This window comes from Dreissena polymorpha, chromosome 5 (genome assembly GCF_020536995.1).
Source record: "Dreissena polymorpha isolate Duluth1 chromosome 5, UMN_Dpol_1.0, whole genome shotgun sequence".
Classification (NCBI taxonomy): Eukaryota; Metazoa; Mollusca; class Bivalvia; order Myida; family Dreissenidae; genus Dreissena; species Dreissena polymorpha.
This window is the reverse complement of record NC_068359.1, coordinates 54730294-54802382: the sequence shown is the minus strand read 5'-3', so window position 1 is coordinate 54802382 and position 72089 is coordinate 54730294. Positions and strand designations below refer to the sequence as shown.

Sequence of the window (72089 nt, the reverse complement as noted above, 5' to 3'; positions counted from 1 at the left end):
GAGCCTCGATCTGAATGTTTGACTTGCGATATGAGCCTCGATATGAGTGTTGGAATTGTGATGTGAGCCTCGATCCGAGTGTTTGACTTGTGATATGAGCCTCGATCTGAGTTTTTGACTTTCAATATGAGCCTCGATCTGAGTGTTTGACTTTCGATATGAGCCTCGCTTTGAATGTTTGACTTGCGATATGAGACTCGCTTTGAATGTTTGACTTGCGATATGAACCTCGCTTTGAATGTTTGACTTGCGATATGAGCCTCGCTTTGAATGTTTGACTTGTGATATGATCCTCGATCTGAATGTTTCACTTGCAATATATGCCTCGCTTTGAATGTTTGACTTGCAATACGAGCCTCGATCTGAGTGTTTGACTTGTGATATGAGCCTCGATCTGAGTGTTTGAATTGTGATATGAGCCTCGATTTGAATGTTTGACTTGTGATACGAGCCTCGCTTTGAATGTTTTACTTGCAATATCAGCCTCGTTTTGAATGGTTGACTTGTGATATGAGCCTCGATCTGAGTGTTTGAATTGTGAAATGAGCCTCGATCTGAGTGTTTGAATTGTGATATTAGCCTCGATCTGAGTGATTGAATTGTGATATGAGCCTCGCTATGAATGTTTGACTTGTGATATGAGCCTCGATCTGAGTGTTTGAATTGTGATATGAGCCTCGATCTGAGTGTTTGACTTGTGATATGAGCCTCGATCTGAGTGTTTGAATTGTGATATGAGCCTCGATCTGAGTGTTTGAATTGTGATATGAGCCTCGATCTGAGTGTTTGAATTGTGATATTAGCCTCGATCTGAGTGATTGAATTGTGATATGAGCCTCGCTTTGAATGTTTGACTTGCGATATCAGCCTCGCTTTGAATGGTTGACTTGTGATATGAGCCTCGATCTGAATGTTTGACTTGTGATATGAGCCTCGATCTGAGTGTTTGAATTGTGATATGAGCCTCGATCTGAGTGTTTGAATTGTGATATGAGCCTCGATCTGAGTGTTTGACTTGTGATATGAGCCTCGCTTTGAATGTTTGACTTGCGATATCAGCCTCGCTTTGAATGGTTGACTTGTGATATGAGCCTCGATCTGAGTGTTTGACTTGTGATATGAGCCTCGATCTGAGTGTTTGACTTGTGATATGAGCCTCGCTTGGAATGTTTGACTTGCGATTTGAGCCTCGCTTTGAATGTTTGACTTACGACATGAGCCTCGATCTGAGTGTTTGAATTGTGATATGAGGCTCGCTTTGAATGTTTGACTTGTTATATGAGCCTCGCTTCGAATGTTTGACTTGCGACATTAACCTCGATCTGAATGTTTGACTTGTGATATCAGCCTCGCTTTGAATGGTTGACTTGTGATATGAGCTTCGTCCTGAATGTTTGACTTGTGATATGAGCCTCGATCTGAATGTTTGACTTGCGATATGAGCCTCGATATGAGTGATGGACTTGTGATGTGAGCCTCGATCCGAGTGTTTGACTTGTGATATGAGCCTCGATCTGAGTTTTTGACTTTCGATATGAGCCTCGATCTGAGTGTTTGAGTTGCGATATGAGCCTCGCTTTGAATGTTTGACTTGCGATATGAGCCTCGATCTGAGTGTTTGACTTGCGATATGATCCTCGATCTGAATGTTTCGCTTGCAATATAAGCCTCGCTTTGAATGTTTGACTTGTGATATGAGCCTCGCTTTGAATGTTTGACTTGTGATATAAGCCTCGATCTGAGTGTTTGAATTGTGATATGAGCCTCGCTTTGAATGTTTGACTTGTGATATGAGCCTCGATCCGAGTGTTTGACTTGTGATATGAGCCTCGATCTGAGTGTTTGACTTGCGATATGAGCCTAGATCTGAGTGTTTGACTTGTGATATGAGCCTCGATCTGAGTGTTTGACTTGTGATATGAGCCTCGATCCAAGTGTTTGACTTGTGATATGAGCCTCGCTTTGAATGTTTGACTTGCGATATGAGCCTCGCTTTGAATGTTTGACATGCAATATGAGCCTCGATCTGAGTGTTTGACTTGTGATATAAGCCTCGAACTGAGAGTTTGAATTGTGATATGAGCCTCGATCCGAGTATTTGACTTGTGATATGAGCCTCGATCCAAGTGTTTGACTTGTGATATGAGCCTCGCTTTGAATGTTTGACTTGCGATATGAGCATCGCTTTGAATGTTTGACATGCAATATGAGCCTCGATCTGAGTGTTTGACTTGTGATATGAGCCTCGAACTGAGTGTTTGAATTGTGATATGAGCCTCGATCCGAGTATTTGACTTGTGATATGAGCCTCGATCCAAGTGTTTGACTTGCGATATGAGCCTCGATCTGAGTGTTTGACTTGCAATATGAGTCTCGCTTTGAATGTTTGACTTGCGATATGAGCCTCGCTTTGAATTTTTGACTTGCGATATGAGCCTCGCTTTGAATGTTTGAATTGTGATATGAGCCTCGCCTTGAATGTTTGACTTGTGATATGAGCCTCGATATGAATGTTTGACTTGTGATATGAGCCTCGATCTGAGTGTTTGACTTGCGATTTGAGACTCGCTCTGGAAAAGCCAAAATAAAATAGTATTAATGAGTAAAGTTTCGTTCCAGATCAGACTCTGTGGAATGCAAAGGCTAATCTGGGTTGACATTGTACGCACATTCATTAAGCCCAGTTTTCACAGAACGCGGTCCTTAGCAAGCATATATCTCGATGCCACGCTGTCACATTATCATGTTTAATTAAATTGTTGGCCTTAAAATAATCATCGTTTACGGAAAAACTATAAGGACTCGGCTGTCAAGTCGGACTACCACTGATGTTATTTGAATGAAATACCTTAATTGTTTGTGCGGCAGTCTCTAATAGACCAAAATCGCAAGGGAATGAAACAGAGAAACGACGATACAAGTTGTTTTTGACACTCATTCAATTTTTTTTTTAAATATTTAATGGGGACCCAAACGCAGACGGACTCTGTGCAACCATGGGAGTTGAAGTGTCAGGACGGTGTACATGTGTTGTTAATTTCAGATCACTAGATAATCACAATTCGAAACGATGCTTCGCCGGTTATTTATACCGTAATTCGTTTTTGGTATACATGTACTTGCCATTCATTTTAAGTACGTTAAGGTACTGAATCAAGTTCAGTGTTTGTTTACATTTATGTCAATAACAAAATGCCTTAATGATTTGTACGTATATCAATAAAGCTTTAAGTCACCATTTAAACAACATGGCTTTTGATACAAATCCTTTACCACATGTAACCTGTTACTGTAAGAACATTTGTGATATTGTTTGAACACACATTAAATTTGGACAGGATAATCAGGGACGACACTTTCCGCTTTTATGATATATTTCGTTTAACGAAAGTCTCTATCTAGCAAAAATCAAAAATCAAGTTTACGCGGTAAAGTGTCGTCCCTAATAAGCCTGTGCGGACTGCACAGGCTAATCTGAGACGGCACGTTACGCACATGCATTAAACCCCATTTTCACAGATCACGTATCATATACATGTTCTCTTTAATTGTTTAACTGTATAAAAATGTGCAACGCAAATATTATCATGCAATTGCAACTAAATGTTCGTTTCAATAAATACAAGATCACTCAGAATATGTGTGTCTCTACTGTGGGGAAAACTGGGCTTAGCATAATGTATGAAAACACGTTAATTAGGGACGACACTTGCCACCTATACGGGATTTTCTTGAAACGAAAAATTCCATAAAAGTAGAACGCGTCTTCCCTGATTTACTCTCATGCGTTAAGCCCAGGTTTCCCGTAACGAGGCATTTGGGTTTTCGAAAGATCTTTAATAATGCCTCCTGTCATCTGTAATCAACACTGTGGCGAATAAATCGACACTTTGTTGTACATATCGGATAATTTTATCATCATATTATTCAATGCCTGATCTGTTAACAATATTGCAGCCTGGCGATATATTCGAGAAATTATTGTCGAAGTTATTTTTATTTTGCAGTGCGTTGTCGAATAGCGACAGAAACAGTGGTCTTATTCAGTCTTTGTGTATCTATGGAAGCGTATATGGTACACCCTGATGCTGTGATGTTGTCAACATTCTATGACGGCATGATATGAAAAAGGTGTCAAGGCATAAAAAAATAACGCATCGTGTCGACTAAAACTATGATGGCAAGTCATTTTCAAAAGAGCATGACGCCAAAAATATGTTGATTTGTCTACTTAGATCATGTCGACCAAATACTTTTTCGGAAAAAGCCGGAAACATTTACGTCGAGACTTTAACTTAATATCGTTATGGCGAGAAAAATTAAGAGGAAAAAACCCATAAAACTATGACGACATACCATGCTATTTCAGTCGATATAAACTAGTCCGGCATGACCATAATATTGGGATGCACCATATTCTATGACGGCATGATATGAAAAAGGTGTCATGGCGTTAATAATAACTCATCGTGTCGACCAAAACTATGACGGCAAGTCATTTTCAAAAGAGCATAACGCCAACAATTATGTTGATTTGTCGATCGACCAAATATTTTTTCGGGAAAAGCCGGAAACATTTACGTCGAGACTTACACTTAGTATTATGGCCAGTAAAATTAAGAGGGAAAAACCTACAAAACTATGACGACATACCATGTAATTTCACAGTCAGATGATATAAACTAGAAAAAAATTGCGACATTTATCGTTAAAGTTGCGACATATATCGTCAGTAGGATTTGCGACATTTATCGTTCCTTGAGACACTTATCGTCAACGTTGCGACAAATCTCGTAGCCTGCGACATATAACGGCGATGCGACATTTAACGGCGCTACAGCGAGTAACATTAAGAGGGAAAAAACCTACATAAGTATGAGGACATACCATGTTATTTCACAGTAAGTCGATATAAATTAATCCGGCGTGACCATATAATTGGGGTGTACCATGTACGCTTCCGTATGTATCTCTACGATTAAAACGCCTTTGTTTTAAATAATAAATAAAAAGTACAGATACAAAGATGTGATATCTGTTCCGTCAGAATATCAAATTGCAAACAAATAATTTTAAGTGTAATTGCGTTTGATTAAAGCCGCATAAATGAATATTATCATTGTGTGCATTGTACTTATAAAAACGTTGGTATGAAAAAATGCTTCATCTGAATTTAAACTTCCAAACACATTATTTACCTGATTATAAATAAGCCTTGCTCTGTGAAAACGGAGCTAAATGCATGTGCATAAAGTGTCGTCCCAGATTAGCCTGTGCAGTTCGCAAGTGCTAATCAACGAATATACTCTCCTTCTAAACTGATTTTTCTCTAAGAAGACATTTACTTAAAACGAAAAACTCCAAAAAAAGTGGAAAGTGTCCTCAAATATTAGGATTGCACAGGCTAATTTAGTACGATATACTTTGCTCACACGCATTAAGTCCCGTTTTCTCAGAGCGCTTCTCGAGTGTATTGCGTAGAGATGTTTACGGTCTATCAAACGGAGCAAAGGCAAAGCGGTACAGACATAATACCCCCCCCCCCCCCCCCCCCCTAAAAAAAAACACACACACAAATGCATCATCTTCACATGATATCAAAACTTGCTTGTGATGTGCTCGATCGATCATTTCGACATTTAAAACGCGCGCTGTTATTGTTATATATGACCTTCTCCGTGAATGAACATTGTAATTAGGAGATCCCCATCTCGTTGGCGTAAAGCATTTCGCCCTCCCCTGAAAACAAATATTCAAGAATCTTAAGCATTGGCGTTTCCCTCAATGTTATATGCGTTTGGTTTTGTTAAATTAAATAGCTGATATGACTCCATCGACCATGCTTATATACTACACTTATTCAATATAGCAAACTATAAACTAGCTTAGCACTACCATTAAAATTAGTCAAACAAATGTATCATAAAGTGCTTTCCAATAGTGGTTAATGTACAACTTAAAATGAAACTCAAGTTAAGACAATGCTTTCAAGTTTTATCTATTTATATATATAATTATATTTTTGTTTTCAAACACTGAAAACAAAATTCACACTTTTATATTCGAAATGGTTTTAAACGTTTAACAGATCAATTCCAAATTATAACCCTTCAATAACTGCAAAGCATTACGTTAAATTTTTGCAAGTCAAAGCTTACACTTTCTCGTGGACGCATTCATGACATCGTCAAAAACCTGTTCAGATTCATCAATAATAATGGCCCATTATAGTAATGTGTGTTACACTCGTTGTTTAATAAAGGCGATACATTTTTATAAAAATATGATAAACTGTAAGCAAAAATATAAATACTTTATCTGTCATTCATGCAAGTTTGATAAATAAAGGACTATTTTGTTAGTTTGCTTATACACGATATATAATTGTAAAATAAATAAAAGGATAAAATCTAACTGGAGGATATTTATCATGTTATAAACACATGTAATTATATTCATTTAATACCTGCTCAATATGATTTTTTCCTCAATCTCATGTGTCTGAATTCATATCGAGTGACACTACATGTATATAATGGAAATGTGCTTTCTGCCCTTTACGGTCACACGTCTATAGCAAAATTAAATGTTTTTCCCAAAACAGGTTTGCAGAACAAACATCTAACAGTTTATCTGGAATATTGTCGTCAGATTTGTACATTTCTGCATCAAGTCTTATAATGTAACATAACAAATGCTTGCAATAACATGCGCGTTTACAGACACATTATTCAGAATAGTGAGTAACATATTGTTAATATCAATACTTTATTACACCGGTCCTTTGATATCTATACTTAACGGCGTTTTTTCTTTTTATCCAGTTACAAAACGTCATGCGGTATATGTCTTTCGTGTGAAATAGAGTAATACTAGTAATACAAGACAACGTTGTTACTGAGATCAGCACGAGTGCAAACTTAATAATTATTGTTTTGATTTATTTTAAGTTAAGTTATTGTTACAATACCTTATGTACGGCATATCAAGATTCCGTGTTTTTTTTCAGAAACACAAATCTAAAATTTAGCCTCGTTTTTGAAAAAAAACAGGGCTAAATGCAAATGCGTACAATATTTTCCGTTATCAGCCTGTGAAGTCGTCACATGCTTATCAGTTATGACACTTTCCTTTTTATGGATTTTTTGTTAACAAAAAATCAGTTTAGTCGGACTTAAGTCTGCCTACATAGTTTAGTCGGACTTTAGTCTGCCTACATAGTTTAGTCGGACTTTAGTCTGCCTACATAGTTTAGTCGGACTATAGTCTGCCTACATAGCATGTGTGGATTGCAAAGGCTAATCTGGACGACACTTAACGCAAATGCAATCAGCCCCGTTTTCCTAGAGCATTGCTCAATTCTTTTTGTTTTGCCAAGCATTCTGACCAAATATATTGTATCATCGTCCAAAAAGGATTTCGCCCGATCGTTACTCCAATTTAAGTTACGAGTTAAATAACAAATTTATGAACCATATAGCAATCGTAAAATCCAGAGAGAGTGGTCTCATTGCCCGCCACACTTGTTACAATGATGAATTGGTTAACGGAGCTAATTTTTCGGTTCATATGTGTCACGTTTGTCTAAGAAATTGTTAACCACTATTTGTAGGACTAAGAAGTAGATCACATGACGGATATGTCTACGGAAAAAAACAACAACAAATGTAACGTTTACAAAAGTATGCATTTCGATTATTTTAATAACAAACAAAAACAATTAGTATGGTATGTTAAACTAAGAGTATGACCAAAGTCATTTCGAAATACGTCGGGTTGACGTAAACATGTTTCTATTCATCATGCTACATCTCTGACACATCAACCTTGTTTCTATAAGTCTTTCACATTAAACTGTTTTAATTCTCTTTAATCTGACACATTAACATGTTCATACCCTATTACTTTGACACATCAACCTGTTTCTACCATAATACTCTGACACATTAATCTGTTTCTACCATAATACTCTGACACATTAATCTGTTTCTACCATAATACTATGACACATTAATCTGTTTCTACCATAATACTCTGACACATTAATCTGTTTCTACAAAAATACTCTGACACATTAACCTGTTATACCCTATTACTCTGATATGTTTACCTGTTAATGCCCTATTACTCTGACACATTAACCTGTTTCTACCATATTACTCTGGTTTCTACCATATTACTCTGGTTTCTACCATATTACTCTGGTTTCTACCATATTACTCTGGTTTCTACCATATTACTCTGACACATTAACCTGTTTCTACCATATTACTCTGGTTTCTTCCATATTATTCTGACACATTAACCTGTTTCTACCATATTACTCTGGTTTCTACCATATTACTCTGACACATTTACCTATTTCTACCATAATACTCTGACACATTAACCTGTTTCTACCATAAAACTCTGACACATTAACCTGTTTCTACCATATTACTCTGGTTTCTACCATATTACTCTGACACATTAACCTGTTTCTACCATAATACTCTGACACATTAACCTGTTTCTACCATATTACTCTGACACATTAACCTGGTTCTACCATATTACTCTGACACATTAATCTATGTTTATTCCCTATTTTTTCGACTATTTAGAATGTGTTTCTTTTATTCTGGCATTTACGTGACCCTTGTGAATTATTCAAGCACCAATTACGTGCTAAGATCATTTTCAGTTGATTGACAGCGATTCCATTTTCATCTTTTATATGCCGTCAATAAATATTCAGGGTCAATGTATCAGAGACACAGAACTATGCGTCTGACAAATAACTTTGTGTAGTTACTTATTGTTGATCGTTACTATACTGTGTTTAAATCATAAGTATTGTCATGCCCTAGATTGTTCATGAAAACATGTGTTTATGTACAATTAAATTGTTCATTTTCAGCGTTTATGTTTTGCATCTAAATGACTATGTCACTGTTATTTAATACTTTTATTGGATGCTGTGTGGAAGTTAGAGCTGATAACAGCCGATGCCTACCTTTTGCGCTTCCTTATTATTTGTAATATCCTTTTTAAATGTCTCATTGTATTAGTGTCTGTTAATATGGCTGCCATTTGCATAAACAGGAAGCTGATTTCCTTATGCTGACATAAGTGCACTCTGGGTAGTTTACTGATTTATTGATTTGATTGATATGTATTTGACTACGGTATCATTTTACGGTAGCATTTTAATATTTCTTATATAAGCATGAATGAATAAAATTTAGAAAGGTTATAAATCTTGAGTTTGTATTTTTTTTGACAATTTTAAAACAACTGAATATCGTCAGAAATATCATTTTAATATGAGTGACATTTACCGTGTCAAGAACGCTCAAATTCTATTGTTCGCTCTTGCGCGCTTTACTGCGCGTTGTTTGTGCGCTTTTTGTGCACAATTCATATGTGCGCTTTTATGTTATTATTGCACAACGTTATGTGTGCTCTTTTGGAGAGTATAAAAGGCTCTGAACTTTGTTTTCCTAGGTGTGAGATCTATTTTATTTTTCTTATATAAGCATTTTAAATACAGTTTTCAATAAGACTTAGCTATTAAAATTAAGACTGAATTTTATAAATAATTAAAATTGCATTTGTCATCTTCTTAGGACATTATAAAATAGAGAGTGCAAATACTTAACATGACACATGTATATTGCTGTATTGTAATGTCTGAGAATTAATCTGTCATATACATTGAACGTTGTTATTAATTTATTCGTTATGAATGAATAAAATTTAGAAAGGTTATAAATCTTGAGTTTGTATTTTTTTTGACAATTTTAAAACAACTGAATAGGCAAAATGTTATTCTTAGTTTACTGTTTATCAGAGTTCATTTTAGTTCTATGTTAAACTTGAACAAAAGCTTCAAGTTTGGAAAAGTTGAAGAAATTGAAGTAAAATCACAGCTACCGCTCGGCTCGTGACAGTATTGTATACATTTGGAAGGTTCTTGTTGAGTCGTGGGTTATTGTTGAGATCGCATGAAATCACGCTTCTATTGAGCCATGCCTGTCATTTCAAACTTCGTATAGGAAATTAAGGCTGACGTCACATCCGAGGACTTTCGTTCTAAAAATAGTCTGTCCGTCAACACATATGATTTATGTACAGATAGAAACTGCGTCTTGTTTCGTTTGCAATACATGTATATGTTTAAACTAATATCAAGGAGCTTATCGTTGGATGTACAAACAAATACAAACAAGGGCAATACTACTTGCAGTTTCATATAACGCTTAAGGTTTGAAATATGATATTTCGAACATGCTTATTATTGAACACGACCTCTTAGATGTCATAATTGCTCATCTTTGCTTTAACCCAGTTATGCCTAGCGTCTAGTAAAAAGGCCTTTGCAAACAGCGTAGACCCAGATGAGACGCCGCATGATGCAGCGTGTCATCTGAGTCTGCGCTGTTTGCTTAAGGAATTTCTGTAAGAAATATTCTAAATATAGAAATAAATACACAAGACATCCCTAATTTTGGAAATAAATTAATCCAATTTAGAAGGATGGGAGAGTCTACTAGGCATAAATGGGTAAAATGTTTAACATGAGCTCTATGAGTCACATGAGGATTCAGGTGATGAGAAAAAGGAAACAATCTGCACAACTCCATTACATTGGTCTTAACCGTTTCTTCATGCTTATAAAAATACTACTCTTATAAATAAAACGGATGAAGACAATATTTTATTTATACTCGTATTAATTATGTTTTGTGAAAAAAAAACATGATAAAAGTGAGTATATCAAACATGAAGCGGAATATCAGTGACATTAAGTTGATACGCGAAATAATTGACAGAAAAATAACAATTATTTGGTTTCCATTTAGCTATTGGCTATGAATTAATGGTAACATGTTTCTAAAATTGAAACCTTATTGCAAAGTAATATTTTGCAGAATTCCTCACAGGCAAACATTTTTCTAGCCGTGGCGTGGAGATCACACCGGAAGCCAAATACGGCTCCAGAGATGCCTGTCAAATATCATATGAACAATATTTAAAGCCTGTCATTAAACCATCACGTCAAAATTCAACGGTTTACATTTCATGAATATGTTGGACATAAACAACGGCATTTAAGATATTCCATTCATACGAGATTAAAATTTGAGACGTAAAGCGCTTAGCATGCATAAGGTCGACTTAAAATATCGCTAATATTCTTGATATCTTTTATTAGCAATCAATACATTGGGTCGTGCTCTGTGAAAAGGGGGTTTATTGCATGTGCGTACAGTGTCGTCTCAGATTAGCCTGTGCAGTCCGCATTATATAGTGCACATAGCTAGTTTAAAGAAACATTCGTATGCAACTATTTATAATACAAAGCCGCATGCCATTAAGTAAACAACAGAACCTATCAATAAACATTTAATACAGTATGTGTATACCTAAATAAAGTTAAAAAGTATTTACACACGCACGCACGCACGCATACACACACACAACAAATAAAACATAAAATCTCAATCATTTGGTGTTAAAGAAAGCAAAAGACAAGTTGAATCTTCTATTGCCAATACGCAGCTATTCAAATCGATACCGTTTACAAATATTGCCACGTGATACATGATATCTTCGCCAATACCCTTGTAACCCATCCATCTTACAGTTGTTTAATCAAGACTTCCCTGTCATTGATTGATTTTACTTGGTCAGTTTAAAACAAGAAAAATACGATTTCAAAAACCAGCTTGTCGATTGGAATAACGCAAACAGACAAAGAAAATTAATTTTAGCAAGAGCGATGTTAACGAAATTTGAAGATTGAAATTTTTAAGATTTTGATAATTGTAAATAGGCTTACACATGCTTATTCACCCGACGGAATGTACTGGTCACAATAAACTATATTTGACATAATATATAAATTATCGGAATCATTAGACACGTATAAATCAAGTTTGTTCTGTAAGGTTAAGACAATGTACAATTTTTGTTTATTATTTGTTTTCGATTGAGATTCGATGTGCTGTGGCAAATCTGACTGTTCCATTAATTTGCAGAGTACAGCTAAATCGTATACAGAGATATATTCAGCCTCAATGTAGAAGGTAAAATACACCGGCGAATCATGCTAATAAAAAATCTTATGTATTGTTAACCCTTGCGTAACTGCGAATTATATCACGCTTCAAAAATATAACTTTACAATAATTCAAACATGCTACGTTTAAATTTGGTTAAATTTGAACTCAATTTTTGAAATGTCGAATGACACATGTTTTGACAATACACTCTAAAATTCTAACGAATTTAATGGTTAAATATGTTATACTATATGCGATCGTAAATAAACTTTGCCAAGAACCGCCCTAATATAATATTCTATGTCTTTATTTCTTATTTGTATTTGGCTGTTTTGGTTTGGTTTCATGCCCAAAATGCATTCCTTAAGTTTCATTTTCAGTTTATTGGCATAATCATCAAATCTATGCCGTGTGCCTCATACTAAACAACTATACACAAGGACAATCACGCGAATGAAATACTATTTACTATACAAAAACTATAACACATAAAAAGAAAATGAAATTAATGCATAATTAACTAATTGGTTAGTGTAATTAAGAAGCAACAAAGTATCTAACTAGTAAGGCCATTTATTTTTAACATAGCATTATAAATAAACAAAGAACTATTTCTTAAATGTCTAGTGTTATAAGTGGACAGTATAGATGTGACCTTGTTGACAGTGTAAAACGATATGATATGTTTATACTTAATTCTTAAATCACCATTACGCGTACATATACATAAGAAGTGATACTCTAATTCAACCATGTTATTGTCGCACGATTTGGGTATCCTGTTTTCTATCGCGATGTTATTTCATCTACCAGTTTCAATTTCTAATGAGTGAACGCTTCGCCTAATGTTGTCAGAGTCTTTCAATTGCAATTATTTTCAACACATTCGATACGTTTTAAAATGCATAATTCTTTCTTAATTTAATAAATTAATATAATTTACTTTGGGAATTGAATATATCGAACCATGACTGGACGTATTGATCTCGAGCTATGCGAAAAGTATTCGCTATAGATGAAATTTGTTTTGCTGACCGTATAGCAAACACACGATGACAGGTGCATGTCTGTACCATATAAAACAATGACACCAAAGCGACCAGTAGACTATTGCAAGCAAATGATGAAAGGTGAATGTTTTTGTCATATAAAACAATGAGCACAAAACAACCATTAAATAGATGTGCGAACAATACGCACATTTGCGGTTGTATGCAATAATGTTAATGAAAAAAAAACAGGTTTATATTGTATAGTATCGGCATGTGATTCGCATGCTTAATTTGAATGAAGAGTGAACTGTGTTTGTTAGAATGCGCTGTTTTTGTGATAATTTGTAACATAACCATTATACATTTTACGAAGAAACATTAGTCAAATTGACTTGAAAAAACGGACAAATACCAGTTTTGTTACCACATCAATGACAACTTATTGGTAAGGTGATAATTAGATGTAAATTGATGTAAACGTATTCCATGTAGGTTGGAAGGTATCTCCCAAGAACGCTATTATCATACTGGTAAATGGATTGATCTTGCGTTTCAAGGCGAGGCGATGCTGCTGCTGGTAAATGGATTGATCTTGCGTTTCAAGGCGAGGCGATGCTGCTGCTGTATTTATAAACTTGCCGTAGAACGTGCCGAGCATCGTACTCCTTTGAGTTATTAAGCCTTTAAAAGTATATCTAACATTCCCGCATAATCCATTTAAAATCTATTTGATCAAAGGGTCATAAAATGCCGATCGAGAATCATGGGAATCGATTCGTAGATTTATATCAAAGTTGTATACATGGTGCAATCATTGCTGTGCTTATGGGTCGGAATGACACAACAGCATATACATAAAGTTATTTAGTTCACCACATGTCATTAACTCTGTTCTTAGGTGTATATTTAAGTTATAATGTCTGATTGTGTCTTTGTTCTGGTTGCATAAAGCTTAAACTCTTAGAGCATATGATTATGTAAATTTAATCCAATACTTGCAGCAATAGTCTCTGGCTAGACTAACAGAAAACGTTAAGGAACAGTTCATCAGGATGCGTTATAGAATTGTGTTATAGTAGAAATGAAGAATACACCTGGAGACTTTTCTGACGCATCACTTAATCATATCAATATAGCTCCCTTATTTTTGAACGGCTTGTGTTGAAATTTGGACCAAGAATAATTTAACACATATCTGATAATTCCTGAAAATTTTATTGTAATTGAAAAACAACAAAATATAACACTTAACAAATTAAAAACGTCACTTCAAAAGTCGAATTCGCAAACTCGTACAACGTTTAATAATAACAACGTGAAAAGTCAAACGCATAAACTTACACGTCTTAATAGCTGACCGGCTTGCAACATGCCGATTGAGCCGTTTCGCTCCTGAATATTCATACGAGCCATATTGTTTTTCTTTAATTAATGTTATTTTTTCTTGTGTAAAAACTTACATGCAATTATGAAATTGAAATTAAATTGGAATGACATGTATATCGCTTTTTACTACACTTGGTGATTTTTCTAACCCAACACTTTTAAAACTTACATATCTCAGTAATGAGTAAATATTTTTATTTAAAATTGCACATGTGATCATTTTACTACAATATGTGCAAGCTAACGATAAAATCATTTATCCGTGACGATCGGACGCTTTAGAAAGTGGGAAAAGTAGCCTGTAAAATGCAAAGTGCGCGATTGCGCTCCTGAATATTCATAGGAGCTATATTGTGTTGTAAATTAATGTTATGTTTTTTTTTGTTTAAGAATCCACCTAAAATAATTACGTGCTTAAGCGTTCAATCGTCACGGATGAATGATTTTATCGTGAGCTTGCATAGAATGTAGTCAAATGAACGTATGTTAAATTTTAAATCAATATCTTTACTCATAACTGAGATATTCAAGTTTGAAAAGTGATGCGTTAGAAAAGTCCCCAAGTGTATAGCAATGTTTTTAGCACTCACAGCAATATAAGCTATTGTTGAATCATTTATATTCGTCGATATTATATTTTGTGGTTTTCGCGGACATGTGCACTCATAATTTGTATGGAGAGAAAAAAACACGAAAGTTAATGTGGCGCAAATAATAATTATGAACAGTATTTTGATCGTTTTTTATAAAAATACCTAAGGGCATTACAGGAGGTATTTAAACGTAAAAATGAGTAATAAGTTCATGCATAGTTATTTGAAGAAAATATACTGTATACGTTTGTTTCATTAAAATCTTTCGTCGACCAATATTTAACATGTAACTTGGCAAGACAGCTCCGCTGCTTTTGTTGTCAATTTAATTTTAATGAATCCAGTTGTATCTTATTTTAAACATGCACACTTTATTATAAATAAAGTAAAGGATCAAAATCACCGGACTGTGTAACAACGAGGACACCACTAAAACATGTATACACAATCAGCTTATGGGCTGAAGAGCATTAAGACTAAACACTGACCGTTACAGATTTTAAAGGGACAAACAGTTACGTTGAACTTTTTCAACGTACTTGAAATGCCAATTGAAGCTCAACTCTTTTCAAGTTAGTCTTTGCTGTATATTATTTATGGCATTTACATGACACTCCATAAATTAACGTCCTGCTAATGTAAAGCATGCTCCATGATCTTTATGATGTTACAAATGGCATACGATTGTGGAAGTTGTAACATTAAAAAGGATGTGCTAATAAGAAATGCATTTTATTAATCCCCTTTCATTGTACTTTTTGCAAACATTTGCACCCATTTTGAGTCTGTTATTGTGCAATGGACTTTAAAATAAACAAAGTTAATATGTCGAATTAAATTTGTCAGCGACTTTTTAAATCAAGCTTCTATTTTTGCACGTTGAACTTTGCTGTATTTGTTTGTTTTGATTTTCGACGGTTTTGTGTGTGACTGTTTTTGCAATACATGCTATCTATGACAAAATAATGTTTATCGTATAACCTTCAATAAGTTGCTTTAATAAATATTGGATTCCGTATTGCCTAATCATCGACTTAATTGTTGCTACCCCCAACTGATGTCTCCTCTTGTATATACATATTTCATAATTAAAACGATTTATACTGTTAAAAAAATAGATAAGTAAATCTCCTGAACACCTTTCCCAAATAGTGAGCTCATTGTTGTTGTTTTTATTTCGAACCATTGTTTTGTGAATTGATTTTTGTGAACTATACGCTCACCTGTTGTCACAATATATGTCGCATGTATTATGTGACCTGTGATCCAAATTAAGATATGTTCTGTTCTGTTAGGATTTCCCCGTTGTAATGAATATAATATATATTCATAATATTTATTTATTTGTTAATTTTCTAATGAGATCATTAAATACAAAAAGTATTGTTTCTTTCTCAACTGAATTCATTTGGTCGTTTAACCATGATACCGTGAAACAACTATATTTATTGCGAAGATAAGATTAACCCGTACCTGACCACATTAAGTCCAGGCTGTTGATGCCTTTTTGTCACAAAAATACATACTTGTTCACTCGGACATTTTAAGGCATAATTTAATTATTCCGTATTTAATCCCATGGGTTACTAACTTACTATACAGGTTACATTATAGAAAATAATCGCGTCATCTGTACTCTGTACAACAGTCACCATATTTTACTCGAAGGCATGAATAACACTTTTAACGATTGTTCTGTTTTTATTTATTAAAGATATTGATTAAGTAAGCATAGGTGTTCAATATTAAATCCCTGAAATATGACAACGCTAAAGCCTTAAGAAAAACATGCCACTGAAAAATTGTTACATTCCACTAGAAAACGGACGAAAAAAATGTGCAAAACAGTATATTTGATTACTTCCTTACTTGGCCATGACATATCATTTGTATTGCTGAAATTGATAAAAGATTGAAATGTTTCTTATTAAAAAGTATGGTTATAGGGGTCTCTATGTTCCAAACGGTGTACCTTTATCTTCGCGAAAACTTGTCGCTTGTACATGTAATTATATTGGGAAAATGTTAAGTATATTTAGACCTACAGTGTGGGTACAATGTGGCTACAGCACCAGCAAATAAGATCATTCCGCCTGTTTGTGTAAGACTGTTTATTTAAAGATTTGAAGTCAATTAATTTGATTTAGTTTAAACCTATTTATTTTAGCTCGATTGCATCGCAAGCCTAAGGCTAATATAAACGCTCTCGAGTCCGTTTTCTGGGCCTTGAACCAGTACTTGGTGTCTTTGGGGGAGATCTAAAGAACGCTCCCACGGTGGGGATCGAACCCGTGACCTCCCGGTCGCTAGGCGGACACCATATCCATTACACCACGGCGACTTTGATTTGCTAACACGAACCACATAAATGCTAAATAGATCAAAACTGTCAACTGGTTCTATGTAACACTTGATAGTTCATGTTATGTCATTAATAATGCATTTTATCTATTTTCGTCGATTGCAACATATCTGGATATCAAATAGGTGCGTCTTGTAGCATAATTTGACCATTTATGGAGCCTACATTGGTATTATTTATATAAAAGAGGATTAACCAAGTCTTTGACATCTATGATTCGAGCGAACTAGATTTTTATGGACGTGATATCCAATTACAACATGTATTAAGTATTACATACACACGTGGTAAAATAAACGTATTTTTGCGTTTGACAGAAGTCATGTCGTGTTGTGTTCTTTTGTATAAAGCATAAGGTTTTGCAAGATCATTGCGCTTAAATCGGTTGTTATACGTTCAGCTTGGAGACTTGGACTTGACGCTATTATATTTGCCGAACTACATGCGTGGGCATATCATAAAAAAATAAATCATTTATTTCTTAAAACATGCACCTGTGCGAATGAGATATCAACACAAATAGCAATTTATATATATTGGAAATTTAGTTCTAGTCGAGGGTGAATTATAGTTCGATAGAAGTCGAGGATTAAGTATGATACATCGGTACAAGTCATTCCGTATATGACTGTGTTGATAGATACAATGTTTTTAATGATCCACCATTAAAATACTTTCTCATGTAAGTAATAGCCGTAAAACATACGAACCAGTTTTTTTAAACATGTACATTTTTGTTTCGTAGAAGACCCTTTTGACTTGAAATAGATGGTCACCTGAAAAAGTCTGTACAAAAGCATTCGAGTCCACTCTATGGACGCACCACTTGCTAAGCGAAATCAATTTTATTGTATTTAATTATTATTGTTTACGGGAAACAAACATATGTTTATCATTTGTTATCAGGCCAACATCCGCGCAGTATCGACATATTTTCCATCACTTTATCCACCCACAGACTGCTCTGCTCACTGGGTTTGCTCGTTTCAACAAAACTGTGAGGTGTCATAATTTATCAAAAGAGCTTCGCTCTGTGATTAGGGCGCTTGGTGCAAGTGCAACTACATTATGCGATTATTATGTGAATTTGAACTGAATGATCAGGGTCAAAACTGTTCCGCTACAATACATGTTCATGTTCAAGATGCTTCCTTTAAAAGGACCGTCAAACAGATTGACGAAAAAAGAAAAGTTTTAAAATACCGTATTTTGTTACAATTCCTAGTTTATATTAATTAAAATATCACGAAATACAGTCAAGTCACCATTACCGGATCAGAAGCGTAATAAAGTTGTTCTGGCGAAAAGCAATACATGTTTTGAGACTTCTTTTACACCCGTTTGATTAAATATTACATTTCTTTACTGATTCAGCACATAGTGTTATTTTAAAACGCAGGCAAAATGTATTTGTGATACCTTTTTTATGCCGCAGAATTCATGCATTAACGGATCAGTTGTAGCCATAACGTGATCGAAACCACTCAGGGGGGGGGGGGGGGGGCATCTAACACGCTATTTGAACTGTCGAAACATGAGCTGTGTTGTTTACAATGACTTAGTTATATTTCCAGTTATAAATTATATTTATTTTTTGTTATTAATTGTTTCCTATGCGTGATATTGTATCTACACTTTACGTATGGTGTTCTTGTGTCAATTATCTGTTGAAAATCCTAAAAAGATCGAAAAGATATGGGCATCTTATAAACCATGTAAATTGTTTGAATCATATCTGATCATCGATATTGAACATGGAACATAAATAAAACATAAAAATTGAGATCAATTATTGTAAGAATCAACAAGATTTGCATATATTTTAATAATATATATATTATCAATACGCATATTATCTCGCTTAATCCGGAATTTCATTTAAGGTGTTACACAATCTTAAACACGAATCAAAACTGAAATGGACTTTTGCGGTCAAAACAACTACTAAATGGCCTTTAAATTAATGCGTAAACTTCTTACTTTCCAACATCGTTATAGCATGTGGCCGCGAAAAATGTTCAACCTCGATTTGGAAACGAGACGGAAGTAAACGCAGTCGTATATACATGTCAGCAAAACATACCCCTATGTTTGAAAAAGAGTAGCTTCGATTACGACTCAATCAATGCGTTTTAAAGAACAGACTTTGAAGATGCTGTGTGCACAATATCATCTAAAAATGTCAACTATTTATAGCGATACGCAGTCTGGAACATCAAAACGATCCGCTATGGGTAATGATCCGGTAATGGTAACTTGACTGTATTCCACAAAGCTAAATATTCGGAAAGAGGCGTTCCTTATAAGCCTGTGCGAACTGGCACAGGCAAATCTTGGATGAAATTTTAACGCACATGCATTAAGCCCAGTTTATCTAGAACGAGGCTCAAATTTCCTTTTGGTTGTGCATATGTAACGATTTTGTCAATTAATTAGGGAAAAGGTAAATTTTAATTCGGGTTGTGCATATGTAACGGTTTTGTTAGTCAAAACGTGGATAAGTCATTTTCTATATAGGTTTAGTTACAATTGTTTTTAAAGAGTATTATTTTAACAATATTGTAACTTTTTTTATATAAAAGTATCGACCCAGATTATCATGTGGAGTCCGCACAGGCTAATAAACTACGACACTTTCCGCTGTTATGATATTCGTTTAAAGTAAGCCTGTTCTTAGCAAAAATCCAGATTAGGCGTAAAGTGTCGTCCCTGATTAGCCACTGCGGATTGCACAGGCTAATCCAATATCGCACATTCATTAAGCTCAGTTTTCTGGAGGCAAATTTGATTTTTAACGTTTTGTGGCGACAAAATCTTTCTGCGGTTTTCATACCGCCAAATAAAAAGTCTATATGCTTACTTTGTATCTGATATTTCTTTAATTATCACTTAAACTAGATTTATCTTCGCTGTATCTACATTACAGGAAATAAATCGTTAGATACTTGCATTTCGTTGATACAGTCATCACGCTTTAAAAGGCTTATATTTTAATTGTATAAAACCCTTAGTTATAATTTTAATAATATAAATAAATATGCACGTTTGTTTGTATTATTAAATTAGCGTAACAATTTTAACTTGAAAAAGTTAAAGTAGCGGTTGTGGTGGTGGTCGTGTTGGTGTTGCTATTGTTATAGAAGAAGCCGTAGCATTAAATATAGATATAAATGTAGTTGAAGTAGCAGTTTTACTAGCAATATTAAAACTATTTTATGTTTTTGCTACACATTTTTATAAGTTCAAAATAGTTTACAATATATATGTTTGAATATGCCCGTGAGAGTCAACATACCTGTATCTATAAACTTTTGAATAAACTACGTATTGTTACTTAAAATGGTGCTGTGATTGATAATTGTCCTTACATAGTTATCTCTTTTATTGCATGGCACGTTTTTGTCAGCCTACGCATGGTTGGGCGTTGTGTGTAGAAACATTCTACAGTTGAGGTGCAACACTGCTAAATAAACACTACCGTCGTTACAATAACTTCTTTATTATTTCGACTATTCGGAAATTAATATTTTACGTAAAGAAAATAGATTTTGCAACTCCATTGGCAGAACCAAGTCTACTCGAGGAACTATTTACGCTGCGCTAATGGAAAATTGCAATTCCATGATCATATTACTTGTCTATATTGAAGATTAGTGTAAAACCACTCTTTGTCCCAACATCACAACATCTCGCCTTCTTTTAGAACGCAGTGAATGCGTATTAAGCCGTATTGAACAGGGCATAATGACAATCATCAGTCCATGGTACTCTTGACATTACGAATGATTATTCGATATATATTTGTATTGTTTCACGTGCTATTAAATTATAGGGTTTTATGGTCTACGTTAAATTGCACACTATGGTCACACAGACTCCCACAAACTTAGGTGTATATATTAATACCAATGACGTAAGGGCACAATTCTGTTGACCCTATATAGTTTGCTATTATTATTCCCCGCCATAGGCGCAGGGATACTGTTTTGGCGTTGTCCGTAAGTGCTTTGGCGGATTTCATTGACACTTGGTATGAGTATATATATAGATAAGAGGATGATGCACGCCAAATGGCATTGTACACCATCTGTTAGTAACGGAGTTATGACCCTTTGTATCTTGAAAAAATGCTTTTTTGAGTGTCAAATATAACACTTTTGTGTCCAGAAGCATATTGGCGGGGGATATCAATTCAACGAATTTGCTTGTTAATTTATGTTTGAAAGGTGAAAATATATATACACAATAAAAGTAAAATTAAAATTTAATTAAATGTTTGTATTTGAATCTATGGATAAACATTTTATTTTTATATAGAAATAGTTCAATTTGAAATTGATACAATATTTTATTCTCAGTTATATTTTGAATCAAAACATACTATTTCAGTGGTATTATGTTTCAAACAAAGTCGCAGTTCCATTCAATAATATTAGGTTACTTAAGTAAATGAAAGTGCAATTAATTCTTAGTATAAATGTTTTATGTTTAACTTTAAAACAGAAATGTATCTGTAAGTACCATCCTTTTCCGGTCTTTATAATTAAGGAGGACTTAATACACTTATTAAAAGTTATAAAGAATCCCTAATATCATAGGCATTCAAAAAATATAACTATGTTAGTCACATATTTTTTGTTTCATTTATTTATTTGTTTTCGTTTTTAATTTTTTATTGTTAATTGAATTAAGTATGAGCTTTAAAAACATGTTTTAACTTTTCTTGCGTTTGCATAAGAGATCGTTGCCTAAACACAAATTTACTACATACCTTTCCTATTTTCGTATTGTTACACGAACCATTCGAGATGTATGCCCTATTTATATATTTATTGATGCAATCAAATGTAAATATTGGGTAATATTGAAATATTATGTCTTCTTACTAGAAGCTAGTTAAAAAATATTTGTTTATTTCAATATTGATTAATTATTGCATTTAGTTAAATTACATATACATGTACGTTGATGTTATACACTGCATGTTATAAGCAATATTACATAGATATTTAAGATGTTTGATGACGACAGTATTTGATGATTGCCAGAACACACACGAATATATAAGGTAGAATGATTGTAACACAATACGAATCACATAAAGATTTATAGAATGTTTTAAACAACAGAGTTTATTTGTTTGTTCGAGTAATGTTAAATACATTTATTTGTATCATTCAACATCGATTAAATGCTTCGTAAGTTTCAAACCATTTAATACACAATCGACATTTTATAAATTGAATAATAATTAAATATGGACGAACAAAATGATGAACGGATCACACGATGTTTGAATTGTATTATCACGACTTAAACGGGAACACATTAACAACAACCCAAGTACATAGAATTGTTTATTATTTTTGTCTGTCAACGGTATAGCTCGCTAATATTACATGTGAACTGTGCGCATGAACAATACATCCTTGATTGCGATTCTGATTCTTGTATTTTTTCCTTGGTTTTGATCGTTCGCGCGTTCTACATGTAGATGAACAAACGTAAGCATCGCGATAAATGAGTGACCAACAGTAAGATATTGGGCTATGTTTAGTTTCCATTTAGCTCGATACCAGTACGAATACTTGTTTCATAAAGGTACTTTAATCTTTCAGTGCATACAAATCGTTGAAAAGTGAATATTCGCGAGCTCTACTGCTTACACTCTTCAAATGGTTTAGGCTGTTATATTTTCCTTCAGAGCTTATATTCATGCTTAAAGGGGCCTTTTCACAGATTTTGAAGTTTGTCATTAAATGCTTTAAATTGATATATGTAAACATTGGATACAAAAAGCTCCAGTAAACAATCAAGAATAAAATTTAAAAAGGTTACCCTCAGCAGGGCTCGAACCACTGACCCCTTTAGTCATGGAGTAAAAAGTCTACCACTCAGACCACTCGGCCATTCTTCCGAATAAAATATCAGATGTATTTTATACTTCATATAAGCAATCATCGTAGTTTCACAAAATATAACGACAACAGATCTCTCCAAATTATTAATTCGTTTCGCGTTGCAACGCTTTATAATTTTCGGGTTTTTAAATCGTCAAAAGATGCATATACTGGCTATTTTAGAGCAATGCCATGATAAATGTTCAGTATAACTGTTTCCTTACAAATATCATAACTTAAACGAAAATTTGCAAATCTGACACAACTTGCAAATCTGACACAGCTTTTTTTCAATTTTGTAAATTTACACAAACGTGAAAAGGCCCCTTTAAAGGAAGATTTCAGATGGGTTTTTTCTGCTTACAAAAAGATTAACAATTCCTCACTTATGTCATAGTTGCGTGTTTATTATCTGCTAATGCAAAAGGACACAATAAAAAAGAGCCACGGACTCAATGAATTCAGGAATTTAAGGAGTTACCATCATGAGCTTTACGATGATAAAACGAGAACCTTCTTCACCTTGCTCTCAACCCATGAATTCCTGAGCATATAGTAACGTGGATTGGCACAAGAACGTGTAGGCCAACGTAGTCAGGTGTGATAACTGTTATTAATAAATGGGTGGGTGTATTTATTTGAAATTAAAACGCGTTTATCACGGTTTTCCTATTTTTTTAGACAACTAACGGTTCAAATTTCTTTTATCTAAACATGATTGCTTTGATATAAAATCACGCAAACTTACATATGCTCGTTATCGCCTTTCATTAAACGCGCTCACGTGGTTATACTTTATTTTTGCAAGCGTATGAACAGGCTTTGATGTACATGTATATCTATAGTGTACCACATAATTTGGCTACTAAAACGGAAGTTTAGAGGTTGGTGTTTTAAAATGTTACCGATGTATACATTTTTAGCGCTAACTATCTTAACATATAGATTATAAATTGAATTTGAATGAGCCTGACATTTATATTAGTTTTAATATTTTAACATAAGGAAACTAACGGTAGTTTCTCGTATATCGCTGTTTCTCAATAAAAGAGCATTGTTGAACCGTTCGTCTAATGTACACGGTTACAAATGAGATGCCATTAGCTATTCCACTTCAGGTGAAAAATAAATGAGCCTTTCTTTGGGCTTTACAATTATTCGTACATTATTCGTATTATTCGTACATTATCTTCACAGACTAATCAGGTACAAAGGAAGTCTTTTCTAAACGGTATAAAGTGTTTGCTAATCTCAGTTTTCCCAAGACCCTCTTAAAATCTTAATTACTGTTCACAGATGTATATAGTCACATTTGTTGTAACTATACAATCAAGAAAAGCAATTGACCCAAACTTATGTTATATACCAACATATCTAGAGGGGGTAATCGCGTGATAGTCAAGATGCCGACGTCAATGCCGAGACAGCTTTTTTCCCCTTTTTTCCCTTTATTTATTATGTTTAATTTTTAAACGACGCTCACTTCCAGCCATATCAGTAAAAAGGTGATAAGCGTTTATTGTATGCTTTCCTGTGGTTTATAGAAAAATATCAGTGAATAAAAACTGATAATTTCACTGTTTCAAACAATGAAAATCATCAGTGAAAATTATTGATAATTTTCACTGTTTATGTTAAATGACGTCATTTTTTTGACGAAATGACGTCATTTCCCCAGCGGAATTCTTTAGTTTAACCCTATAACAATTTATATAAACTGAAAAAAAAGCATTAAATAAAAAGAAAATGTGTTGGGTTCGGTGGATTATCGATTTTAATTCACTCGTGATCATATAAAATATATATTTTCACTCGTGGCGAAAATAATATTTTTTTTGATCACTCGTGAATTAAATTCGATAATCCACCGAATCCAACAAATATCCTGTATATAATTTTTATTTTGACTTAACCCTTTGATACATTTTAAAGCTGTTACTTTGACGCATGTAAACGAAAGCATCTTTGATTAATATGAACTGAAGTTATTTACATTAAAATATCGACAATAAAGATGTATTTTATGTAAAATTTACAAGTAGCCACGTTTGTTTTAATGGAAATTCAAACAAAGTCTGAACTTGGTCGCTTAAGCTACCAATGGGATTTAAATAATATACATACATACCTTGAATCACCTTATTTAATAATATCTTCATTTATTTCGCTCAAAATTGAACACATCTTCACAAAAAACGACAACGTTTTATACATTTTTAACATTAATGCAATGCAATGTTCCTTTTTTATGAATGCAAAGGGGAAAGACAGCGTTTGCTAATTTTGCATTAAGATATATATTCGGCTAAAATACAACTTCGTTTAAGGTCAATTACTATATTCAACATATGAACGGTTTAAATAAAACTTAAATAAATTAACAAAACAAAATTATAATAATGAACAATTAAATTGATTGCGTAGACATAAGTAAAACAGACACTCTCTATATAACTATATGTCCGGATTGTATGTTCACAATGAACTTATGACCATAAACGTCCAATATTTGCGGATTTTTACCGCAGAATGAACTATGCCCATGACATACAATATTTACGGATTTAATGCGCTCAATGAATCTTCTGTACATAAAAGCAAATATTTACGAATTATATGCCTAAGGGAATATTCTGCACATTAAGAACTTCATTTTACGGATTTTACGCGCAAAATCATTTAGTATACATCAACTAAACTAACTAAAACTCCAATCACTTACTTCGGTCTCTTCCCAATCGGTGTTGGAGAGGCGACTGTCTGTTGGAATACAATATGTAATCTGTGTGCATACGACCAGAAATACCGCCATCCAGCCCATCAAACTCAATGTATTATGTCCGTGAAGTTCCATTTTTGAGTCAAGTTGGTCGATGTTTCGCCCCGCTGTCAGGTTTTGGCGCTGTTAATAAGAGAAATCAGTGTTAATGTTGTTTTTTCGCTTTTGCTTCTGATACAAAATACTGCTAAATCAGTACAATTCGTGGGGCTGTAATCATTGTGGATTGTGTTAATTGACCGTTCCACGAATTTACACTAACACATCGGAAAAAAGACCGATGCCGAATTCTATTTTTTTCCCAAAATCTTTAATCTTAAATCAACGGATTAACGTTGTCACGGAAAAAGTCTTTTTTAAACCACGACATTAAATACCGACAAATAATTTTACAGTAAGTATTGAACATGCTTTAACAATGACAAAATCGCGTTTTCTTTGACACAAATTATGTATATAGTGTCTATTAAAGGATGGTGTGTAGTAAAAAAAATATGAAAAAAAAAGTTTAATTTGAATGTATATACAACAACATTTTACAGTAAAATAAATTCTTAAACCTTTCTTTTTGAGCTGTTTTTTATTTTACTTCTCGCTTTTTATATATGTATTCATTGTTTGGAATTATAATTACTTAAACAGTTTGGCATAATTAACATAGCATCTTCATGTGCAACTAAATCTTGGCATTAGACTATTCGTTTATATTAACATTTATAATCTTCCCGTCTTCAATTTTCTTTACGAAACAAACTATTCCACAGTGCGAATGTAAAAAAAATCAATAACAACAATTTTAAGTGAAATCCCATTGCAAAATTGATTAACAAACCGTTCTGCTCATTAAAATGGTCTAAATATTTGCTTATCCGTAAACATCCAATCTGTCGCACCAAATGATATATAATGATAAACTACATATTAAGATGTATTACTGTATATTATTACGTTAGTAGTAAGACAATAAACAATACTACGTTATCCTCTTACATTTTGTATGTGAACACTGTATTTCACTGTGGGAAGCTCGCCTTTATATACGACACATTGACGAGTCCAAATCGACGGATATAGCAACTGATAAACGGGTGACTCGGCGCTCTGCCTCTATATCGGTTTTGCCTTAAGGTTATTATCAGAGCGGTGATTATTCGCTCTAATATGTTACAAATGGTTCAATCACGCTGAACACGCTTGTTGAACTATGAAATGATTGCTGGGTCCAAGAAATTAACGCTCACGCGATGCAAACATTAGGTGGATGAGCACAATGTAGGCTCTGAACGCTGTATTTATCCCCACGCTTTTTGAAAAAAAGGTGGGGATATTGTGGTGATCTCCGCCGTCCGTCCGTCTGTCCGTCCGTCTGTCCGTCCGTCCTGGCCACTATCTCCTCCTACACTAAAAGCACTAGAACCTTGAAATTTACACACATGGTAGCTATGAGCATATGTGCGACCCTGCACTATTTGGAATTTTGATCTGACCCCTGGGTCAAAAGTTATAGGGGTTGGGGTGGGGCCGCGTCAGAAATTATCACTCATTTTTTTAGGTTATTTTACATTTACTTCTTTATTTCTACACCGATTCACTTCAAATTGATACTGGACCTCACCTATGACAATACGGTCAATCTCAACCATGCATGGCCCCATTCCCAACCCTGGGGCGCCCCGCCCACATAGGCCACACCCACCAAAAATTTCCATTTACTATAATTTTTTCATTTCTACACGGATTCACTTCAAATTGATACTGAACTTTTGTTATGACATTAGGGTCAATCTCAACTATGCATGGCCCCAATCCCAACCCTGGGGCGCCCGCCCACATAGGCCACACCCACCAAAAAATTCCATTTACTATAATTTTTTCATTTCTACACGGATTCACTTCAAATTGATACTGAACTTCTCTTTTGACATTAGGGTCAATCTCAACTATGCATGGCCCCATAACCAACCCTGGGGCCCCGCCCACATAGACCACACCCACCCAAAATTGCCTTTACTATAATTTCTTCATTTCTACACCGATTCACTTCAAATTGATATTGAACTTCTCTTATGACAATACAGTCAATCTCAACTATGCATGGCCCCATTACCAACCCTGGGGCACCCCCGCCCACATAGACCACACCCACCCAAAATTGCCTTTTACTATAATTTCTTCATTTCTACACCGATTCACTTCAAATTGATACTGAACCTCTCTTATGACAATACGGTCAATCTCAACTATGCATGGCCCCATTACCAACCCTGGGGCGCCCTGCCCACATATGTCACACCCACCCAAAATTGCCTTTTACTATAACTTCTTCATTTCTACACCAATTCACTTCTAATTGATGATGAACTTCTCTTATGACAATACGGTCAATCTCAGCTATGCATGGCCCCATTACCAACCCTGGGGCACACCTAGGTCAAACATTCGGCGTGGGGATACGCGTCGGCCTCTGCCGCGCCATTTCTAGTTATTTATAGCTTGTCTTTTTGTATAAACGCAAAAGATGGATCAAAATTTGTTCAATACATAATTGTTTGGCGATAGCGAATTTAGCTCAAACATAAACGCAAAATAATAAAAACTTTAAAATGTATAGCTAAAGAAAAGTTGAGTGCGCACAATATATTAAAACAGTTAAATGGTATAACATGCTTTAGCGAATTCATTTCAAATGATACGTAAGTATAATTGTGATAGTGTATTCAACTTTTAAAAAAAATGAAATCGACAAATTCTGTCAATGCATGATTAGTTCGGGTTTAATATAATTCGCTTGCAATTCTTGGTTTTCAGCAGAGGTCAATCTTAATTTGATTTTCTTTTCTGAAAAATTTAAGGTATTGAATTCGTTAACTTGAGACCAACCATGTTAGAGATAAAACAAACCATGCCCGAGTTTAAACTATCCATGTTCTCGTAACAACCAACCATCTAAAAGTTAAAACCATTTACGAGCAAAAGCAAAACAGTCAATTTCGACTTAATACCAACCTTATACGTGCTGAAACCAACAGATGACCGAATTAAGACCAACCATGCACGAGCTAAAATCAATCACCGGTTCGATGACAAAAGATCTAAGCGTCACACACAACCTTGTACGAGTTAAAACCATCCATATACGAGTTGAAACCAAAATTGTACGATTTGAAAACCGACCCTGTACGAGTAAAATCCAACCATGTTCTAGATACATGTAAAGCGAACCATATACTAGTTGAAACCAAAGTGAACGATTCGAACACCAACCCTTTACGAGTAAAAACGAGCCATGTAAGATTTGAAAAGCAACAATGCATACGTTGAAACCAATCATGTGCACGTTGAAACCAACCATGCACCAGTTAAAAACAACCATGTACGATTTAAAACCAACTATTTACACGTTGAAACCAATCATGCACGCGTTCAAACCAACCATGCATCAGTTAAAACCAACCATATACGAGTTATATTACTACTGGGCGTCTTATATTTCATTTAATTGAGCCTCGGGCAAAATCCGGGTTTAATAAATGTGCGTGAAGTGTCGTCCCACATTACATGTACAGTGAGTCAACAAAGGCTAATCTGAGTTGAGACCATCAGTATAAAACTGGATGTTCGCTAGGTAGAGACTGGTGCAACCTTTTTATGGAGATGCATGAATACATTACTCACTTATACCTACGAGATGGCGTTAAGGGACCGGACAATTGAGATATATGCTGACGGAGTAGATTTAATATGTCTTTTGTTTTCAGTAGACATCGCATATTTTAAATTGGGCTATGTAGTGCAATTCAACAATGACTTATTGATCTATTAATATAAAAAAAACATAAAGCATACCCGTAGCCAGGGGGAGGGTGCGTTGGGTGCGTTCGCACCCAATCTTTTTTGACATTTAAATAATTGCACTTTAAGTTGCACCCAACTTTATTTTACGCAAAAACGGTTATTTATCTTTTCCGTGAACCCAGTGAGTCTTCGTATTTTAGCGTTACAATAATATTGTAATCAATATGCAGCCGACAGGTTACCATATAATTAATTTGTCGATGAAGTCATTTCCAAGATAGCGCGTGATTTTTATTTACAAAGTTTAACCGTAGAATTGTTGAAATCAACAGAAGTTTTGACAGCAAAGTGTGCGAAGTTCTAAGAAGCCGATCAACGCAAAATGGAATTTGAATCTTTGTTATAAATATATATGTGTTTTCTATATAATGCAAAATTATAAATCTGACACTCTTATCCGTATAAAATCGATACCTATTTATAGATATTTGATACTAAATGATTGTTTTGTAACTTGTGTCATTAATGTCTGTTAAAGCTATAACAGTTATAGATATCATAACATAATGATGAAGCCTACATATTATGGGTTGAAATCCCAGTCCAATAACCTTTTTCGACAATTATCTAAATGGCTGGAAAAACAATATGATTCACTTGAATAAAAAAGCATATCAAAAAGAAAATACATTTTAGATGATTATTAACGGAATGTTATGCCAGTTTACAAAAATGATTGAAATCAAATGACATCCTGTCGACTATTGCCGAAGACTTATGAGTTCTATATAAAAATGTTGCATATGTGAACAAAGTGTGTGCGCGCATACTAGTGTCGGGTTAAACACCGTATAAAATTAATTATGTATTTCCGTGACTGATCGAAAAAGGTGGATATTGAAAAACGGTAGTGGGTATTACATGTGTGTTATATCAATTCATGTCGATCCGTCACTGATCAATGATCAATGAAAGTGAAATTTCATATACAATGCTCTTTTACTTCAGCCTCTTAATAGAGATAAAAAGTCACCAATATGCAGGAGTTTACGTTTCATTTTCAAAACTGTCTAGGGGGAGGACCTCTATCCCCCCATTGCAGGAGGGGATATCCCCTCGCGCACATACCCCCTTCGCCTCTATATTTATCAATAATAATCGTTGATGGAAAAATTCGCACCCGCCTTTTCAAAACCCTGGCTACGGGCCTGTAAAATCACAACCCGTTGGGATGTGTGAGGGCGGTAATAAGTTGTGACATTTATTTTTATTCAGTTCATTTTAGATGTCGAAAGGATACCCTAAAATGTTCACTTTAGTGAATGTAGTCGTTTATTATTTTTCCCTCACTTTTGTGATTAATATTTTTTATTTCTTCATTTCTATGGAATATTCATCTTTTTGTTTCCATAAATTTTGTTTTCTTTTTTGTTGTTGTTTGTATGTATGGATATCTTATCTCTTATAATAGAAAGCAACTGGACTTAAAAAAATAAAAATCAACTGGACAAGCACACACACATCATCATTAACAACACCCTTCACCATTTTAAATGATTAAATTATGTACTTTGAATGTAAAAGGGCTAAACAATAAAGATAAACCCATAATATTTTTTTTACAATATGATAGACATCTGGCGTACAATATATCCAAACGAAAGCAAATTCACCTGGCACTCAAACACAAAATCAACAATATTGTGTAGATTAGACTATTTTTAATATCAGAGTCTCTTTGCAACATTATTGACACATGTAACATAAAACCAAGATTTATGACTGACCACTCTCTAATTGATCTTAAACTGCACAATATGCAACCTGAAAGAGGCCCAGGATATTTTAAAATTAACAACAGCATCTTATTAGATACACAATATCAAACACAAATTAAACAGGAAATATTAAATACAGTTCAAAATAACAAAGATGCAAACCCAAACACCTTATGGGAAGTAATTAAAGGAAATATACGTTACACAACAATTAGATACACATCATTTAAACAAAAAGAAACACACAAACTTGAAACTGAAACCATCAAAACCATTGAAACACTTGAAAAAACAATTGCATCAAACAAACACAAATGATACCACCGACATTGAAAATGAAATAACATTAAAATAACAAATATTAGATGGAATCTATCATACACATCTCAAAGGAATAATACTAAGAGCGCGTGCACAGCATGTTGAACACAATGAAAACAATACAAAATACTTCGCAAACATTGAAAAACGTAGAAGTGAACAAAAACTGTACACAAATTAATAGTCAATGGCGAAGATATAACAAACAGAACTCAAATACTAGAAGAACAACGTTTATTTTTCGAAACCCTCTAAAAACGAAAACATGGTGAAAATAGCACCCTTTTTAAAAATACACATCACACTTTAAATCAAGAAGAAAAACTATTGTGTGACGGATTACTCAATGAATATGCATGTGGATTAGCACTTAAATAAATGCAAAATAACAAAAGTCCAGGATCTGATGGCATCACCATTGAGTTTTATAAAATATTTTGGAATGATATCAAAACGCATTTAATTAATTCACTAAACCATTCATATAATAATACAAACCTAACTACGCTTCAAAAACAAGGTATAATATCACTCATTCCAAAACCTGGAAAAAACTTAGAATCCTTATCAAACTGGCGCCCAATTAGCTAACTAAATAATGATTATAAAATTGCAACTAAAAGTATAGCAAACAGAATTAAAAAAATATTACCATCAATCATTTCAAAATCTCAATCTAGTTTCATAAAAGGACGTTACATTGGTAAAAACGTTCGTCTTATCCAAGAATGCATAAACTATTTCAACAATTCAAACAATCCTGGTATAATATTATATGCAGACTTTAAAAAGGCATTCGATTCGCTTGATCATTCATTTATGTTCTCTTGCTTAGAAAATATGAATTTTGGTGAAAGTCTCATTCAATGGGTCAAACTATTCTATACCGATGTTAACAGTATAATCATTAACAATGGCTTCTTTTCAAACAGTTTTAACATCGAACGAGGGGTTCGACAATGATGTCCACTCTCATCATCGCTATTTATTATTTGCGTCGAGTATCTATCACATCACATCCAATCAAATAAACACATAAAAGGCATATCACTAGAACCTGATGAAGATATCAAACAGTCCCTATTTGCTGACGATGCAACTTACTACTTAAACGGCAATTACGATTCTTTCCATAACATAATAGAGTCACTAACCCTTTACGGACTGACATCGGGTCTTTAACTAAACAAAAGTAAATGTACTGTGCTACGAGTAGGTAATTTAAAACAAAGTAATGTCCTATATAAAAAAGAAATGAAATTTAATTGGACAACCGATGAAGCCACAACGTTAGGAATTACTTTCACAAATAATGAAAAGGATACGATTCTTAAAAACATACTACCTAAATTACAGAATTTTAAAAACTTCTTAAAATCATGGCATCACCGTAAACTTACACTAATCGGAAAAAAACACAGTATTAAAAACGTTTGCACTACCTAAATTAATTTATGTATTAACAGTTCTCCCAAATCCACCAAATGATATTATTAACGATATAAAATCAGCAATATTTAATTTCATATGGGACGGTAAGCCTGATAAAATAAAACGAACTCAGTTAATTCAATCTGTAGAAAATGGAGGTATCCAATTAACGAACATTGACTTATTCTTGAATGCAATCAAATGCAGCTGGATTAAAAGATACCTAGATAATACCAATACGAGTAAATGGAAATTATTCTACCAGAAAATCCTTAAAAAAATATGGTGAGTCCTTACTCTTTGAATGTAACATCAGCAATACTATCTTACATGAAATTGCAAACGAAATTTTTTTTCTAGCTGATGTTCTATCAGCATGGAGTGATGTCACTCATAACCTAGAAACCAAAACCAACAGTAAAACAATTTAATGGAATAATAAAGAAATAACTTCAAACAATAAGACGTTTTTCTATAAAGATTGGTTTGAACGAAGCATTAAATATTTCGACCAATTATATGTCTACATAATTAAAGATTTCTACTCTTTTGATGATGTATGTTACATATACGGAATACCTTCAAATAATTTTCTGAAGTTCTACACACTAATCAAAAGTGTACCCATACATATTAAATCTGAAATCAATACAAGTAATACACCATGTAGGCAAAAAACATTCGTAGAAAACATACTTGGAAGAAAAAATAAATATTTTACACACTACAAATTAAAAACCCTACAGAAAACTCCAAAATCTAAAACAAATGGCAAGTCCTTTTCGGAGAACATGAACTTAATTGGAAACACATATTTACCATGCCATATAAAGCAACTATTGAAAGCACACTGATAAATTTTCTATATAAATTCATCCATAGAATTATAGCTACAAATAAATATCTCTTTAAATGCAAATTATCTAACTCAAATCTGTGTGACTTCTGCGGTGAAAACATTGAAACTATAGAACTTCTTTTTTGGGAGTGCAAACACATCCAGCCATTTTGGAATCAATTAATATCTTTTCTTGAACAACAGCAACTAAACGTCAAACAATCTTTCTTTAATGTAAGTTTCGGAATTAACTTATTGAAATCAATAGACTATAATAATATTGTGAATTTTATTCTTATATTGATGAAATATTTTATCTTTAACATGAAGTACAAAAAACAAGTACCAAATTTTAATTGTTTTGTCCATAGTCTTAAACTAAAAATTCAGATTGAGAAAGAAATAGCCTTCAGTAATGACACATTACAAATCTTTGAACAAAAATGGAATCGGATTAAATTCTCATAATGTTTTGTCCACTTATATACATTTCACTCTAATGTTAGTTTATCCTTGTTTATTTTATTTCTATTTTTCAATCTTACAAGATCATTGTGAATATTCAACAAAACACACAAGTCCAGTATGCTTTCATCCGACATACAACTCATCATTTTGCATAACTATATCTCTGTTGTTCTTTTCTTTTCTCTCTAATTAAATATATATTAGCATATCTTGTGTAACATGTCTGAACGTTATTGCATTGTACAATCACTATGTTGTATGATGAAATACATGTATACATTGTATGTATTATATTGAATGAAAAAAAGGTGTGACATGATAGATTTAGAAATCAATCAATCTTGTGCGATCAGCAATATTCGCACAATATTCGATCGCTAATGACATCATTTGATTGGTCTCATAATGCATGTGTACAATTTGCTGCACTTACAACGACATTGGCTTCTGGTCGATCTTTTTGATATTTGTACATTTTTTTCCAACATAGATGTAGCCAATGCCATGGAGGTGGCGGTAAGAACAGGAGGCGACGCCAGCAGTAAACAACGGTCGCAGAAAACGAGAACTTAAATCATTTGACTTACACTACAGTCATTACTATTTCAAACACATATATATGGGACACAGCAAACCATGGATGACATTCTATATCGAGCCAGGTAAGCACTGCATCATGCGAGCAAAGGTTAAAAGGAGTTTATACAATTGATGAACATATTGATTCATTTTTTTCTTCATATCTCCATATTCCTACATAGCCAATTGATGCTACAATATAATGGTGGTTGAGTTTACAAAAAAGCGGTAATTGATGCTACAATAATAGAGGCGATTTGTATGTAAATAATCGCTTTATTAAATTATTGTGTAAATGAATTTGCCTCACAGGTTATACATCAGTTCCGTAGGGCACCATAAATGATCACAAATAAGTTGAAATAACTGATATGAACACATTTACAAGCATTTTAATTTTTCGTATAAAACAAATGGCAATTGTTAAAACGACAGTTGAGTCTTTCAAAAGCAAAGACGACTTTTGCATCTAGTTTGGTTTTAATACAGTGACGTTTTGTTTAGTGATTTAAAAACTCTTAATGCTTTTATCCATTAAAACTGATACTTTTAGAATAGAAGTATCTGCAGCATCCCCATACTTTTGCTTCTTCATTCTCTGTTGTTTGTTTTTCATAAAAAGAATTGAAGAATCTCATTCAGAACAAGCGTCAATCTGCTAATTGTATTTTTGCTTTTAGCGGATAAAACAAATTGAGTTGACACACAATACACCCTAATGGAGTCACACAATAATCATCTTTTGTTTTTTTTGTGTTTTTACGGAGATCAACCGTTTCTGGAGCATATTTATTCGGGATTGCATATATATCAATATTTGCAAAACAAAAATATAATGCTTTGTTAAGCTTTGTTATTTTACCATATAATTTGTAATACACTGGGTACTTTTTTTTAACGCAACACGTATTCAAATCGATATATTAGCTCCCTTAATTTTGAACGGAGTTTGTTTTAATTTGGACTCAGACTAATTCAAAACATATCTTATAATCCAAGTAAATTTAATTATAATTGATCAACAAGAAAATATCAAATTTAACAAATTAAAAAAGTAATTAAAATAGTAAAATTCGCAAATCGTACACCGTAAAATAATAATGTGAATTGTATAACGCATTAACTTGAACTCTTAATTACCGACCGGCCTGTAACATTGCGCTCATCGAGCCATATTGTTTTTCTAATAAATATTATGTTTTCCTGATGTAAATCCCACCTACTGTAGAATGATGAAATCGAAATTAAATTGGAATTATATGGCCCGCTGTACTTAACTTGATTACTTTTCGAACGCAGCATTTTTTTAAACTTAAATATCTCATTTATTAGTTCATATTTTGATTTAAAATTGCACATGCGATCATTTGACTACAATATGTACAAGCAAACGAAGAAATCATTCATTCGCGACGATCGGATGCTTTAGCAAGTGGGGAAGGTAGCCTGCATCATGCCGATTGCGCTGTTGCGCTCCTGAAAATTTATACGAGACATATTGATTTTTACATTAATCGTATGTTTTCGTTGTGTATCAACCCACCTTTAATGAAGAACATGAAATACAAAACCATTTTCACGTGCAAAAAGATGAAACCCATGTGAAAAAGCGCCTGACTGTAAAGGATGAATGATTTTATCTTAATCTTGCAAAGAATATAGCCAACTGATCACATGTGAAATTTTAAATGTTTATTCATTACTGAGGAATTCAAGTTTGAAAAGTGTTGCGTTAGAAAAGTCTCTAAGTGTACAATAAAAAAGAGTTGTTATAAAGGAAGTCAACCAAAGGGATACTACTACAGTTCATGACTTGATTGGCGAGCTTACTTTCACATTTTCATGACGCGTTTTATAAATCATGGTATGAAATGACAGCGAATGACAGATCTGCTTTATTATATGCGTTTGAGTAAGCAATGGAGTTTTATTTTAACGTAATCGTCATGATACACGCCGGAAAGATTGATTATATTGTGCCAGGTCACATAAAGTTGAAATTTCATTTCAGCAAAATAACTTCAAGATTTTGTACAGTCAAACAAAAGTAGCCCATGTGGGCGCTATAAAAGCTAGATTGCATATGTTTAATGTATAAATATTCGAAATGAATAAATTGCAGAGAAAACACGGTGAAGCATGTGATAAAAAGCGGCTTGTCAATATTTGGGCCGTGCGCTGTTAAAAGGGGGTTTAATGCATGTGCATAAAGTGTCGGACTGCACAGGCTAATCTGGGACGACATTTTACGCTCATGCATTCAACTCCATTTTCATTCATATTTTAGTTGATGTCACTGACCATCACTGACAATTGTCTCAGAACATTACCTTTCTCCCTGCATTAACAACGGCATGTTTACACCTTTCCTCTCATATCACATCGTGAATGTAACGTTTTTGAGTGAAGAATAGTTAGATCGTAGTCTTTCCATTTTTCTGCTCAAGGACTATATTATTCGCCGAACATTCGCAAAGCGGTCTGTGATTAATAGGTGACTGATAATAAACATACAAGAATACCTCGCAACCTGTTGTGTGGACACAAGTTTTCCTATGCAATACCGATAACCATCTGGGACTAAACGCGGAGTGAAACCCATTCTGCGACCATTTGAAACATGTCTGCGACGCCGAATAATACGTTTACGACCAATTACAGCAACAACCGGTTATTACTAGTGATTTCACAACTGCTCTCCAAATAAACAGATAGAATAATCAAAATATGACTTTGCCACTGGTTTGGAAACAATTTTTTCTTGAATAATTCGAGGATTTGTTTAAATCTACTTGTTTTTTTTTATTAATCGAAGTTAAAAACCCCGCTACAAACGTGATAAAACATGCGCGCAGTTGGAGGCGACTGTTGCAATTGATTGGCGTTTTACTTTGGCTCAATTACTTCAATTGCGTCGAAGGCAGCACTTTAATGTTGTGATTTTGTATGTGCAAAAAATACTTAAGTTGCGAAATATGTGTGGTGTATTCTAAATGTTTATATTAATAGGTTACCGCCAGATGACACTACCTCGATACAATGAAGTGCAAACATTTGCTTACCATTCGTAAACATGGGAACGGCTACATTGCACTAAATTCATCATTGAGACACCAACGCTAATATTTGACGACGTGCATAAGAGACCGTGTGATTCACATCGGACTAATTTCGTTGTAACTTAAGCTTCATGTGCCAATACTACAATATTAAGTAGCGTTATTGATAATAGAACGGCAAACAAGGCGTTACGACAAATAGCGTCACCTTATACGCAAAAGCACACAGTTCGCCTTAAAGGGAATGAAGTTCTGCTGCAATTGAGGCTGCATTATTTTAGGACCCGTATTGCGTCTCAGATCTCCTACAAAACTGACTTACTAGACTCACGAACAATCGGACGAACTTTAAATTAGAGCTGTACTTTCCAGACGTGTGTTTTAACCGAAGTACATTTAATTTGTTGCACGATCCTGTGCTGTTGGGGTGACCGGAGAACCGGAGAAACCCAACCTGAATAGTGAAGTGACCCATTATTAATCATGTGCTGCCGGGAGGTGAGACTAAACCAACTCGCATAGTTGAGAAGCGCATGCTCCAACAACTGCGTAAATTGAACAGCCAATATTTCCGTATCAGTCATGCTTGTGTTTTCATTGTTTTACGAATAACATATATTCCTGCGACTAGGGCGTTTAAGAGAAGTTTTCATCGCGCACATCAATTGGTGCGCATTTACGAAGACGATTACAAAGAGATGAGTTTAAAAACCGATATTGAGTACAAATAAGTCGTGATCGATTTTTAATATACAATGACCATTTCCCACTCAAAAGCAGGAACAATGCCTATGTGCAAACAGCATAAAACCAAAACAACCTGCGAGTAATTCTTAGTCTGTTCAGTTTTTATGCAGTTGGCTGCTTATATTGAATTGTAGGAAATGAAGCCTTTAAAACTTGAACTAATTAAGAAAAGTCTTTAATAAAATGCAACTTTCTAAGGGACTACAAATGCCTCAAAATTCGTATCAAAGTGGTAAAGGGTTATAGCAACAACCGAACCGACACGGAATGGTAGACGAGATTATAAGAATACCTAGTTTCGCTGTACAATAGTTAATGTCGTAAAGAATTCAGATAGTTCGTAGTGTTAAATAACAGCAATACTTATACTTGTCATTTAAAATTTTTTTGTTCACATATTCCCAAATTCGATGGATATTAACAGGAACGACCAAATTAAACAACAATATACATATTCTGTAAATACCTTAATGTTAATGAACATTCATCTGTTAAAACTGCAAGGGATTTAGTAAAACTATGAAAGATCTCGTTGTTTTTGTGCTAAGATAACGTATAACCTGCTATCTAAAAAATCGTGTTCGATTGATTCCATTGATACGTGTAATTGGTAACATTATAAAAGTACGTTTCAAAGCGACGTAACATGTTTTTGTTAAATAAGCAACACTTATAAAAACAACATATATTCCTAACTATGCGTGCTATATGTGCTTCATTTAGGCAAATGTGTTCAGTTCTGCAATATTCAGAAGCGCATGCGTTCGGTGATTAGTAATATACTATGTACAATACAAAGATGTTACAATAACATAACGCCCGTTAAAACATCACGCATCATTCCACAATTTAGATTTGTAATTGTGAATCTATTTTAATGTGTGTGACATTAAATTAACAAAACTTATAAATACCATAATGCACATGCACGCGGGCAATCTTGTGTTGCAAAAGTCAATGTTCTTCTTGATCATTTACCGTAAATACCGGATAGAGCATTCGCTTACGGCAGGTGAAAAGTTCAAGTCGCACACGGGGCACGCTCTGATTGCCGCCCAAACTCGCGTGAACCAGATTTCTTTTCTGTTCAGCACCCAGCCACAAGTTTCGGATTCAGGAGTAACAACATTAATTAATAAAGGCGTCTTATACATCAACACTCGCTGACCATTAGATGACCATATAATACAAGTAACGAACACTTAACTACACTTAAGTTCGTTTTATACTTTTAATTTATGAACTATTTAAGTAGCATTACTGAAGTAGCAGAGACGCTATATACGCTATTCACTTTATACCGCGTATAACAAAATGCTGGCTCGACATAGTTAACAGGTTGATTAAAAACTTATTTATAAAATTAATGTCTACTAAAATATATTTACCATTATCTTCATTTCATTTCATTCATGATGCATTTTATTGCATATGCCAAACGTTTCAATGCATACGAACATATCATTGAATAACATAAATGCAATAGTCTGGCGAACAATTCATCCACAGTGTATAAAGTTGTAATTCGATTGACAATTTGTGACAAGATATAAAAATCTGGAATATAAAACTGATAATCCGCATACATTTTATTTTCTCTAATGCAAATCATCCCATATTAAATTATTTTGATATAATGAATGTAGTCATTTTTAATGAGAAAATTACTTATTTTCACATCTGTATTAAAATGCCTGAAGTGTAATCGGAGAAAACGTTTAAAAGCTAATAAACACTCATGATAAATATGGAATCGTATTTGCATTTAAAACAAACGTGAATGGAATATATTTCAAATATTTGCATTCAAATTACTTTTTTAATGGTATTTAATGATATAAAACGCAGTACAAAGAGAAGACAATTATGATGTCAAATGTCACACAAATGAAAAACGCACACAACAATACCAGTGTTTCAGTTTCAGTTTATTAGCAATCGGCAAAGTATTAGCCTATGGCCATTTACAAATACATAAAACTTATGGCAAAGACAATCATATACATATATACAAATACAATTTCTATTTAAACTTATTTCATATTCATATAACAAAGAACACAACAGAATATTACATAACGATCAGAGAATAGTTAGGTTTTCAAGAGCATTTTGTCTTAAACAGAGAGCTCCATTAATATATTTTGCAAGATTATACATACATTTTTTACTTTTTGATGACATTAATAAAATGAATTTTTGAACAGTGGGCCATGAACAATTTCCAATATATTTTGATTTCATACATCTATACTTTGAGCAACATAAAATGAAATGATATTCTGATTCTACAGCATTTTGATTACATAATTTGCACAATCTATTATCTCTTTCTATGTTATCGTATCTTCCTACTTCTATCTCTAGACTATGGGAACATAATCGTATACTTGTCAATAATTTTCGTTACTTGTCATTATTTATAACATCTAAATATTTTTCAAAACAAAATTCGGTTTTATATTTGCAATAACTATCAAGTTTTGAAATTGCATTAATACTATCATGCCATTCCTGTACAAATTGATCTCTTATTCTTGATTTCAACAAACTATAATAGTACACGTTATGATCGAAAAATAATCTGATATGTGCATAGCCTAGATGATCAACACTAGAATCGTTAAACTTCTTCCACGCCTCCTGCGCTTTTTGCTTTACAAGCATATTGTCGGGATAATGTTTAAACATTACAAATCGCTTTTGTGACATCATATTTTGCACCCAATCTATGCGCCTTTCAATTTTGATCAGATCATGCGCGTGCAAAATTTTTAATGAATTGACTTAATGGTCAAGCACCTTTTTCGCGCAATTCTCGGACCTCCTTGCTGCCGGAGAGGGTTCTTCTGGAAAGCCATGAAACAGCAAATTGCATCGCATTGAACGAGATCTCAAGTCCTCGATATCGTCCGGTACCTCCCTCAAAGATTCAAACTCAGAGGTCAATTCTGCAATTCTGCGTCGTTCCGCTTGAAGAGCTTTATCGAGCTCGGTTTTCTTTAATTTCAGTTCCTCACAAGTCTGAGAGTCAAATGCTCTACTCGTTTCAACATCTGTCGCTCGGGAATCAACCTTGCGCACTGTACCTTTAAGGGAGGTACATCCATATTACTTAGTTTCATCGTCAGGTTGGATAACTGTGTTTCAATCGAGTCCAGCTTATTTAAGCGATTATCAAGAGACCTAAGCTGATCGAACACTGATTTCTGAAAATTTTCATTATATGTAAGAGGGGGATATTTGGCTGCATCTGCGGGGAAGCATTTATATGGTACTGTGTATTAGGCGGCATATTTTGCTGAGGTGTGTAGAAAGCTCCAGGCTGGGATTGATAATTGTTCATGTTACTCATGGACGACATGTTCATTGGTTGCATATACACTGGTTGGGATTGGTTAGTCATTGTTTCACACGGTGATGCACGGTAATCAGTGCGTTTCTCCGGCAAAGAATCAACGTTCAAATTATCCGGCGGAACCAGAGCATTTTTTATTTTTTTATTTTTGCCACTACTTTTGACACTGTTTATATTTTACTTTTTGGGGTCACCATTGTCCTTCTTTTTTGGAGGCATTTATGCATTTTGTAAAAATTGCTCAGGATAATATATAGACCGTAGAGTTTGTGAACGAAAAATACCATACCGCTCGACCAAATGATCTATAATCCCATTGACCGTGCTATAATCCAGGTACGCATTCCACTGGTAAAACAACTTTTTATCATTACCACGGACGAAAGGATATGTAATAATGCCTCCGGCAGTTTTCAGTGGCCAACTCGTAAAGGTAATTTGTGATGATAATCCGACGGCTTGGATTCGAGATCGGACTGATTTATGTTCACTTACACTGTCACGATTTTAACATATATTAGAACCACGAAAATATGATACTTTTGCAAGAAACCTGCTAAAACCCCTTATATTTGAATGTTAGTTTAAGTTCCACACAGTTCCACGCAAACACATATTCTTATCAAATCCTGCAATAGTGCTTAATCCCAAAATTGAATTGAAAATCACAGATTTTAGCTTGTATCTACGAGAGCAAAGAAAAACACGTCTGATCACTGTCAAGGCTACCCATACTTTAACTATATTTGAATGTGAAGTGGTTTACTACTTTTAATTTAAAACTCTGTTCACAATATTCTAACATGATGAACTAATTGTTTAGGCAACCACCAACTTATTTCTAGGTATGTATAACCCTGATCTATATTATGCATCAGTTCGTGTCTTATTTGATATAATAGCAATTAATATGTTACTCGGTTCTGAAATTAATTGACAAGGGTCAGCTTTGTTTTGCCCCAATTTTAGTTTATTTTCACCCCTAATCAAAATATACCGCAAAATCTTTTGCTTTTTTTTGTGAAGCAGGATTGTTGCCGTTTTAACAGTATCCCAGTCACATAACGGCTCTCAGTAAACCATATCACACTTTTTCTGGGACAGCTGGTTAACCATGATCCCGTATACACACGTCTGCTATTGAAGGACAACTGCACTACTTGATTCAAAGATATGAGGAAAGAGGACCGAAGAAAGAATTGACATGACGCCTTATCAGTGATCGCTCCGCCCACTTAATCACGTGGCTCAGCGGGAAGAAAACCTAGACAAGCTAACACCAAAATGGCTTCTTTGCCTATAGACTGCATATAGATTTACGCGATATTCCGGATGATTTTATAGACTTGTTTAACACCATATTACACATGTAAAGGGGTTGATGCCATTTAGTTATTCTGCAAATGCGAAAAATATACGATTAAAGAGAACATCAGCTATTTATAACGGGTAAATCGGTACATTAAACACGCTCTCAAACGCTTGCGCGCTTACCGAAATCGAACCCGTTATTACGTGTAATGGTGGTATTTGCAATAAATTAACACTTCACCGGTATTTACCCGTGTTATTAACAAAATTATTACCGAAACATTCCCCCCTACCCGTGTATTTGACACGAAATAGCGCTTTATAACTGGGAATTCGGTGAAGTTTTACGCGCTTTCTGACGCCGGTTGGCACCTCAATCCCAAATGTTATTGCGTATAAAAGTGATATTATATAAACATTGCTTATGGGACATTTATCAATCACTATAATTTAAAGCGAAAAAACAACACAATACGTTTGGACATTGTCTGATATAAAATTAGCGTTGTACGAAATGGAATACGGTCAGGCTATTATAAATTAATAAGGCTACCAATATCAGACGCTCGCGCAGGTACCGACTTTCCCGAAGTTACCGCATTTATTGGTTAACTAATTTCAGAAATAATAACTCTTTTACAATAGCATTTATCGATACGTCTTTATTAAAATAATAACAAAATGGTTTTCACTTGTTTCTGACACACACAGAAACACGATTTTTAACGGGGATTTCGTAAAGTTACACGAATTGGGTACCAAAATTCTCAATTATTGTACATGCACACGTGACATAATACATACTTAATAATTCTTATTATTGCTTATATGACATTTCAAGTTTGTGAAATAAATTAATGTTCTATAAAGGGGATCTCGGTAATTCTTGAAGCTTCCACTCGCTCTTGTCAAGACCGTATTGCCGCGTTGGAAATGGTATAAATTTAATTCATCTAACTTATTTTTCTGGATACCAAATGTCAGAGTTGCATTAACCCTTTTTACACCGTTTTGCCATATTTCATTTCCGTTTTATAATCCGAACAAAATAAACGAAACTCGTTTAAAAAATGAGATCTAGGCATTCGAGCTCCTAGTGTGGATTAAAAGCGTTTATTGGTGACACCACATGATTGCAAATGTGTAGATACCGTTAATAAGATAATATATCACATGTCACCTTCAAATAACATGTATGATGTCAATTAAGGGCATTACTATCAGAGTAATAAAACACAGCATGAATTAGGCTTCATGCTGGGTTTTATTTCTCTTTAAGTAATGCAGATGAACCTCGCTTCTGACCTAGTAACTGATAAAACTATAAAAAAAAGTGAAATATTATGTGATAATCAGATCGATAACATAAACTATTTAAATCTGCTAGTATATCCGATAAAAATATATTAATAATTGGCTTTGACAGTGTTGACGTTCAGTTGTTCGTGGTGACGACCGCATGTACTTGTACATCTCTTACACTTCTCAAGATCTCTTTTCGGCTTTGGAAACGATATAAATTAAATGTCACCCAACTAATCTTTCAGGATATCGATTGTCCGAGTTACATAATCCCCATTGACACCGTTTAACCATTTTTAATCGTTTTTTTAAGAGGAAAACAAAAGAAACTCGTTGGAATAAAAGTGAACCTAAACATGTAGCTTGTCTAGAAAATAGCGGACAGGTCGTTGCTAACGAGTGCGCCCGATTAATCGATCGCTGATTGGTGGATCAATTCTAGTGGGCGGAGCGATCATAGATAAGGCGTCATGTCAATTCCATTGCAGATCCTCACACACGTTCTGTGGCCAGGCCGGAGATGAAAACCGACATCACTGGAATTCGTTAGTTTAGCAATCTATTAACTGATTTATATAAAGTATCCTGGCTTACAAAAGCTCCAATTCCTCATTTTAATCAGGGGGAAATGTAATGAAAACATAAAATTTCATTTAAATAATAAGAATAAGTTTAATAAATTCATGTTTTATACAGCCACACAAGTTGAAAACGGTCTTGAAAACAATAACAAACATAAAATCATGTATAACATTCACTCACCTTTTGGAGTTAAGATCATGAACCGCAGTTTTCATTTCTAGCTTTATCCCCGACCAGCAAACTGAACTTGTGAATGCATGCTTGAATTATTGCAACATATATTTTGCAGGAAAACAATCATATACGTCATTTGCCATGTAGACATGTTTTTCTTTGATGTAACTTTCACGAAATGTCATTGTAGTTATTGCAACACGATTATGCAAGCGTAGATTTTCATAAACGTTCTAAGAATATGTTAAATGCTTAACACGACAAACCATTCGCTCCGTTGCTAATGACATAATTATTATCGACTTCATAGTGAACTCAAAAACTTCATTCAAATTGAAATAACGTATGGGCATGATTTGGATTAATTTATTTATGACATTTATGTTGAGGAAATAATTATCATAACTTAGCTAAAAACGTCTTCAAACGATTTACAGTATTATACTGATTTTTACCAAACAATTGCTGTTGCAACGCGTTTAAAATAGTTTGGAAACTATTCAGCTGCCTTTATAATTCTCATTTTCTCGCGAATAGTAATTCGGTCATAGCTGTCAAAACCAGTGGCCGTAACAATGTATCAATCCACTAATCGGTATGACATGAGTCATGTTGGTTACGTAATATCCACTCGTTATCTTAAGATTATTCCTCAAGTGTACACGTTCTGGGTTAAAACTTATAATGCGGTAATACAAAATTATAATCGAATACTTTAGAAGACGAGGTTTGGCAATAATTCGTTTGTAAGTATCACGGAAAAAAAATATTATTATAATAGTTAAAATGATATTTTGTATTCAATTTAAAGACAATTTAACAATAAAGTGAGGCAATTTAAATATAATAGTGATGTGGCGATTATTTTTAACAAAATTAAATTGTGTTGTTCTTTAATAATGAAAGTCTGATTTCCGTTATGCTACCAGTACAACAATATGGTCTATTACTAAATAATAGACCTGTTTATTGTTGGGCCACTGCAGGGCTGGTTTTTCAGTTTTCTTATTGTTGGTGTTTTTTAACCGAAGCAGCTAATTTTACAGATTTAAAATTTCCTTCTCATTGTTATCTACACAAACAAAAGGTTGTAAATTTTCTCCTTTAATTATTTCTAATCTATTCTAGTAAAAGTTTATTAAATATGTAAAATAAAGTTAGAAGCCGGTAGTTAAAAGGTGTTTCTTAGCAATTCTTGTGATATTTATGATGGATGCTGAGTTTACGGGCTGTAGTTTACGGATTTCTGTACAGTGGTGGGGAAAAAGTGGATCGGTCACATGGCGTCTGATCTAAGCAATTGTAGTAAGAGCAAAATCAATTTCAAGCTTTATGAGAAAACGTAGTTGATATGCATTCGTGTATTCAATGAAATAACCATGTTATACTTATTTTCTGAACATAGGCTAATATCTCACTGGCAGTAAGAGGGTAAATTTCAATCGAAATAAAGGAATTCCCGTGGTGTGTTAAACAAACATATTACTTTTGGTCAGCACAAAAATGTCAAAATATATTTAGCGTTATTATTCAATTTCTGGAGAGTGGGTTGCTTCAGATTCAATTAGGGCGGGCACTATGTTCAGGTTTATCAAAAACACTTTAAATGAATGTTGGTTTTTATGTAGCAATAGTAAAAGGAACTTAATTGTGGCAATGCGGCAATAGTCGGTACTTACTGCAGTTAAGAGGTGGTCTTATGGCGCATTTATTTATAATTACCAAGACAGTTTGTTGTGTCACGTTTTAGTTCATATGCAATAAATCTATAAAAGGTTTGTTAATTATTATAGTGGGTTAGCTATAAGCCAAATATGGCTTTTTTCGGTATTTACTTATTATCTTTATTGTTTATTTTATTGCACACATGGAAACGCGAAACCGGAAAAGGCGCCGTCCGTCGGTCAAACTACACCAGCATCCCAGCCAAAACCTACCTGGCACCAGCCAACAACCCCGTCAGCTGCCTTCCACCCAAATGCCCGATCAGCTGCCTCCCAACCAACAGCCTGTCCAGCTGCCTCCCAACCAACAGCCTGTCCAGCTGCCTCTCACCCCCAGCCATCGACTCGGCCAATGGTCTTCAAACCAACAGTCCGGCCATCAACCCGACCAGCTGCCTCTCAGTCAACAACTGGGCGACCAGATGCAGCCTGCAGCAAGCCAGCCAGATCCGGCTGTTCAATCGGGTAATGGTTTTAGTGAGGATATTTTTTTACCATGCATGATTCCTAGTTTTCAGTCTGTTTTAGGTGATCATGTTCCTCAGTCAATTAAAGACAAAATAATATCAGGCCAATATGTAGATCTGGCATGTTTGTTGGAGGCCCCGGTAGTTCCTGAAGATTTAGGAAAACATTTGGTTTTGAATAATTCGGGTGAATTAGTGGTAAAGCCCAACATGAAACAAAGCATTGTTGATATAGCTAAATGGACTGACGCATTCCTCATTTTCTCAAGCATTTATTTAAGTGCTCATCCGGTTAAAATGCAAGATCTCTTTAAGTATATGCACACTATAAGGCTGGGGGCAGCAAGACACACTGAGGGTTGGAGATCTTATGATCAACAGTTTAGGTTGAGAATGGGTAATAACCCAGCGAATTCGTGGGCAATGATTGATATGGAGCTTTGGCTGTTGTGTATGGGGCCTCCAAGGCAGCCAGTTCATGATACAGGGAATTTTGTAAGAAAATGTTATGATTTCAATTATACCAGATGCTTACGGTCAGTTTGCAATTACAAACATGCTTGTATGATTTGTGGTTCCGACCATCCTTCCAGGGTATGTCATCTCAAGCCTCGCAACACCAGTTCCTTGGGAGGAGGGTCTGTCAGGGGGGCTGTCACCCAGACCTCGTACAGGCCTAGAGCTTACACGTTCCGACCTAGAGGCCCAATTCAGGGGCTCCGGGGCCCGTTTAGCAGATACTAATACCTCAGTTTGGTCTCTTGGCAAGTCGCCAATCAATGTTGTTACGATTTCTAAATATCTTCAGTTATATCCAAATAAAGAAGTAGCTTCTGTGCTCAGTAATGGCTTCAAGCAAGGTTTTAAGCTGGGTTATAAGGGTTCACATCTCGGTTCTTCAGCGAATAATTTGGTTTCAACAAAAGTGCATTTTTCAGAAGTCCAAAAGAAACTTGACAAAGAGATTTCCTTAGGTAGAATTTCAGGTCCTTTCAAAGTCCCACCAATTTCCAATTTAAAAGTAAGTCCATTAAGCTTTTTAAAGAAGCCAGACGGGGGTTGGCGGTTAATTACACACCTGTCGTATCCCAATGGGTCAAGTGTCAATGATGGTTTTAGTGTGGAAGACATTTCTGTTAAATATACATCATTTGACAAAGTGGCTGACATGTTATTTAGTTTAGGCACGTCAGCAATGATGGCAAAAAGAGATATTAAATCGGCTTTTCGTTTAAAGCCTATTTACCCAGGGGACTTTCACTTGATGGGGCTTCAGTTCAACAACCAGTATTATGTTGACAAATGCTTACCAATGGGTTTATCTATTGCTCCGGCTTTATTCGAATCATTCTCCACTTTTATACATTGGCTAGTAAGTTTCAAAACTGGGATTCAAACTTTAGATCATTATTTGGACGACTTTATTTTTGGAAGTGCAGCTGGGTCAAATAATTGTAACATGCTAGTTTCTACTTTCGAGGAAGTATGCACCGAAATGGGAGTCCCAGTTGCGGTGGAAAAGTCGGTCGGCCCAACAACAGTACTGACATTTTTAGGCCTGGAATGAGATACTGTGCAAATGACTGTTAGAGTACCTGCTAAAAAAGTGGAAGAACTTTTGAAGCTTTTGCAAAATTGTCTAGTAAAAAAGAGACTTACGTTAAAAGAATTGCAGTCTTTGACTGGGAAGTTGAGTTTTTGTAGTCAAGCAGTAAGAGCAAGTAGGGCATTCTTGCGCCGATTTTATGATGCTATGTGTGGCTTAAAAAAGTCCTATTATAAGATAAGAGTTAATGGTGAAATGAGAGAAGACATCCTGATGTGGATTCAATTTATTGAAGATTTTAATGGCGTTGTACATATTCCAAATAAAGTATGGTTGGATAACTCTGTCATTCATCTTTACACTGATAGTGCAGGCGGTGCTACTCTTGGCTGTGGTTGTTATTTTGGAGGTAATTGGGCCTATTGCCCATGGCCTGTTCAATGGCAAGGCCAACCTATTTTATCAGATATAACATTTTTAGAGATGGTCCCTGTTTTGTTGGCAATATGGCTCTGGGGGGTCTTTTTGAGAGACAGGAAGATTAAGTTTCATATTGATAATTTAGGTTTGGTAGAAGTGATAAACAAACAGTCTTCCAAGTCGAAACGTTTGATGTTTCTGGTTAGAACATTTGTGTTGTTAGTTATGAAATACTCGGTGGTGTTTAAAGCAGTACATATTTCATCAAAGTCCAATTACATTGCTGATGCAATTTCTCGTAAACAGTTTCACAGGTTACAACAGTTAGCACCAGAGGCACAAGCGAGTCCAGAATCAGTCCCGCCGGAGTTTTTACTGATGATCTGCAACAAGAGGCTAATATATTGCTAGACAATTCCCTTGCTGCTAATACAAAAAAGGCATACATCGTTGGGTTAGAGAGATTCTCTGAGTTTAAAAGGCAATACGGCTTGTCAGATGCCTGGCCGCCTACAGTTGAACAGGTGGTTCGATTTGTAGCATGGCTATCCCTACAGAAACTATCCCACAAAACAGCAAAATCATACTTAAGCTCTATAGCTTTTCATTGCAAGCTGCTTGATGTTGTTGACCCTACCAAAAATTTCATTGTTTCAAAAATGGTGGAAGGAATGCAAAAAGATAAGAAAACACACGATAATAGGCTTCCAATTACCCTCTCGTTACTGCAAGGGATAGTAAGCAAACTTAATATTGTGTGTTCCAGTGTCTACGAAGCAAAACTGTTCACTGCAGCTTTTATGCTAGCGTTTTTCGGTTTTCTAAGAGTTGGCGAAATAGCTGTTCCTAAAAAAGGTATTATTATTAGTATTTTACAGGCAGCGGTGTTGGCAATAGAAGATTTACAATTTGATCACAATGGGGTAATCATTTCAATCCGGCATTCAAAAACTGATCAGTTGGGCAAAGGGGTAGCGCTCAAAATTACTAGGTCAAACAGTGAATTTTGCCCAGTTGTGTGTCTTAACCAGTATCTTCATGTTCGTCCTCAAGGGCCTGGTCCCTTGTTTTTGCACTTTAACAAACAACCAATTACTCGTTACCAATTTTCTGCTATTCTTAAGAAAACGGTTTCTCTTTTGGGTCTAAATTATGGGTCTTACAAATCCCACTCCTTCAGAATTGGAGCAGCAACTGCAGCTTCCCAACTAGGCTATTCAGTGGAGATCATTAAACAGGCAGGCAGATGGGCTTCCAATGCCTACCAAACATATGTTCGTCCTGTTCCTGTTGTCATGCCCAGCCTAATAAATAACCCCCATTAAAAAGGTATGGTTCATATAGTTAGATTCATGTGACTAACAAAAACCAAGTTGTATTTAGGGAAAACCATCTGGATACTGGGTTCATCAATAATCAAGCAAGCCTTCATAGCAGCAAGATTACGACCTGAAGGGGCCAACCTCTGCCTTGAACCCAACATCATCTGGTGGCAAGGGTACAGTGGGTTAACACTTGCAGAATCAAAGAAAAAATTTCTTTCGCTTGCCAATGTGGGTAATTCTCCAGACTATATTGTGTTACATTTAGGTGGTAATGATCTTGGTCGTCGGTCACTGGTGGACCTTCGAAAATTGATTGTCGAGCTATTCAGGACTATACTGTCTATATTTCCAAGTGTTAAGATTGTATGGTCTGCAGTGCTTCCAAGGTCAAATTGGAGATATTCTGATAATAAAGTTGCTATGGACAAAGCAAGAAAGCGCCTTAATAGTCATGGTTCATCTAGGGCTTTGGCATGTGGAGGGCATTACTTGGCCAACTCTGACTTTGGAAAATTTGAGGAACATTTGTTTGAGAAGGACGGAGTCCACTTGTCAACTCTGGGTACAGATATTTTTCTTTCTAATATGTCTGCAGGGCTTGAAAAATTTATAAAGCATAATACACCAATCCATTACTGAAGTTCTAGATGCACAAATTTGGGGGTTCTTACAATTTTAAATCCCAAACATTATGTATGTTGGTGTTGCTATTGAGTCCAAAAATAGATATTTGCAGTTAGTTTGTATGCATATTTTTCTTACTCATATGTATGAAAAAAGAAAAAAGAAAGTTTTTTGCTGCTAATTTTTATGCAATTTTTTGCTGCTAGTTTTTCTGCATTTTTTTTTTCTGCTGGGTTTTATGCATTTTTGCTGCTAGTTTTTATTCATATCTTTGCCTTGTGTTTATAGTTTACTGCTTCCGACTCCAAGCATGTTTGGGCCGCTGGGTCAGCGTTGTTGGGTGGCCATATGGCAATCAGTGCCGGATGGACGCTTTTTACCTGGCACATTTTTTGGGGAAAATATATATGATTTTGTTGGGAGTGCTGATGGCCGTCACCCGGAGTCAGCACTCATATACAATTTATTTGTGCAGTTAGTTATTTGCAGTTAGTTTGGGCTTGCCATGTTCGCAGGTGGCCCTTGCTGCTTGGAGTCGAGACATTATATGCCAGAACCATTTTTTATGTTTTTATGTTATAAGGTCCTTTAATAAAAAGTAAAAATTTAGTTGAGTTTATATTTACTGTGTGAAAAGGGTTATTCATCGGAGTTTTCATAGAGGCTTGCCCATGTAATGCTAGGTGGCAGTTTGGGTTTAGTTCTTGGCCTCTACAATAATATGGTCTATTACTAAATAATAGACCTGTTTATTGTTGGGCCACTGCTGGGCTGGTTTTTCAGTTTTCTTATTGTTGGTGTTTTTTAACCGAAGTAGCTAATTTTACAGATTTAAAATTTCTTTCTCATTGTTATCTACACAAACAAAAGGTTGTAAATTTTCTCCCCTCCCACCCAACCCATGTAGTTTGTTTTTACACAGTGTTGTTCTGTCACACTTTACTGCGTCCGTTATATATTAAAAAATTTGGTCAGGCTTAGGGTAAATATAGATTTATTTTAAGTTTTATTTGCCTGTCCACATTAATTTTAATAACATAAGGGGAAACTGATTGTTTTCCGTACTAGATTTGGTTTTAGTATATTACATATTCTGCTGGTTTGAGTTGCGTTTTTCAGTTTGCCGTGTAGACGCAGAGTACCAAACGTCGGATACAGGTCGGTCACGACTCCACTTCCGATGGGGCAGTTCGGACACCTCGGGTTTGTCGACAGTCGCTTGAAGTTAACAGTTCCTTGGCAATCAGTGCCGGATGGACGCTTTTTACCTGGCACATTTTTTGGGGAAAATATATATGATTTTGTTGGGAGTGCTGATGGCCGTCACCCGGAGTCAGCACTCATATACAATTTATTTGTGCAGTTAGTTATTTGCAGTTAGTTTGGACTTGCCATGTTCGCAGGTGGCCCTTGCTGCTTGGAGTCGAGACATTATATGCCAGAACCATTTTTTATGTTTTTATGTTATAAGGTCCTTTAATAAAAAGTAAAAATTTAGTTGAGTTTATATTTACTGTGTGAAAAGGGTTATTCATCGGAGTTTTCATATAGGCTTGCCCATGTAATGCTAGGTGGCAGTTTGGGTTTAGTTCTTGGCCTCTACAATAAAACTACTATCCACACACCTCGACCCTTGTTTTATTCATCAATGAAATATTGTGTCATAAAATCGCTCAAAAAGAGATTGCGATACTCGTCTATTTATGATTTTGCAAGTGATATAAATGAGGCAGCGGGTGTGAATATTGCAGATTTTACGTATGTTATACAAGCTACAAGGAAGGTTATCTAACATGTAGTAACGTGCACTTGTTTTTTAATGTGTTTGCTTAGTTCAAGAGAAATCGTTTCTGTTCATTGATAGGTAGTCTATATGTTTTGTAAGCGTTAATATTAGAACTTATACCATTTTCTACAGTCATAACATTTCGAAATACGTGAAAGTGTATTGCTGATTTTCAGTACAGGATTTTGAGGGGTTTTGTTTGTTTCCTGTTGAGTAAACAAACTTACCTGTTTTATTATTCCTTATTCTATTAAGCACATTCACTTTCGCATTGGTTTTTTTCATTTCAAATGTAAACACGTCTTTTGTTCGTAAACAGTGCTGAACACACAACATGTGGAGTAATCTTATTAATGAGGATATGATGATGAGATAAAATAATATCGTGTGAAGATTTTGAGGCATATATAACGCGAATAAATAAAGCTTAGAAAAAAACAGCAACTTCGATGTTTACGTATGTATTTTGGTTGATTCTTTATCATCCCAACGTATTGGGAGTAAAAAACACAATACAAAATGGACGCATTTAATATCATATTATCAACACATTAATTATCATATTGTTAGTAATATCAAACTAATATCATATTGTTAGAATAACAGTATGGAATCAACGCGCACGACTTAAATACCCCCCCCCCCCCCCCCAAGAAATAGATATAATTTTTTATCAAACACATATAATTTTATTTCTGAACGATTAGGCATACACATGTAGAGAGACCATTACACGGCAAGTAGAGAAATCAAGGATAAGCATAACATATTGTAAAGTTATTCTGGTAATCAGTTTAATTGTGAGACTTTAATATTAAAATTTCATCGGACAACTATTTATCATAACTGGAATAAAATATTTTTATGATTTTATCCATTCCAACTGATTCTTTCAAATAAGAATTTTCTGCAATATCACCATCAGTTTGCGTCTTTATTCTCTCTTTTTCTCATTTTCATTAAACGAATTTAAGGTACACATCGAGATATAGAAGAACCGTCAATCTACTAATAGTATTTTTGCTTTTAGGGGATAAAGCACATTGCGTTGACACACACTATGTCCTAATGCAGCGACACATTAATAATCTTTTAATTATTTTTTAATTTTACGGAGATTAACAGTTTCTGAAGCATATTTATATTTGTTTGCTTATATATCAATATTTGCAAAACAAAAAGCTAATTCTATGTTAAGCTTTGTTATTTTACCATAAAAATCATAAGTGATATGAGTCTTTATTTTCTTTTTTTCATTTTCATTAAAAGAATTGAAGTGACAGATCAAGAAGTAGAAGAACCGTCAATCTATCTGTAGTATTTGTGCTTTCGCGGATAAAACACATTGTGCTGACACACAATACGCTCTAATGCAGTGACACATTAATAAGCTTTGTGTTTTTTTATGATTTTACGGAGATTACCAGTTTCTTAAGCATATTTATACTTGTTTGCTCATATATCAATATTTGCAAAAGAATAATATAATGCTCTGTTAAGTTTTCTTATTTTATTTTACCATATAATTTTTTATACTTTAAGACATACAATACAAAATGTTGTCTGATGAAATCTAGTCTAGGCGTCATTGATTACACATGTGTCAGATAGGTGAAATAAATATTTAAATAAATTAAATGAGTAAAATAAACAAAATAAATTATATTATTCCGACAAAATAATTAAATAAATATACATATATGGATGAACATATTAAAAATATATAAAATATGTATCTAATTCTGTTTCAAGAAAAAATATTGCTAACGTATGTATCAAACTTGTTCAGTCTGATGAATCACATTCTGCTCGTATAAAGTAAATTTGTATCCGTTTCACCGTTATTAACTACTTAATTGTAAAACAAAGATGTCCAGGGCTCCGCCATTTTGTTGCTTTCGAACTGTTTAAATGACTGCGCATAATATAGAAGCAGTACCGAAAAATACGTCATTCATAAGCTTTTTAAACGGTTAAAAGCGCTATGCTGTCCTAACAAATCATTAAAAATATCACACGCAGAAACAGAATCATATACATACATGTATAATACGTTTTATAATAAAATGCAATCAGTAAATTAACCCGTACGTGTTTCAGTATAATAGAAATAATTAGATGATACTTTATGAAATATCACTTATAACCAGACTTTAAAAAAAAACAAGTCGAAATGAAATTTAAGTCAGATCATTCCTCTTTAATAAAACAAACCAGATGGAAGATAGAAATATCATACGTTATGTTTCCAGAGAGCAATGAGTTTTATTAACAGGAATTTACATCACAACACTCCGAAGAAAAAACATATACTTTAGCATAATTAAAAGTTGATGCGATGGTTTATCACAGTAATGAAATATTTAGAAAATGTATTAATTAAAACTTTGTTTTATTTGCTAGAAAAAACCAGTTGATTGCTTTTGAAACACTTGTATTTAAGTTGATGTTACCTACCCATCGCTGACAATTATATATGAACACTACTTTTCTCTCTGCATTAACAACGGCTAACACTTTTCCTCTCATTTCAAATGGTGAGCGTAAAAATTGTGAGTGAAACAATATAAGATCGTAGTCTACTACAAGACCATAACAGTGGCCGAACTTTCGCAAACCAGTATGTGATTAATAGGTCACTAATAATAATTACGAACGTAAACCTCGCAATCTGTTGTGTCGACAAAGTGTTTCTATACAATACCGATAAAATATCTGCGACTTAACGCGGTGTGAAACCCATTCTGCGACCATTTACAACCAGTCTCAGAACCCGAATAATCCGTTTACGACCGTTTACAGCAACAACTGGCTATTACTAGTCAATTGAGAACTGCCCGCCAAATAAACGGATATCATATTGAAATAATGACTGCTTCCCTGGTTTGGAAACCATTTTCTTATTAAAGGTTTTTGTTTAAAAATGCTTGCTTTGTTAAGAATCTAAACCAACAAACGCTACACATGTGATATAATATGTGCGCAGTTGGAGGAGACTAATGAAATTGATTGGCGTTTTATTGGGGTTCGATTACTTGAATTGCGTCGAAGGCAGCACTTGAATGTTGTGTTTTTGCATGTGCGAAGAAGTCTCCAGTTGCGAAATATGCGTGGTTTTGCCTAATGCTTGTGTTAAAAGGTTACCGCCAGATGACACCACCTCGATACATGGTAGTGCAAACATTTGCTTACCATTCTTAAACAAGGGAACGGTTACATTGCACTCAATTCATCATTGAGACGACAACGCTAATATTTGACGACGTGAATAAGAGACAGTGGAATTCCCATCGGAATAATTTCGTTGTAACTTTAGAATCCTGTGCCAATACTACAATATTAAGTAGCGTTACTCGTAACAGAACGGCAAACAAGGCATTACGACAAAGACCGACACCTTATACGCAATAGCACACATTTCGTCTCAAAGGTTATGAGGTTCTTCTGCAATTGATACTGCATTATGTGAGGACCCAGAGTGCGTCCCAGATCTCCTACATAACTGACTTACTAGACCCACGCACAATTGGACGAACTTAGAATTAGAGCTGTACTTTCCAGCTGTGTGTCCTTAACATAAAATACATTTTATTTATTGCAAGGTCCTGTACTGTGGAGGGAGACCGGACTATGCAGAAAAACCCACCTGTATAGTGATGTGACCCATTATTACTCATATGCTGCCGGGAACTGAGGCTTAACCAATTCGCATAAATGAGACTTGCAAGCTCCAACCATTGCGTAAATTGAACAGCCAATATTTCCGTATCAGTCATGATTGTTTTTTCATTGTGTAACGATTAACATATATATTCATGCGACTAGGGCGTTTAAAAGAATGCTTTCGGCGCGCACATCTATTGGTGCACATTTACAAAGACGATCACAAAGAGAGTACTTTAAAACTGATATTGAATACGATTAAAACGTGATAGGTTCGTAGCATACAATTTTGTTGTAGACATATACAAACTAGAAAACTACAATTTGTTAGAATGCGATAAAACAAGTATTTTATACAGAAGGGTGGTGTTTGAGAATGAAGGTAAGGTATCTTTCCTTTATCATTGTGTGCCGTTTCACTGTATGTCCAAGTACAATATGCTCTTCAACATTATAACATTTGTACTTGAAAGCTTCAGTGTGCACCGGTTGGTTAATGCTATCTCCTGCTGAACCTTTATGACTTTGATGGCGTGTCACAGATCTTGTATAATTTTTTTCTGCAGGAATTTTGGTACGTCGCTTCACGAACAATAACAGCCTGATCCTGAACTTCACAAAGCTTACGTTTATCAGGATTAAAACCAGAAAATGATGTTACAATAACAAAACGCCCGTTAACAAAGCACTCACCATTCAACAATTTAGATGTGTAAGTTTGAAACCATTATTAATGTGTGTGACATTTAATAATGCGCATGCACGCGGACAAACTTGTGTTGCAAAGTTAATGTACTTCGTGATCATCAACCGTAAATACCGGATAGAGCATGAGGTGAAAAGTCCTACACGGGGCACGCTTTGCCTGCCGTCCAACTCGCACGAAACAGAATGCCTTTCTGTTCAGCACCCAGCAAACATTTTCGGAATCAGGAGTAACAAACTAAATTACAAAAGGCGTCTAATACGTCAAAACTCATTGATCCTTAGATGACCATATACTACCAGTAACGAACATTTTACTACACTAGAGTTCGTTTTATAAATTTATTTTATGTACTACTGACAGTATCAGAGACGCTATATACGTTATTTTCTTTATACCGCGAAAAAACAAAGGGCTGATTCGCCACAGTTGAGTTGACTTAAAAAATATGTATACTATGACTGCCTACTAAAACGTATTTGCCATTATCTTTGATTCATTTATGATACATTTCGTTGAATATGCCGAAGGTTTCAATAAATCCATAGCTTTGAATAACATAATTGCAATAGTCTGGCGAACAATTCATCCACATTGTAAAAAGTTGTAATTCGATTGATAACTTGCGACAAGGTACAAAACATTGTATAAATCTGCAATATAAAACTGATACTTCGCATACAATTTATTTACTCTAATGTAAATCTTGTCATATTAAATGGTTTTGATATAATGAACGTAGTCATTTTTGAAAGGAAAAAATACTCATTTTAATATCGGTATCGAAACGCCTGGTGTGTAATTGGAGAAAACATTTAAAAGCTAATAACTACTCATAAATAATATGGATCGTATTTGCATGAAACACAAACGTAAATGGAATATATTTCCAAACATTTGCATTTAAATTACTATTTAAGTGGTATTTAATTATACAAAAGCGCATTACAATGAAAGTACAATTATGATGTCAACTAATGTCACAATAACGGAAAAAATCAATGATACCCATATTTTAACTACCGGTGTATTTGTATGTTGAATGGTTTACTAATTTCAATTTTAAACCCTATTAAAAATATCTTAACATGAACAAGTATAAATATCCGATTTTCTGATTTTTAAATCATTGTATTTGAGTCTTTTTGAACTAAAAGTACTTTAAACAACTGATGTCAGTACATGATATACTTATTTTGTAGACAACCATCCGCTTATCTCTAGGAACAAACAATCTTGATTTATTTTATGCATCAGATCATATATTATTTGATATAATAACAATTGATATGTAATAGACGAGGTTTCACCAATTCTTCTGTTCCAGAGTGACCTATGATCAAATACTTCGGATCCTCTATTAAAACGACAAAAAATAATAATTCACCATTGTTTTTATCACGAGTCTCCAAAAAGAAAACCAATTACCTAACACAGTTAAAACTCAATAAAGTATTCACATGGTTATTCAGGACACATGTATACAATGTTAATGATATGTCAGCCCTTTGTTTATAAGCAGTGTATACAATTGATTGTATAACATTAGAATGTATTAGGACTAGTATTACATAATAATGAAAGTACCATGATGTCACACATTTGATCATGCCTTAACATTGTCATATATAAATTCAAGCATCATTTCAAATAATAAGGTCATCTTCGTACAGTACAACACCAACAGCCATGATAAAACATGAACTTTTTAATTCACTGGCATACATCCTTTAAAACCATATTGCCAAATTCACAAAACATGTTGTATTCCATGGTCCGTTATCATTAAGACAGCTTTGACAAGTCTTTATATTAAAATTAAGGTATGTTGAAGATGATTCAAACAACATACATCATGTACCAATGTCTATGAGTTAATCTACAAATTGTTTCCGCCTTGCTTGCCCTTGACTGTTTACTTCTTGAATACTCATAACCTCGCAGTTGCTGAAGGTGGATGAGGGGGATTGTAGAGGCAATCATCTTTGGATAAGCTTGATCAAGAAGGAACTTCAATTAAAAGCAATGTTCATTTTTGTATTCGTGTATTCCTTCTTTGCATTCATCGCAACCACTGTCCTAGTGTTGGCTGCTTTGGAATTAACTCTGAAATAACATATGCGCAAAGTTGTAAATTTGATGTGTACCGGTACATGAAAACTTATAATAAAAACTATGTTTTACGTTGTTTTGCTATTTTTAACAGTTTTCAATTCATATCGGGCCAATCATTTAACCTACTAATACTATTCTGGGTTACTTGATTTACCAGTATTTACTTATTAAGTGATCATATAAAATATCTGTACAACTAGATAATGGATTGGTGGACAAATTCGTTTAAATAATTGTATGACGAAGTATCATACGAGTTAAGAGAATGGTCCAGGAAACAACCCCGCTTATGGATATACTCTGATTTAAATAACATATTAAAAACGATTCCGATAAAAACAAAAAGCGAGTTCAATAATATAACCAAGGAAGCACATTGAATTTTCTTTAAATATAAATATATTAATGATTCAATTACAATCTACTAAGACAAGGTAGTTTGCATACTCAAGTAAGATGCAATCCCTCAAGTTTCTGACAAGTTGCCACTCGTGTTACTTCCTTGCCACAAAGAAGGCAAGGATCCAGTGGGGACAGAGGACCATGTTAAGATGTAAAGCTTGTTGTTCTTGCATGCTGAACAGTCAAACTATTTTGCCGATGCGCCTTTCTAAATATCTAAAAAAAGAAAGAAGAAGTCTTAATTATGGACGGAATAGCAAATCGATCATATTTTAAATTAAAGAAAAAAAATTTCAATTTGATGGAATATACTCAATTCCATATCCTGATAACTTATTACATCCTATGAAACATAATATAATACATGTGCATACAAGTATATAATTTCATAATATATATAAAAGAAATTAATCATTCATGCTTAAAACATGTTTAATAAAATTATTAAGTCATTTAAAGACTAGTTGATGTTTTATTTTACTCGTTATGTAGTGTTCCTTTTAAGATATAACGATTTCATTAAATTGTCGTACGAATATCCAGAGGCACAAAAGCTTAGTTGAAACTGCTCATGGAACAATGTTATGGATACTTATTCAGTTTCGTTCCAGAACAAAATATCCATACGATAAAACTAAATACGTATCTTAATATCGGAGCGTTGCTACAATTCCTTTCAAAACGTTAAAGTACTGCCAAATGTCACTTACAATTCGCTCAGTATTAATTTATTTGTTGTTGTTGTTGTTGTATACGAGCTGGGATTCCGTGCGGACCTACGTGGTAATAAATAAATCATTCCACGTTGCAACGCTTTATAATTTTCGGGTTTTTAAATCGGCAAAAGATGCATATGATGAATATTTTTTAGCAGGGTACATATTCAGTACAATTGTTTTATCACAGATATCACAACTACAACGATATTTGCAAATCTAAAACTTTTTTTCCATTTTGTCAATTTCCAAAAATGTTAAAAGGCCCCTTTAAATTAACATTATTTTATGCTAAAATCCTTTATGCTTGGAGCGAACAAAATTTGGCATGTCGTAAAAACTCTAAACACTTTGTATTAACTTGTTTTTGGAGAGGCACCGGCTGTCAATATGTTCCTTTCAATGTTTCCGATATGGATTGGTATTATATATGCTTTTGGCCTCTTGTCTGAAATAAAAGATTTGTTTCTTCCTATTCATGTTTCTTGAGTTTCAGCTCAAATAAGAAACATAACTCCCACTTTTTTGCTAACACAAACCGGAAGACCACGTTACATGGTACGTCAAATTCCTTTAATTACGAAAATGGCGAAACTCCAGGTGCGTCAGTTCATATCACTTGTAAGAGTTGTAGTATTGATTTGAAATTGACAATTTTCAAGGATCCGTTTACGAAGGAATGGCTACAGTATTTGTCTTTTTTTCCGCTCGCTTACTTACACAAATATTTAGAAATGAAAAAAGGAGTCGATTGTCAAATAGGCATTTAGCGAATAGCGAGAGTTCATTGGAGACATCTGTCAAAAATACACTCTTAATGTCGTGATACTTGTAACAGAACAACACACAATTCAACGACATAACTATGGTATTTAATAAGCAGCAACATATGTTAGGCGTCTTAACTGTTATACTGTAGAGTCCATGATAGTTTTCACAAACCTATGATGACCCTCTGATTAAAGTATTAAAGCTCACCAACATTAATTCTTTTTTTTTCATTTTGTCAATTTACCATAATGCGAAAATGCCCCATTTTAAGCTCACAGACTTTAATATACAAACGTTTTAATTAATATAAATGTTTCCGTATACAACCGAGCAACATGTCAAGTACTGATAATTGATATCACTAAAATTAACGCTAATTGAGTATCACAGATATCATGTAAATGGTGTAGATATATACATGCAGCACAATGAATGCATAAAGGAAAATATCACTATATTGTAACCTATCGATTAAGTTTCATTAATTTGTTTTCACTAGCATTTAGTAAATCTCTCCTGATGCAGACATGAACTAGCCTTTTATTGAAACCAAATGGACCGTGCTCTATAAACAGCGGGTTTAACGCTTGTGCGTAAAGTGTCGTACCAGATTAGCTTTTGTAGTTCACAAAGGCAAATCATTAACGACACTCTCCGCATTGAGGATATTTTGCGTTTAAAGAAAGTCTTTTCTCATAAAAATTCCAGTTTAGGCGGTAAGTGTCGTCTATGATAAGCATTTGCGGACGACACAGCTAATCTGGGACGACACTTACGCACATGCATCAAGCAATTCAAATCGATGTTTCTTTATTTTTCAATTTGTATAATTTTAATGAATTTTTCACATTTCGCCAAAAACCTATGTTAATATCAATTACTAACAATAAGTCTAATATTAAATATAGGGATTAATAATTTGAATTTGCTGAGTCTGGATACATCCAAACATCTACAAAACCAGTACGAATGTTGCCCAACTTCATGATCAACCAAACAAGAACGTGAATAGTTTATAATCTAAATACATTTTATTGCACTAAATGCTCAATAAATCATCCTGCAACGCTTTGGCCACGATTTCAATGTCTTGTTGATGGTAGTTTGTTCCCATTTGCGCCATTCGGCCTTCAGAGCTCTTTTAAGACCAGAAAGTGAATTGACTTGTCGTTACCAGAATCAATGAGGGCCGCATTTGGAGACTAAAGCATCCATTCCTCGGGTGTTGTGAACTTAATGTTTTGATCTTTTAGAAAGTTCATTGTTTGTTTGGAAGTGTGGCTAGATGCACTGTCCTGATGGAAAGTCATGACGTGTTTATCCTCCGGAAAGAGTCTCGGGACATCCTTTCGTATAAATGGTTTCAGAACTTTGATATAGCATTCTGAGTTTATCTTCGTCCTTTTGGAAATTATTCTGATCTCTGATTTACCTCTGTACAATACAGCAACACACGCCATGCAGCCAAGAGCAAACGCATCACGTTTTACAAACTTCAGTTAATTTTCAACGTTTTCTCCTATTCTGACATAACATACTCTTCTTCCATATCTTCCACCAAGATAATAAATCGCCTCGTCAGATGTAACGAAATCTCTACACTAGCCACATTTAAGCTTTATATATAGCTTCAAAGACCAGGCCCTGCGCTTCTGAATATGTGTCATGTTGAGCTGATGAACCTTGCACTTCTTCCGTAGTTTTGCTTCCAAAACAATCCTGATGATGAAGTATACTGTTTCCTCGGACATTACTGTGCCCAATGCCATTTTTTCTCTGGATCGGCGGATTGATTTTAGAGATCCATCTACGAATTTTGCATACGATGTCAGGTGTGACTTTATATGGACGTCTACTTGAAGATGAATTGGTAGAACCACCAGGCGTTGAACTGCGCAGTAAAGTAACGTCATGTCGAATATTCCGTATATTTCTCAAAGAAATAACATGGCCCATCTTTTTCGGTTCATTTTGAATGCTTCTGTAACTGCATTTGCATCTCAAACGGCATTAAACAATGCCCTTCACCGATTTAATAATTTTCTTTTGAGGCAGGTTGAATATTATTGACAAGTTGCATGTACCACCATCTTGATCCATGAAAGTGCAAATATTTGCAAACATTTTCTTACCATTCTTAAACAAGGGAACGGTTACCTTGCACTCAATTCATCATTGAGACATCAACGCTAATATTTGTCGACGTGAATAAGAGACATTTTGTTGTAAGTTTAGCTTCGTTTGCCAATACTACAATTTTAAGTAGCGTTATTGGTAATAGAACGGCAAACAAGGCGTGACGACAAAGACCGACACCTTATATGCAAAAGCACACAGTTCGTCATAAAGTTAGTTTAAAATTATTAATATTAGCTCGATTGCATAGAACGCCTAAGGCTTATTTGAAACGATCTCGAGTCCGTTTCCTGGGACTAGAACTAGTACTTGTTGTCTATGGGGGAAATCGAAGGAACGCTCCCACAGTGGGAATCGAACCAGTGACCACCAGATCGCTAGGCTGACACCATATCCACTATACACAGTTCGTCTTAAAGGTTATGGGGTTCTTCGGCGCTTGAGGCTGCATTAATTAAGAATCCGGAGTGTATCCCAGATCTCCTACATAATTGACGTGCTGGACTCACGAACAATAGGAAGAACTTTACATTAGAGCTGTACTTTCCAGCTGTGTGTTTTTACCGAAATACATTTAGTTTGTTGAAAGGTCTTGTGCTGTGGGGGAGAGTATCCGGAGCGACTCCACCTGTAAAGTAAAGTGACCCATTATTACTCATAGGCTGCCGAGTTAAACCTATTCGCATAGATGAGAAGCGCAAGCTCCAACTACTGGGTCAATTGAACAGCCAATATTTCCGAATCAGTTTTGATTGTGTTTTCATTGTGTTACGAATAACAAATATATTCCTGCGACGAGGGCGTTTAAGAGAAGCTTTCAGCGCGTTCATCAATTGATGCACATTTACGAAGACGATTACAAAGAGATAAGTTTTAATACAATTTAGTCGTGACAGATTTGTAATATACAATTTTGTTGTAGACATATATAAACTAGAAAACTATTATTTGTTAGGACGCGAGAAAACAAGTATGTGATTACACTGTACCTTATTCCAGAACGGCTTGAATTTGGTATCAAATAAGGCTACTGAACACAGTTTGCCATCGTTAACCATTTCCCACTCAGAAGCAAAGTAACAATTATATGTGCAAATAGCATTAAATCAGAAAAGCCTGCGAGTAACTTGTAGTGTGTTAAGCTTTTATGTTGTTGGTTGCTTATCAGTATCTAATTGTTGGAAATGTTGCCGTTAAAACTTGAATCTAGTAAGAAAGGTCTTCAATTAAATGCAACTTTCTAAGGGACTACAAATGCCTAAAAAATCGTATCTAAGTGGTAAAGGGTTATAGCAACAACCCGAACCGACACGGAATGGTAGACGAGATTACAAGAGTACCTAGTTTCGTGGTATCATAGTTAATGTCGTACATGAATCCAGATAGTTCGTAGTGTTAAATAACATTATACGTTATCCTTTCCAATAACAAAAATTCTGTATCTGTAGCCCAAATTAAAAGGACATTGATAGGAATAACCAAATTAAACAGCAATATAATATTCTGTAAATACCTTATTGTTAATTAACATTCATCTCTTAAAACTATTAAACTAAAGGGCTTGGGTAAAACTTTAAAACATCTCTTTGTTTTTATGCTCAGATAGTGTATAGCTTTCAATTTAATAAATCGTTCTCGTTTGATTCCTGTTCATACGTGTAATTGGTAATATTATAAAAGTACGTTTAAAAGCGATGTGACATGTTTTTGTTAATGAAACAGCAATTACAAAAACAACATATATTACTAACTATGTATGGTATATGTGCTTCGTTTTAGCAAATTTGTTCAGTTCTGCAAGCACATACGTTTGGTGATTATTAATATACAGTTGTAAATATGATTATACTATGAACAATTAAAAAGGTTACACTAACATAACGCGCGTTACACGCATCATTCCAAAACTTAGAATTGTAATGTTGAAATCCATTTATTAATGCGTGCGACATTAAATGGACAAAACTGATAAATTACATAATGCGCATGCACTCGGGCAACCTTGTATTGCGAACGCCAATGTACTTCGTGATCATTTACCGTTTATACCGGAAAGAGCATTCGCTTACTTGAGGTCAAAAGTCCCACACGGGGTACGTTCTACTTATCTTCCCAAATCGCATGAAACAGATTACCTTTATGTTCAGCATCCGATAAAAAGATTCGGAATCAGGAGTACAAACATTAACTAGTGTAGGCATCTATAACGTCAAACCTTGCTGATCCTTTAGGATCATCAATTACCATATAATACAAGAAACACACACTTAACTACACTAAAGTTTGCTTTATACATTTCATTTATGTTGTACAGTATCAACTATAAACGTTATTTACGTTATACCGCGAATAACAAAGGGCTGGTTGGCCATAGTTAAAAGGTTGACTAAAAAAATATATATATAACATTTATGTCTACTAAAACGTATTTGCCATTATCTTCATTTCAATTCATTTATGATACATTTTATTGAATATGCCAAACGTTTCAATGCATACAAACATAGCTTGGAATAACATAATTGCAATAATCTGGCGAACAATTCACCATCCTTATTGTTTAAAGTTGTAATTTGATTGACAATTTGTGACATGATATTCAAACATTGTATACATCTGGAATACAAAACTGATACTCCGCATATAATGTATTTACTCTAATGTAATTCGTGTCATATTAAATGATTTTGATATAATGAACGCAGTCATGTTTGCAAGAGGAAAATACTCATTTCCACATCGGAGTTAAAACGCCTGGTGTTTAATTGGAGAAAACAATCATAAGCTAAATAACTACTCATGAATAATATGGAATCGTATTTTCATTATACGCAAACGTAAATGAAATTTATTTCCAAACATTTGCATTTAAATTACTATTTAGGTGGTATTTAATTATACAAAAGCGCATTACAAGGAAAGTACAATTATGATGTCAAATGATGTCAAAATAACGGAAAAATATCAATGAAACCCATATTTTAACTAACGGTATATTTGTATGTTGAATAACTTACTATTTTCAATTTTAAACCCTGTAAAAAACAACTAATCATGAACAAGTATAGATATCCGATTTTCTTATTTTTTAATTATCTTATTTGAGTCTTTTTGAAATAAATGTATGTGAAACTTCTGATGTCAATACACGATTTGCTTTGCACACAACCATCCACTTATCTCTAGGTACATACAACTTTGATCTATATTATGCATCAAATTCTTTGGTATAATAACACTTGATATGTAATAGTCCAGGTTTCACAAATTCTTCTGTTCCAGAGTGAAGTAGGATCAAATACTTCGGATCCTCTATAGACAGGACAAAACAATTAACTCGCAATTGTTTATCACGAGTCTAATAAAACATCGCGTTACCAAACACACTTTAAACACACAAACAATATTCTCATGGTTATTCAAGACACATGTATGCAATGTTAATGAGTACTTGATACAATAATATGTCAGCCCTTTGTTTATAAGCAGTGTATACAATTTATTCTATAACATTAGAATGTTTTAGGATTAGTATTGCATTATGATGAAAGTACCATGATGTCACACATTTGATCATGCCTTAACATTGCCACAAAGAAAATTAAAGAATCATTTCAAATAATAATGTCATCTTTGTGATCAGGTGTGTTACTTCCTTGCGACATAGATGGCCAGGATCTTGTGGCAACTGATGACCATGTAATGCTGTAAAGCTTGTTGTTCTAACATAATGCTGAACAGTCAAACTGTTTGGCCGGTGCGCCCTTCTAAATATCTAAAAAGAAGGTTTGTCTTAATTATGGCCAGAATAGCAAACCGATCATATATTAAATTTAAGAAACAACAACTTCTTTTTAAATTTGAGGGAATATACTCAATTCCATATCCTGATTACTTATTACATACTATGATACATAATATAATACATTTACATACAAGAATATAATTTCATAATATATAGTTGAAATTAATCATTCATGCATAAAACATGTATACTATTATTCATTTATAGACTTGTTGATGTTTCCTTTTACTCGTGATGGATTGTTCTTAAGTTATAACGATTTCATTAAATTGTGGAACGAACATCTAGAGACACAAAAGCTTAGTTAAAACCGCTCATGGAATGTTATGCATACTTATATAGTTTAGTTCAGCAAAAAATATTGTAACGAGCCGAGCGCTTCTTCTTTTTCTATTCCTTATTGCAAAGTGATAGCGGGCCTATTTTGGTGTCAAACCAACTTTTCTTTCATTAAGTTGTATTTAAACATTTTTAAACTTAAATGGACTCTGTTAAAATAAACTGAAGATAATAGCCTGAGTCATTTAATGACTCACAAATAACAATTCTAATAAACAACCAAATAAAGTTCATTTTTTATTATTATTAACTAACTTGCATCAAGAATACAACATCAGTTCTTTCAACAATTTATAATATATAATACAATTCTTAAACTCACATTCACAATGCTCAACCTGTCTTTATAAAATGTACGATAAGATATCCCTACGACTTAATCTTAAATCTTATTCTAAGCTCTATATTGTATGCAAAAATATGTATAATGTATTTAACTTACTTTTAATTAAAAATGCCTAAAATAATATTTATCTGAGAAAAATTTGCTATTGAGAATGTGCCTTTAATTCCAAAAAAATCAGAGTCCACGACTGTGAAATTAACAGAGCTTATATACTAAGGCTCCGAGCAGGTCCGAGCCTTGCGCGGTCATAACATTAATCCGAGCAATAACTCAACCGCGCACCATCCGCGCATCTTCCGAGCGTAACATAACATCTAAAAAATAAACAGAGTTACCGTCTTAAGTTTAAACAATAAAAACTTCATTATAATGACTGGCAATGTTTCTTTAAGTATAATAATAAGGTTTAGAATATAAAAATGCACATGACTGTAATTATTTGATAAAAACCTCCACATGATGAAGAAAATGTACTGCGAAAATGAAAGATTAAACCGTCTGCTGACAAGTTTGACAGAGGTCGTCAATGTAAACTACCCATAATTCAACAAAAAGGTCAAAAGTCACTTCCTTTAAATATGGCGTCTACCCAAACATGTGATTGTAATGACCAACACAAATGGATTTTACATGGCTATGAACCGTACAAATGGTAAATTAAGCATAGTAGATTTGACAATAGGATGTTTAGTTTGATACGCAATAAGAAATTACACTTGACAAAGTGTTAAAATATAAAACATTGTCATAAAAACAAACATGTACTCGTGACCTAGTTAATTAAAATGTCAAACATGGGGTCATGACAAGATCCATACGAAAAAACAAAATAGCTATCTTAATATCTAAGCGTTGCTACAATTCATTTCTAAACGTTAAAACACTGCCAAACGTCACTTAAAATTCGCTTAGTATTAATTTATTTGCTGTTGGTGTTGTTGTTGTTGTATACGAGCTGGATTCCGTGAGAACCTACGTGGTAATAAATAAACCGTTCCACAATGTAACGCTTTATAATTTTCTGGTTTTTAAATCGTCAAAAGATGCATATGATGAATATTTTTGAGCAGGGTACATATTAAGTATAATTGTTTCATCGCAGATATCATAACTACAACGATATTTGCAAATCTGAAACATTTTTTTCCATTTTGTCAATTTCCGAAAACGTGAAAAGGCCCCTTTAAATTAATATAAAGAAGTGGAACTCCAGCTGCTGGAGCAGTATTGAATTCTTATTTTAAACAATTAGTTGGTCCTTTATTTAAGGCAAGTGACGGATTGCCAAAACAGTACAAAACAGCACAAAAGAACACAATACAAAACAACATAAACACATATAAGAATAAAGATAGGGTCACCGCCTTGGAACGGTCAATGCAAAGCATTGGGGTTTTAAACCGGTTTTAGAGCGCTCAACCCCACACTTGGCCCAGCAATATTCATGATACTTCTAAGTGTAAATTAAAATTAACCTCATAGCATTGTAACTCAAATTAAACAATAATAAAAGGGAATTAACACGTATTAAATTTAATTACCATTTAATTACTCAATGTTAGGAAAGATACCAGAGCAAGAGAGTTACAACTTTTTGAGGAACGATGAAATAAAACTGCAAACAAGTGTCAACTACATTCCTGCTTTTTAGAAAACGATTTAAGAATATAGCGTCATCAAGTTAATATTTGAGATCATCATCCCGCAAATACAGGAAGAAGCAGCAATAATGGGTATAAAAGGTCCATATTACATAGCTTGGTTGTTTATGTGACTGCTAAATAATAAATCAAACAAGAAACGACTGTCAGAGAGAAAACACAAAGAAATTGAACGCTTTAAACTGACTGACCTATGCATGTACATTAAAAAAGTGAAAGTATGAAGCGATGACATCAAACAAATCTATGTTGGGGGGAAAAGAGAAAGAATATCGTATGACGTAATTGACAAGCGAAGACACGATGACGTGAACAAAATCCAGGGGCAGTACTGTAACATAAAAATAAAAATATTAAAGAGGCGGTACTGTAAAATTAAATTAATAATAAAACCAGCTTAGGTTATTAAATATTTAAGAATCAAACGTTTAAAATGGTAATTCCATTAACAACATTATTTTTATGTTGAATTCCAAAGGTTGTTGTGCTTGGAGCGAACAAAGTTTGGCATGTCGTAAAAACTTTTTGTATTAACTTGTTCTTGGAGAGGCACCGGCTGTAAATATGTTCCTTTCAACGTTTCCTTAAAACACTTGTTTCTTCCTTTTCAAGTTTTATTGATTTTCTGCTCTAATAAGAAACAAACTGTCATCAACTCCATTCTTTTTGCTAACACAAACCGGCCACGTTACACGGTACGTCAAATACCTTTAATGATAAAAATGGCAAAACTCAAGGTGCGTCAGTTCATATTACTTGTCAGAGTTCTAGTATTGATTTGGAACTGACAATTTTCAAGGATCCGTATATTTCTTTCCGTTTGCTTACTTACACAAATATTTACCAATGTCAATGGGTCGGTTGTAAAATTACCATTGAGCGAATCGCGAGAGTTCATTAGAGACATCTGTCAATAATACACTCTTAACGTATTGATGCTTGTAACAGAACAGCACACAGTCAACATAAATTACTGTGCTATTAAATATGCAGCAACATATGATAGGCGTCTTAACTGTCATACTTAAGAGTTCATGACAGTTTTCACGAATCCACTATGGCCCTCTGATTAAAGTATTAAAGATCACCAAAATTTATTGAAACCATTTTTTTCATTTTGTCAATTTACAATATGAGAAAATGCCCCATTTAAAGCTCATCAACATTAACCCGAGACTGACTTTCATATAAAAAAGTTGACGTTTGAATTAATATAAACGTTTCCGTATAGAACCGAGCAACATTTCAAGTACTGATAATTTATATCACTAATATTAACGCTAATTGAGTTTCACAGATATCATGTAAATGGTGCAGATATATACATGCAGCACAGTGAATATTTAAAGGAAAAATATCACTGTATTGTAACCTATCGATTAAGTTTGATTAATTTGTATTCACTAGCATTTAATAAATCTCTTCTGATGCAGATATCAACTAGCCTTTAATTGAAACCAAATGGACCGTGCTCTATGAAAGGGGGTTTAATGCATGTGTGTAAAGTGTCGTACAAGATAAACCTTTGCAATTCACACGGGCTAATCATTGACGACACTTTCCGCCTTGAGGACATTTTGCGTTTAAAGAAAGTCTTTCCTTAGAAAAATTCTAGTTCAGGCGGGAAGTTTCGTCTCTGATTAGAAATTGCGGACGACACAGGCTAATCTGGGACGACACTTACGCACATGCATCAAATCGATGTTTTATTTTTTCAATTTGTATAATTTTAATG

At 34.3% G+C, this 72089-nt stretch overlaps 2 protein-coding genes across 2 annotated transcripts; both read left to right on the top strand.

Annotated features, from left to right (window-relative positions):
• Window positions 1-46869: 46869 nt before the first annotated feature.
• LOC127881317 (uncharacterized) lies at window positions 46870-48831 on the top strand. Its single transcript, XM_052429072.1, has 2 exons — window positions 46870-46889; window positions 47663-48831. The coding sequence occupies exon 2, from the start codon at window positions 47670-47672 to the stop codon at window positions 48735-48737; it is 1068 nt and encodes a 355-aa protein (XP_052285032.1). The 5' UTR covers window positions 46870-46889; window positions 47663-47669; the 3' UTR covers window positions 48738-48831.
• A 741-nt stretch (window positions 48832-49572) lies between these two features.
• On the top strand, window positions 49573-53405 carry LOC127831237 (uncharacterized). The gene is made up of 3 exons (XM_052356222.1): window positions 49573-49714; window positions 50266-50814; window positions 51316-53405. The coding sequence occupies exons 1-3, from the start codon at window positions 49573-49575 to the stop codon at window positions 51921-51923; spliced, it is 1299 nt and encodes a 432-aa protein (XP_052212182.1). The 3' UTR covers window positions 51924-53405.
• Window positions 53406-72089: the final 18684 nt, after the last annotated feature.

What these genes read in the sequence shown, in the direction of transcription:
- LOC127881317 (XM_052429072.1), top strand. Translation starts at nt 47,670, where the DNA reads ATGGAAACGCGAAACCGGAAAAGGCGCCGTCCGTCGGTCAAACTACAC.
- LOC127831237 (XM_052356222.1), top strand. Translation starts at nt 49,573, where the DNA reads ATGACTGTTAGAGTACCTGCTAAAAAAGTGGAAGAACTTTTGAAGCTT. An exon ending in TAGTCAAGCAGTAAGAGCAA is followed by an intron (nt 49,715 to 50,265) that starts GTAGGGCATTCT and finishes TCTCGTAAACAG; the next exon opens with TTTCACAGGTTACAACAGTT. An exon ending in AATAGCTGTTCCTAAAAAAG is followed by an intron (nt 50,815 to 51,315) that starts GTATTATTATTA and finishes TTAGATTCATGT; the next exon opens with GACTAACAAAAACCAAGTTG.